The following is a 72,089-nucleotide window of genomic DNA, read 5'->3' as shown; positions in this document are numbered from 1 at the left end:
GTAAATAGAGCTTTCCATATGTAAATCCGCGTCGTTGTACACTGAACATCTACTAGAGTGAATAGATCGAAATGGTGAGAACTCGCAGCGGATTAGGAAATGCTAATGGAAACCAATATCCTAAACCACGAGTGATTCAACGTTCACCAAAGGTAGCAGCTGCACCCGAGCCAATCACGATGGCAGGAGTTGAAGAAATGATTCGGGTTATGATGATTGAACGAAGGGAGGAGATGAGACAAATGTTTCTCAATAGGGATGAACCTATTGTACCCATTATACAACCTGAATTGAACATTGAACAGTCAGATAAAGGAAACTATAGTCATACTATCAGTCAAGCTGAGCCACGAGTGGTTAGAAGAAACCAACCCAATGGAGGAAATGATGGAAGTGGATGTAAGTACAAGGATTTCAAGGCATCCAAATCACCTAGTCTTTCTGGAAGCCCAACACCGGTGGAAGTCATGAATTGGATCTCCGAGATGGAGATGGTGTTTGAAAGTTACGACTGCAACAACAAACAAAAGACTGCTCTCGCAGTTACACTATTGAAGATTGGGGTATTAAACTGGTGGAAGCTACTAGTTGATACCATGCCCAAGGGAGAAGCTAGCAAAATGTCTTGAGAAGACTTTTTGGTGCAACTGAAAATGCAATACTGCTCTGAGCAGGATCTTCTGGAGATCAACAATGAGTTCCAGAATCTGAAGAAGGGAAGGATGAGCGTCAGCGAGTATGTTGCAAGTTTTATGAGGAAAATAAAGCTTATTTCTTATTTAGTTCCAACCGAACTCTCCAAGGTCAACAAGTTTGCTAACGAATTGCCAGTAGACTTTGGTCCAATGGTCAAACAAGCAACCACCTTGAAAGACGCCATTTGGGCATTAAGAACGTTGAGACACAGTTAAGGGAGAAAGGTTTGGGGAGAGCTGAGGTAGGAGAAAAGAGGAAGTTTGATGCGTCTTTAAGGCCCAACAAGAAGAGCAGATTTTGAAAAACTAGTTCCAAGAAGTTTGGAGGAGGAGGAGGTGAAGCAAAATGGTGTGATAAGTGCAAAAAGAAGCACTCTGAGAAATGTGGCGAGGAGTTGACATGTTTCAAGTGCGTAAAAACTGGTCATTATTCCAATAAGTGTACATCCAACAAAAGGGTATGTTACGGATGTGGAGACAATGGGCATATGTTAAAAGATTGCCCGAAGAAAAATGAAGCAGCAAGACCAAATGTGTCGCCAAAACCAAAGGCAAGAGCATTCCAGATGATCCTGAATGAAGCAGGTGACAATGCAAGGGATAAGGAGTAAGGATATATATATATATATATATATATATATATATATATATATATATATATATATAAAGTAGCCATATAGATAGTATCATGTGGTGTAACCTAATATAAGAGGCATAGTATAGGATGAACTTGAATATCTATGTAATCATTTCAAGAAGTAATATAAGACTTAAGTTATGTTATCTGATGTGTTAAATGAATATGTGAAATTATTGTATGGTAACTTGGAGAACTGCGAGACAATACTTGGGACGAGTATGAGTAGGTGTGAAAGGTAGTAGAGGCTTATATTACCGGAAGCACAGGACTCGCATTTGGATCAGGGAAAGTCACAAGGTTACCAAGGCGCTAGTAATTGATTCTGTTTTATTCATGTCTATCCTTACCATCCTTTCGGTAATGACTAAGAAGATGATTTTTATTCTAATCCTAGTGGTCATATCAAATCAAATCCGACTAAGATAAGTATGTTACGTGGTTCAGAGAACCAAGTTCGATGTAGCATCCGACTTAAACCAAAAAATTGAAGTATCGTGGTCGTCGTTAAGTAAGAAGCTTATAGCTAGAAGTGTTACATGATAGAATGTGATTATATCACATTAGAACATGAAGGAATGTATATTCCATTCAGGAATTTGACTCTAAAAGACCTGAGTCTAAGCATTGCATCATACGATGAGAGGTCATTAGAACATGACTCATAGGTCTGTTACGATAATCGAAGTAAAGAACTTATCTTAAGTTAAGTATGTTTGAGAAGGAGCAGGAGTCACCAATAAAGATCAGGTTTGTAACTTGAAGGTTACGATTGAAAGTCCAACATAGTATGAAGAGTGGGTGCAAGATTGAGCACTGTTAGCAGTCAAGAAGTCCAAGAGTTAGATACTCAATTGAAAGGGCATAAGAGTTACGGTTATTACCTAGGATGAAAAGATAACGTATGGAGTCATTATACAAGCCCTGTTTTGTTGATGATTTTGGGACGTAATCATCATAAGGAGGAGATAATTGTAACGCCTGCATATTCAGGCTAGTCAATTTATAGATAATAAGCGTTAAAAATGACTTTTTCATAGAAGATTGTTTAGCATAAATAATCTTAACCAAAGTTATAGTATAATTCACAAGGATTCCGTACATATAAAGAAAGCTGAAATCCGACTTAAAACGAAGAAGTTATGACTCGACGAAGTTTTGCGAGAAAACCGGCATGGCGCCGTGTATCGTAAAAAGTGAATTTTTGATAAAATACTTTTAATCCTTAGAGATCTAAACGAAAGTCATAGTATACGTTAAAAACGAGAGCGTGCATATAGAGAACGTCCAAATCTGACTTCGTTTGAAGAAGTTATGATTTTTCTAAGATTTAGCGTAGCAGTGCACAACCCGGAAATCGAATTTTAGATCGATCGATTATTAGCCGACACGACATAACCAAGAATTGAATATCTCGTTAATAAGAGCTCAACGATATAAAGACAGCCGAAAACGGACGTCGGATGACAAAGTTATGAATTTTTAACGGACTTTAACTGTCTAAGTCAGTTAAAATATAACTTTAAAAATAAAGTCAAAATTTGTCGATGGAGTCTAAAAGAATGTTGTAGATCACATCGCTACCTACGCATGGATATAAATAATGTCAAAAACAGAGCTCGTATGCCAAAGTTTGGGACTTTAGAAGATAATTAATTTTTGGATTAACCAACGATTGACACATGGCAATAGGGGTGAGTATGGTGCGGTTTGGTGCGGTTTTTGGAGCAAACCGAACCGCAAACCGGTAAGTGCGGTTTCTATATACATAAAACCGATAGGTGCGGTTTTTATTTCGGTTCGGTTTTACGGTTTTTCATGCGGTTTCGGTTTCTATCGGTGCGGTTCAGTTTTTAACCGAAATAAAATGGTGGTGGGGTTTTTTCATTTCCAAAACCCATTTTCTAGTTGACTTTCATTTTTTTTTAGAATTTTATAGACTTTCTTTTATTTTCATATTTTTGTTACAACCACGTTTTGAAAATCAGGGCCTTTTACAAAAAAAAAAAAAAAAAAAAAAAAGTGATAAAACTGTTTTGTTTTACGCATTAAACCATTTTTTTTTCTTCTAATAATCAAATTAACTTACTAAGTGTAGAGCACAAAAAGGATTATTCCCGACTAAATTAGTTTGCCCAACTCCATTCCTTCATAAAAGAAAAGAAATTAATTGTAAGATTTTGCAAAAAGAAGCCCACATATTTCATTACCGATGTATTTGCCTTTGTTATATAGCCTTTCACCTTTCTTTGTTTTTCCCATATGGCGATGTAGGAGTTGAAACTTGAGTTTCGTTGATACTTAGCAGTTAACATCACAGTAGTACCACACATGAAACTTTGTTCCTGTTTTTCTATTTTGTTACGTCTATCTTCTTTAAATTATTACATAAACATATATTTAAAATATAAGAAATTATTATATATTGTGGTGCGGTTTCGATTATTTGGTGCGGTTACACAGTATAAAACCCCACCGCACCGCAAAATTGCGGTTTTTTGAAAATTTAAAACCGCACCATCGGTTTTGCCTTCGGTTTCGGTTTTTCGGTTTTTCGGTTTTTTTGCGGTTTTTCGGTTTGCGGTTCGGTTTTTGCTCACCCCTACATGGAAAGATCTGGGCCACACCTTCCTCCCTACGGCTTCGCACGAGATGGTGACACCTGGCATGAGTACACCCAACATAACATGCAATACGCCCAACGTACGCGCACTCCATCAGCCTATAAATAGAGCTCGTTTTCACTCATTTTTCTCACACCTTTCTCAACCAATCTCTCTCAAACACCCCCAAACCCTCTAAGCCTTTCTCTAGCACCTCCTAGATGTTAGTAGCGATTCCCAGAGCGCCGTAAAGCCCCGAGAAGAAGAACTTTCGGCTCAGAAGTTATGTCGGCGCAGAGCCCGGTTCCTCGCTAGACTCCCTTGTAAGTGAGTTATGCTTACCCTACTTGAAGTATAACTTATGTGTAACTTCATTATCGTTATTATGAACCTATAAACAAGATTTATCAGTGATTCCAATTCGTTATACTTATTGATCTACTTACGGGGATGATGTCTAGGCTATGATTTAGTGAGCTGTTTAAAGTGGAATTTCCAAACAGTATACTTCGTATACCAAACGGACCCTACCTCCGATACGATCCTACCTGGTTGTTCCTTACTTGATAGATCATGAAGTAAACTTTGAGTTAATGATGAATCTAGACTAATAATTAGTCGCAATAACTATTAGACTAAAATTTAGTGATAATAATACAAGGTTTCGTCAACGGAAAATATAATTGTTAGAAGCGAAGCGCTGCCCGAATTTCTAGTCATCACTTTAACAAGTGAGTGTATAGTTACTTTCATCTTACTCATAGATATGAAGTATTTAATATTAATACATGTTATATGTGCTTATTATCTGTGTTCCTGATATCTATGCTAGATGAACGATTTATACATGTTTTACATGATTTAAACTTGATGCGACCTGGATCTGAACCACCTCTGAGCCTCTTCTCTTCTCTTGATGGCAGCTAGGGCGAATAGATCTGCGAGATCACAACAGACAAGCTCGTTAGAGCCGCCCCAGGGACTATGCCCCGAGAGCGGACTCCGACGGTCAAGTTAGATCATCTGGTAGATCTGAGATGACTCTCTTTAGCTAGAGAGAACCATCTTGGTGCTGGTGGTGTATGGCGGCTGAGGGTGGCGGCTGAGCCACCTGGCCGGAGTCTAGGGTGGCGGCTGAGCCAAAGGGAAGGAACCCCCTCCATGGAGGAGGTACTGTTCATTATATAGGGGACAATTAGGTCAAGGGGAATTAGGTCAGGCCTTGGGCCAGCCCAATTCAGGCCCAGCTAGCAAGGAGTTGGGCGAGGCCGTCTGGAGGCGCCGGGCGGGGTTGGCGAGCGCCCACCAGGCGAGGCTGGGCAAGGCCGCCCGGAGGCGCCGGGCGGGGCCGGCGAGCGCGCACTAGGCAAGGCTGGCGGGCGCGCACCAGGGAAGGCTGGTAAGGGAGTCCCCAACAAGGCTGGCAAGGGAGAGCCAGGCCAGGGAGCGTCAGGCCGGGCCGGCGGGGGAGTCCCCAGCAAGGCTAGCAAGGGAGTCCCCAGCGGGGCTGGCGGGAGCACATCCGGCAGTGCTGGCACGCTAGAGTGGTCTAGGTCATGCTAATAGACCATACATCATCAAGTCCCCCCAGTCCGATGTTATTGGTATGCGGCCAATGACATTGGACTGGACTCAGTCATATAAACCATGTGTCATCAGGCTGGCAAAGGAGCACCAAGTCGGGCCAGCAGGATAGTCCCCTGCGGGGTTGGCGAGGGAGCGCCAGACCAGGCCAGCAGGAGAGTCCCCAGCAAGGCTGGCAAGGGAGAGCCAGGCCAGGGAGCGCCAGGCCGGGCCGGCAGGGGAGTCCCCAGCAAGGCTAGCAAGGGAGCGCAAAGCCGGGCCAGCAGGATAGTCCCCAGCAGGGCTGGCGAGGGAGCGTCAGACCGGGCCAGCAGGAGAGTCCCCAGCAAGGCTGGCAAAAGGAGCGTCAGGCGAGGTTGGCGTGCCAGAACTATCTAGGCCATGCTAATGGACCCTGTATCATCAAGTCCCCCCAGTCTGATGTTATTGGTACGCGGCCAATGACATCAGACTGGACTTAGTCATATAAATTGTGCGTCGTCAAGTCCCCCTAGTCTGATGCGATTGGGTTGCTGACAATCGGATCGGACTAGATAAAGCACCAATGCATCAAAGAGTAAAAGAATTACCGAACCTCACTCACGGGAGCCATGGTGTTGCGTGATGAGCCAAACATTGCTTATGTAGCTTGAGTTGACTTAATACTCCTCCATTGATAGGAGTGCGAGGTTGCTAAAGAGTATTGCACTATACTGATGTCGCGGCATTTCTATCATCTTGGGGGGATCACGCAGCGAGACTATTGTCGAGAGCCAAGTAGCAGGGGTGCTGAGGGATACAAGGTGAGGCTATAGGTTTGGGTTGCACAGTGAGACTGTTGCCGAGAGCCAGGCAGCAGAGATGCTGATGGGTACGTGGCGAGGCTATAGGTTTGGGATTGCGCAACAAGTTCGTTTCCGAGGGCCAGGGAACAGATGTGTTGAGAGGTAGTAGGTGGTAGGGCCGCTGTCGGGATAACCTTCTTGCTGGAGAGTAACCTCACTATAGCAGGATGCAATGTGGAGAATGCTTCACTGATAGTCCGAGCACAAGAGAACCATGATAATTGCAAGAGAAGAAACATCGAGGGCATGGTGTTAGGCGCAGAATAAGCTTGTGATGCGCGACTTATGGTGCGCGGCGATGCGCGACTTAGAAGAATAGCTTGGGCTTATCAGTTAGCGATCATGGAGATGTCACGCTGGAGAGCGTCGCGTGCAATAGATCGGGCTTAGCTACCAACAATCGTAGATACATCACGTGGGAGAGCATCGCGTGGAATCATATAGGCAAAGGTTGCGAGCCTTGTTGGTGGAGCATGTCGTTGATGGGGTCGAGCTGAGAAGCCAGACGACTCAAGGCGAGGGTATTGAACCTCGTATGCGGAGCTTGCCGCTGTAATGGAGTCGGGCTGAGAAGCCAGACAACTCAAGGAGAGGGTATTGAACCTCGTATGCGGAGCTTGCCGCTGTAATGGAGTCGGGCTGAGAAGCCAGACGACTCAAGGCGAGGGTATTGAACCTCGCATGCGGAGCTTGCCGCTGTAATGGAGTCGGGCTAAGAAGCTAGGCGACTCGAGGCGAGGGTACTGAACCTCGCATGATTGGGCGTAGCACCCCACGATCTATGCGTCTAGCTCATGTGATCAGTCTGGGTTAAAGTGGAATGGTACCTGATGCTTTGCTGCATCGCCAGTCGTACTAATAATTGATGCCTCAGTGTCTTGGCTGTTTGCGGAGAGCTATGTGGCGGTGCTACTTAGAGTTGGATAATGTAGCTGTTGTCAACTGATGCATGGCGAAACTGCCATCGAGAGCTGGTCAACAGGACTGCTGAGAACTGAGCATCGAGCTGCCAACGATAGATGAGTAGCACGACCACTGAGATTTGGGCAAAGAGACTCTTGAAGGTCGAACTACGAGGCTACTCTTTCAATCTGGAATACCAATGTCACCTCGGGGATGCACCATCATGCATAGCGTCAGTTTTACATGTACTTTAACTCTTCCCCTTGGGAATAAAGATCACTTCTACATAGTGTCGTAGCAACCCTACTCTCCCCCCCCCCCCCTTTTTTTTTGTTAGAGGGGAGGCGAGAAAAGGGAGAGAGGGACCCATAGCTGCTGGAAACTGGGCGACACAGCTGCTGAAAAAGCTAGGCAACACAAGTGCTAACAAAAACTAGGTAGCGTGACTGTCGAGAGCTAGGCAGCGCGATTGCGGGATGTCGGCCAACACGACTGATGAGAGCTGAGTAGCGAGACTGCATGGAGCTGGCAACGCGGCTTCTGATAGCCGGGAAACGCAGTTGCTGAGGGTTATTTCGAAATGCTTTACTAATAGTAGTAGTGACAATGTACTACTTACTCTTTCCCCTCCGTTTTTTAGGGGAAATGTCGTGAGCGGCCGAGTCGCAACGCATTCTATAGAACCAGGCTTGCTCTGCGCGACTATTACATTGCTGATTGTCGTCTTGCAAGAGCGACTCATTTAATTGTTGAGATAGTCCAAATGATCCAACATGGGAGAAGCCCAAAATAAAATAAAATGGCAGCAACCCATTTGAATGAGCCCAAATGCCGAATCGTTAGCCCAAATCCTATCTCTTTTTTTTCTTTTGAAGTGGCGACTGGATTGGACCGCGACGTGTCTTCTGAATTTGGATTTTACTAGGCAAAAATCTCAGCATTCGATCATTGAGCGTTTAATTATTGTCTTGTAAAATTAGCTCAAGGCAAAGGTATAACCCATTTTATAAAAGTGGTCCATAAAAACTTAAGGGGGCCCAAAATTATAAATGAGTCTCGGTAAATAAGCCCAATAATCTTGTAAGAGCCCATCTAGGATTCTTAGCCCAAGTCCTTTTCCTGAAAACGGATTGGTACCCTCGGTACCACTTATAAGGCCAACCTTTATTTTCTCTATCAGCTTTGAATCAAGAGGAATTTTCCAGCTGGTTCTTTGTATCCGGTTTCCAAGGAGATGCCAAAAGAAAAAAGGGGCAACGACGACTGCTAATCTTATCGGAGATGAGTTTTTTTTTTGTGTGTGTCGGGGCTCGTCACCCGAGAAAGAAATCAGAGCGTTAGTGCGGCGGCGCAACCTTCTTAGATCGCAGTTGCTCCGGTTGGCGACGAATCGAGAAACAGGGGTCGGCACATGGCGCTACTTATCGGGGCTGTGGAGTAGAATCAAGACGCTAATTCGTCAATTCCGGAGGGTTGTTGGGTCGCCATTGAAAGCAATTGGTGATTACAGGTGGCGCTGACTATGACCGACAACGTTAGGTCTTGAAGATGACGCCGGATGCTGGTCGGTGGTGATGACGATCAAAGGAAAGACATCGGCAAGGGATGGTCCAACGGGGATGGCGGCGATCGGCAGGAGGTGTCGTCTTGGGTTCGTTTCGTCTAAACTGGAGGTGACAGCTGATGGCGACCTAAGACGTAGGGGTTGGAGATCGTCCGGTGGTCCCGACGTGGATTGGGTCGTCAGCGACTTCTCTGGCGACTTGGAGTTGTTTTGTTGGGTCAATTGGTGTTGAGGGTGGTCAAGTTTCAGGTCTAATGGTGACAATGGGTGGCTTGGAGATTGGCTGGAGGTCTGGGTCCCTAGTCCGATGGTGTGCAGCTCCGTCATACGGAGATTGGTGCTTGACGTCGATGCTGCTGTTTGCCGGAGGTTACGAGTGGTAGAGGAGCTGGATGGAGATGGCAATTTAAAGGATTCCGTAGCTGGCTGATCTCGAGAGACCACTTATGGGAAGGGAGATGGCTTGGTGGCTGGAGAAACCGGAGAAGGTGGTCATCGGACCACCGCGTTTTCTGGTTGATGGATTAGATGAGTGAGACGGGTGGCGCCCACCTGGGGTATTTTGTATGTTTTCTGTTGACTTTGAATAGTCTTTTGTATTTGTGGGGCCCTCTATGTAATTGACAGCAAAGATAGCCATCGGTGGTATAGCTAGCTACCACCTCCTTCCCTCTCTCTCTCTTTTTTTTTCTTTTTTGTTGGTCATGAAGGGACAAAGAATAATAAAGCTGTGATTTGTTGGACCACATACAACACTTTGTCCAATGTGTAGACACAGTTACCCCCTTTTTTTTCTTTGAAAATTATTTACTGTAATGGTAACTAGTGCATGGGTAATTTTTATTAGTGTTTTGGAATGCACGCGACTTAAGTAAACTTACACACATAAAATCATTTCTAAAATGAGTTTTTAGTAATATGTGTACTGAAAGATGGTAAAATTTGTAAAAACTTCATTTCTTCTCAACTTTTTTAGTAAGCCATCAAAAAGGATGAGAAAACTGATTTGCGATAAAAATGGGATTTCTGAAAAATTTGAGAAGGTAAAAATTCTTAAAAATTTATTTCTTTCCTCAAGTTTCTAAATAACTTGAGTAAACTTGTCTACAGAGAATCATTAATTATATGGGATCTTCTAAAGATATATGAACTCAACTTTGGGTAAAAACCCATAAAAAGCTTTTTTCTCCATCCTTTTTTTTTTGAAGGTTCTGAGATGTGTACAAGTCAACACAACTAGGTGTACAAACAATTATTGCAGAGATGGGATTACACACAAAAAATCGTAGCTAAAACGATTTTTGGTAATATGTGAACTGAAAATGAAATAAAAACTCTTAAAAACTTCTTTTCTCCCCACTTGCTGAACAAATCCCATATTAAAAAAACGGATCTTATATGATATTGTTCATAAATCTTCCTTTTCTTTTCAGCTTGCTCAACAAGCTATCAAGGTATAAGCAAGAAACAGATCCGAAATTTTTTTTTTGTTTTCCTTTCTTAAACTTTTTAAAGGAAACACCAAGAGTATAAACAAAAGTGGGATAAGAACTTGATTTTTTTTAAATGTACAAACATCTCAGCTGTGCTTACAAACAGTTGATGCAAGTGGTAAAGTTGTTCATAGAAAATCTTAAGTAAAAACGATTTTCTGATAATATATGGGTTGAAAATGATATAAAAACTCATAAAAAATTCTCTTCTTTTCATCCTACTCAACAAACCCCCAGCATATGAACTAAAAACGAATCTAAGAAGATTTCACAAACTTGGGGGATGTTGAGTGAAGAAAATCGTATAGATCCATACATCTGAACTAAAAACGAAAATGGATCAACAGATCTGAAAGATTGTGAAGCAAGTTTGGACATATCTTGGAAAAAACGAAGAAGATCTGAGCAGATGATGGGGTAAAACTCATAGAGAACTTCTTTTCTTCTCAACTTACTGAAGAAAAAAAAAGGATGGGGCCAAATGATGCGAGATGAAAGATGGGTAGATGAATGATGAGAGATGAAAGATGATATAAATGATGAGAGGTGAAAGATGATGAGAAGCTTTGACTTTAACGATGATGTCATCTCGTAGAGTATATATGACATCCACATATTATTCTAGACAGTCTAGTGGAACGCTAGCAGGCTCGCAACCTGTAGGTGTTGTGAACGATGTGTTCACGATATGTACTCTAAAAATCCTGGCAGTTGCGCCTAATGGATAATATTGGCATCTGTGCCTAACAGATAACATTGGCAGCTGTGTCTAACAGATAACATTAGCAGTTGTGCCTAATGGATAACATCGGCAACTATGGATTTAGTGCCAGTTAGATAAACCATGGTCGCGATGGACTTTGTGCCTATTCCTTAGGAAAAATCCTTAGGAATAAATATTGAATAATAAATGGTTCTTAGGGTAGATCATTAAGAATAAAGAAGATAATGGGGATGGGTAGTCGGGCTAATTGTTTGACATGAAGTATGTGAAAAAACAAATTAACTATATTATTGTGGGTTGAAAACCCTATGTACTCACCAGGTTTCCCAACCTGACCCACTCAGTTAATTGTATCACAGGTGGCTACATGAAAAGATACATTATGCTGAGAGATTCAAGGAGTATCAGGCCACTAGTTTAATTACTATAAGGCTTGTAATATTTCGTTATGCTTATGTTTCTGTAATTGACGATGGCATCCCAATGTTTTAATATAAATAAAATACATTTCTTTGGAAATAATTTGATAATACCGTTATCATGTTTTACGGGAACAAATTCCGCAATACTACTTTTCAAAAGGATACTCTGATTTTTAAATAAGCGTAAACAAATCAGTCTTTTCTGGCCGTGAAAATGGGATGTCACAACATCGATTTGTGCATATGTTGTCATAGATGAAAGGCCCTTGGTGGTCGGAGATGAACAAGGTAGTTGGATAACGTCTGAGACAAAACAGATCTAGAGAAATCGGATGCTGAACTGGAGGAACTGAAAGCAGATCTATAAGAACTGGAAGCAGATCTAGAGGTAGGTGGTGGATCCTCGTCGACGAAAATCGACCATCGGTGTTAGAGCACCAACGAAAAGAGTGAAAAACATGTTTTCTGGTGTTTTGGTGAGGTCGGAGGTCGGGGGTCGGAGACGAACATAGAGGGTTTGAGGCTAAATAGGATGCCCTAATCCTTGGGAGATGATGCTTAAATATGGGATATACCCTAAAATTATGGGCTTGGGCCGAAAAAATTGCCAAGTCGTGGCCCTTCTCTTGCCACGTCGTGGAGCTCATCAGGAGGACATGTTCATTTAAACCATGCAATGTCGTGAGCATCCACGCACCACATCGTGGCAAAGAGTTTTTCCCAAAAACTTCATCTTTGATCCCGTTAAGTCTTTCACTAAACCATTCTAAGAAATGGGTGTTACAAAATTCGTTCGTTTATCCGTTCGTGTTCGCTCATTTATTCGGCTAACTTAAATGAACTACCATGAACGAACCCAATTCATTTTTGTTCGGTTAATTTACAGTCCTATCTTGCGCTATAAAAAGAAAATTGTCTTTGAAAGGCTAACAACAAAATTAAGGGGTGGTTGGGATTAGGGATGAGCATATGGACCGGGGAACCGGTCGGAACCGGTCCCGGAACCGGTCGGGCCGGGACCGATACTATAATTTCGTCAATTTTTGGAACCGGGACCCGGTAAGAACCGGTCGTTGGAACCGGCCCAAAACCGGGAACCGGACCGGATAACTCACTCAAATTTTGAAAGTTGCATAACTCACTCAATTTAACTTTTTTTGACCTGAATCTTTTTCCTACATGTATATTATGATTTGTAGTTAAGTTTAGACTATAAAAACGCTTGATTGGTTAAAAATTGAATGAGTTACAAGCCCAGCAAGGAAGGGTGTCAAATCAGATTTGTTTTTATGTTTCAGCAATTAAATGTAATCTGACTTTGTTGTTCAAATGTGCATAACTCACTCAATTTAATTTGTTTTGACCTGAATCTTTTTCCTACATGTAGATTAGGATTTGTAGTTAAGTTTAGACTATAAAAACGCTTGATTTGGTTAAAAATTAAATGAGTTACAAGCCCCGCAAGGAAGGGTGTCAAATCAGAATTTTTTTTTTATGTTTCAGCAATTAAATGTAATCTGACTTTGTTGTTCAAATGTGCATAACTCACTCAATTTAACTTGTTTTGACCTGAATATTTTTCCTACATGTAGATTAGGATTTGTAGTTAAGTTTAGACTATAAAAACTCTGGATTTTGTTAACAATTGAATGAGTTACAAGCCCCGCAAGGAAGAGTGTCAAATGAGAACTTTTTTATGTTACAGCAATTAAACGTAATCTGACTTTGTTGTTCAAATGTGCATAACTCACTCAATTTAAGTTTTTTTACCTGAATCTTTTTCCTACACGTAGTTTAGGTTTTGTAGTTAAGTTTAGACTGTAAAAACGTTTGATTTGGTTAAAAATTGAATGAGTTACAAGCCCCGCAAGGAAGCGTGTCAAATCAGACCGGTTCCAAAATCGAAAACCCGGCAAAAACCGGACCCGGAACTGGAACCGGTTGAACCGTCGGGCCGGTTCGGTTCTTGATTTTGGCCGAAGCCGGTTCCCGGGTCAGGTCCGGGTCGGGCCGGTTCCGGCCGGTTCGATCCGTTTGCTCATGCCTAGTTGGGATTGATTTTTGAACTTCAAATGTATATTTGGTTAAAAGTGTTTATTGACGTATGATAGTGGTAAAAAGTGTTCTTAAAAAAGTTTTTGGATTAACTTTTATGGTGGCAAAATTCAATAAGTTAATAAGTTAAAAAGTATTTAACTTGTAATCTTTTTAAAATCTCCTTTATAAGCTATTGTAGGTAAAAAGCCAAAAGTAGTTTTGAATGCTTTTGGAAATCTCATTTTTGAAGTGTATTGAAAAACTATTTTAAAAAATGCTTTTAAAGTTGGCAAACACTTTTTTTACTTATTGGCTTTTCAAAAAAGCCAATAAGTCTTTGAAATGTAATCATAAACACCCTCTTACTTCATATACATAATTACAAATTTCTTATAGGAAAAGGGTGGGGTAGGGCCTCCGATTCTTAAATTGGTGATCGATCTTAATTCTTCTTGATCGCTTCTTCTTTCCATAACGAGAAAAAAGGTAGGAGATGAGATCAGTATGAGATTTTGGCTAGATGTTTGGTATGGAGAGGTGATTTTTAAGTATCGTTTCTCTTGGATATTTGAGTTGGCTTTAGACCTGAATTGCATGGTGATGATTATTAGGTGCAACATAGTTGGTAGATAGTTTGGCTTAGAGACATAAAAGGAGGGGTGGAGGAAGAGCAATGGAGGAAAGTTTGAGATTTAATGGCATCGGTTCATTTGTAACTATTAAATCAATCAGAATGTATCTTGATTTTAGTCGGTTACCAAGTGGGGTTGTGAGTACTTGATGGAATAAGTTTTCTCCCTTGAAGGTTAATGTTTTTGCTTAGAGAATGAAGCTAAACTGGATCCCCAAACGGGCTAATCTTGATCATCATGGAATTGATATGGACTCGAATCTATGTCTGTGTTATCATGGAGCTCTTGAGGATGTTGACCATCTGTTTTTTACAAGTTCTCTATTGAGTCAATTATGGTCTAGAGTGACAAGGTGGTTAGCTGAGAATATACATTCATTTGCTAGTATGATTGATATTTTACTTGTATTGATTCTAATGGGGTTGCATCTTTCAATCGAGTTAAGGTGGATATCATGTGTTTAACTTTAATATGAGTGTTGTGGACTTATCGAAATGTGCTTCTGTGGAGAAAACCCTTACAAAAGGGACCAACTTTTTGATTATGTTGCGTCTTTTTCTTATAATTGGTTTTGTTTTAGAAATTGTAAGGCAAGTAGAGATTGAAATAGGTGGATGCAAAATCCCGTCATTATGTAACTTTTTTTTTCGTTTTGCTAGCTCCTACCTATCTTTTAATTAAATTTCAGTCATTAAAAAAACAAATAATAATCGATAAAAACTATAGAGGACCGATAAACTTATCATTTGTCGTTATTATATCCCAAATTTCTTTTATTTTTTGTTATGTAAATGTTCCTTTGAAATCCAATTCTTTGAAATAATATTTTCTTGTTACACAAAGAAATAATAATTTATAAATTCATGTCGCATGTTGAATTCTTTTGATTCAATTTTTTACTAAAAAGATTATATGAAGTGAACGCTAACCGTTTAATCATGTAAGAATTTGAAAAACGCTTCATTAACTTAATGAATTACTTTGGTTAAAATGTCAAACAATAATATAATGAAAAACAAGGAAGTAGAAGCCGGCATATATATTCCTGCCACTCTTTGTATAGATCACTATGTTGTTAATTTCCATCGCCATCTTTGGTTTCCTTGTTTAAATTTGCATCGAATAGAATAATACAAGTCATATTCCCGTTTTTATTCTGTACCATTTGTTTTAGTTGATGAATTTCGTCCATATTTGGATTCTTATGGTTGAAAAAGTCCTATTTGGGAGCTTGAAAGAGTTTACTATGCACTGTTATCTGACCAAACTTCAAGATTGCTACATGAAAAGGATCCTTAGAAAGAGAACAAAGGCAGAAAACAATTTAGACTCGACACAATACCTGTTTATATTGACAAATAATTAATGTTTGATAACGATCATTTAATACAATGGGAATATATGACTATTTGACCATAAAAGTTGAAGTGAGACTTCTCACCTCTAAGAACAATGAACTATGAAAGGATGTTATAGCAAATCTGGAGGTGGGTGAGGGTGAGTTAATATAGTCAAATATTTGGATTAACCACCTTTTGATTCGAGTTTCTGGCAAGAACAAAAGAGTAGACTTTCATTCTTTGAAATCCAAAAGTTTGACCTTTAACCTTCTTACTTAAAACTTATATAATCTTGATGTTTACTCATTTCTTTCAATTCCCATCAAACCCTTTGGTTTCAATAATCTGAAAGCATTTGCTTTCAATATCTATCTCCAAATCATGATATATTTCTGTTTCTAAACTTGTCTTCTCATCTTTTTCGTGAAAAACAGACGGATTAAGTCATTGACATTCATTTGAGTGTGGTCTTCAATGCCTGATCAAGACGACAAAGATCCGAACATGGAAACCAAAAGTTTGACTTCTTCCGAGAGTCAAAGAGAGAATGTACTTTACATTCACAAGATCGGTGTTCCTCCAAAACAAAATGTCTTGAAGGAATTCAAATCCACACTGAAAGAAACGTTCTTTTCAGATGATCCTCTGCGACCCTTCAAGCATCAAACAAAATCCAAAAAGTTTGTACTTGGTCTGCAAGCTTTGTTCCCAATTCTTGATTGGGGAAGAAGTTATAATATCAAGAAGTTTAGAGGCGATCTTATCTCTGGACTCACTATCGCCAGTCTTTGCATTCCCCAGGTATCATTATTGTATACAATAATTGTATTGATTATAGTTTGACGTTACCTATACAATAATATAGTTTGTATATTATTGTATAGATTATGGGGTAAAGTTCTACATAGAAATAAATATTAACAACAGTCATAGAACCACTTGAAAATAACTATAATTGAGTATATATGTTCATAAATCATAACTAAACATACATACATATGTTCATAGATGAACATGTATGTTCACTTATGAACATTAGTTATTTTTATATGGTTCTATGGTTTTCTATATATTTGGTAATTATACAAACAGTTTATATGAGCCTCATTATGTATACAATACAATAATAGAGTCGGTATATTATCGTATAGATTCTAATTATACCCAGTGTCTTCATATGTATCTCGTTATCCATGCAAATAATATAAAAGACTAATAATTAGGTATATATCATATGTTCAAGATTCATCGAGAAACACAAAATAGTTATATATCTAACCATTTTCTTGTGTACAAATCCATTACAGGATATCGGGTATTCAAAGCTTGCAAATTTAAGTCCACAATATGGATTGTGTAAGCATTTTCTCATACAACGATTAGTGACGGATTATTCCGTCGCTAATAGTTGTTTTTCCTATTTTCTAGATTAATTAATCTTTATATCTGACATATTTTGACTTTTGCATGTGTAGACTCAAGCTTCGTTCCACCATTAATCTATGCATTTATGGGAAGCTCACGAGATATAGCGATAGGACCTGTAGCTGTGGTGTCACTATTAATGGGAACTCTTCTTCGACAAGAATTTGACCCTGAAAATCAACCAAATGAATATCTTCGGCTTGTATTTACAGCTACTTTTTTTGCTGGGATTACTCAAGCTACTCTTGGAGTTCTTAGGTAATTTAATAACTATAAAAAGTCTTTAATTATTTTATTTGATCTTTTTCCTTTTTTTAATTAACAACGAATTTATGGTTATGATGATGATCAGACTAGGGTTTCTGATAGATTTTCTATCGCATGCTGCTGTTGTTGGTTTCATGGGTGGAGCTGCTATCACGATTGCACTTCAACAACTCAAGGGCTTTCTTGGAATTCCTAGTGAACATTTCACCAAAGAAACTGATATTATTTCAGTAATGAAATCGGTTTTTGGATCCATTCATCATTCCGTGAGTTTTTTTTCTTAATTATATATCATGAAACTAATTATATTAAGTTATTAACAATTATTGCTCGTATATATTGTGTAGTGGAACTGGCAGACGATAGTGATTGCATCAAGTTTCTTAGCTTTTCTACTCCTTACCAAGTACATTGTAAGACATTAAAGTTTATTAGAATTATAAATTATAAAATAGATAATAAAATGAAGAAAGATCAGTATCCTAATTTTTTTGTAATTTACTAAACAGGGAAAGAAGAACAAGAAACTCTTTTGGGTGCCCGCGATTGCACCTTTGATCTCGGTTATTTTATCGACTTTTTTCGTGTACATCACCCATGCAAACAAGGAAGGTGTCGCAATAGTAAGAACTTGATTTTGACTTTCTCAATGTCAAATTGCTTGATTTCAACTCAAAAACTGAATTAGGCCATTGACAAAAAATAAGTTTGCTGATTGTAATTTACCATTTGATTAAGAACATAAAAATAGCTTATAAATAACTTACAAGGAGTGTTTGGGATTACTTTTAAGGTTAAAAATCATTTTTGTAAAATGACTTTTTGATTAGTAACTTTTTCCAAAAGAAAATTTTTAAAATATGTATTTGCTTTTAAGGTAAAAAACAATTTTTCAATTAAAAAGTCACAAAAGTTACAAAAAGACAGAATTTATGACTTTTGAAAACTCAACTTTTTCTACTATACAAAAAGTTATTTTAAAAAATCTTTTTCATTAGTCAAACATATTTTTCACGTTTTTTTACTTTTTAGAAAAGTTAAAAGTGAAAAGTTATTTTAAAAGCAATTTCAAACACCCCATAAGCTAGCTTTTTGATAAAATAGCTTATAATTACTTAAAAATTAGCTTTTTAGCTAAAAATTAATTTTGGGGCTTTTTAGCTAAAAACCAATTTTTAGGATGTGTCAAACAAAACTTTAATATGTTTTGCTTTTTAGGACGATAATTATTTATACTATAAAAGGAACAAAAATATTTGTATATAAAGAAAGAGTTGTTGTTGAAAGTGTAAAAAGTAGATATAAATAAATAATAATAAATTTGAAAAATACAAGTTTGACTCAAAAAGTCAAATTAACCGAATTTGTTTTGGCAGGTGGGACATATTGATAAACGAATCAACCCGCCGTCGCTTGACAAAATCTATTTCTCCGGCGAAAATCTACTCAAAGGGTTTAAAATCGGCATTGTCGCCGGAATGATAGCGTTAACGGTGAACTCCTACCCCAAATTTTTTTGAAGAATCATATCGTGTTTGATTGATTTATCGAAGATTGTTGTTTATGTTTGATAAAATTACAGGAAGCAGTTGCAATCGGAAGAACATTTGCTTCAATGAAAGATTACCAAGTAGATGGGAACAAAGAAATGGTAGCACTCGGAACTATGAACATCATCGGCTCAATGACGTCATGCTACGTCGCAACCGGTTCGTTTTCCCGATCAGCTGTAAATTACATGGCCGGATGTCAAACGGCGGTTTCCAACATTGTGATGTCGATTGTGGTTCTCCTCACTGTGAAATTCCTAACCCCTCTTTTCGAGTATACACCAAATGCGATTCTATCTTCGATTATTATTTCTGCTGTCATTGGGCTAATCGATTACGATGCTGCGATTTTGATTTGGAAAATCGATAAACTTGATTTCGTCGCGTGTATGGGAGCGTTTCTTGGCGTCGTTTTCAAATCTGTCGAGATTGGGCTTTTGATTGCTGTATAAATCAAATCATCATCATCGTTGAAATTTAAACTCTTCTTGAGTTTTATCATCCCGACATTGATAATTCTCGTTTTGTTGAATTATCAGGTCATAATATCTTTCGCTAAGATTCTTCTTCAAGTTACACGCCCACGAACTGCAATCCTTGGAAAGATTCCGATGACGAGCGTTTACAGGAACATCGGACAATATCCGGAGGCGATTAAAGTTCCCGGTGTTCTGATAGTAAGGGTTGATTCTGCGATTTACTTCTCCAACTCCAACTACACGAAAGAAAGGTAATGCATTTTCGCAAAGTTCTACTAATTTGATGAATTTTGAAACATTAGGGCTATAAATCGAGTACTTTATTGCAGGGTATTGAGATGGCTAACTGAGGAAGAAGATAATCTAAAAGCAAATTACGAACCAAGGATTCAATTTCTCATAGTTGAAATGTCACGTAAGAAGCTTGATTACCTGTATTTAGGTTTACGTTTTGCTCTATTCGATTCATCTTCTTCATATCTCCTTCGCCTAATTTCAGCTGTTACCGATATCGACACCAGTGGAATCCATGCCTTTGAAGAACTACACAGGAGTTTGCAAAAGAGAGATGTTCAGGTAACTAAATTCTTATCCGATTAAATAATGTTTAAAAACATAAAAGAAAAAATAAATTAAAACAAATTTGAAAAGATTTAAGAATTATGTTATTTCATTAATTTCTATATTAAATAAAAAAAAATACATAGTTTACTAAATCAAACGGTTGTTTGTTTTATAAAGGATAAAATATTTGTGGTCTTCCGACCACGTCGTCTACAGAACAAGATATGAGCTAAATGTTTGTGGTGTGTATAAAAAAAACTGTTTGTTTTTTAAAATTTACAGACTACATAATAAAACTGAAATTTAAAAAACTAATTTTTTTTTAACTTAAAATAGTTTTTTCATAATTCTAATTTTATAACACTGAAAATACAACAGCTTGTTCTTGCAAACCCTGGTCAACTTGTGCTAGACAAGCTATACGCTGCGGGTTTCCCTGAGCTGATAGGCGAAAACAAGATTTTTCTCACTGTTGCAGACGCTGTTCACACATGCGCACCAAAGATTGCTCACGACGTGTAAGCTTATTAGCAAAATATGAACACTAACGAAGAAGTATAAAAATGTATACAACTTAAAAGGTCACAAATTCAAATTGTTCTAGATGAATAAAGGTATCACAAGTGCATATTTGAGGGATCATTGGGATGTATGCATTTGGAGTGGAAAGTATTGATATTAAAAAGAAAATGGGGTATAAAAGTACCTATATAGACGAAGAGTCTATTTATATTAACTAATTTTAGTTCATGGTCCCTTAGTTCATTTGCTTTGTTGAATTCATAGATGTAATGATTTTTGTTTGAGTGCAAAGGAAAGAGTACAATAATATATTGTAATGTATGTATGATTTTGAATTATAAGTTTCTACGAGTTTTCAATAAGAGAATATTAGTAATTTTCTTACCGAAATTTTAGTAGATCGAAACTTCTTTGGCTAATTTAAGCAAGATGGATAAAAACTTGAATGTTTGTCTATTACACACTTGTTTGATGAACCTTTCACATACATATATACTCTCCAATCTCGATCCATGTAATTGTGAGTTTTTTTTTTTTCATTATTTTTTCTTGTCTCAAATAAACATGTATGATTGAAACTAAAAAAAATTGGTGAGGTTTAGGTTGTGAAAATACTAGTACATGGTTAATATAAAATATCTTATTTGATTAAAAATGTTGAATTTTATCTGGCTCAAAACATTAAGATAATGTTTGGCATGTAGTAATTAAAGAGGTAATGAAATATAATGTGGTAATATATGAGGAGTACGGAAAGTCACACGAGTACCTTATGACGATCTAATGGTAGCTTGAGTAGTTGTAAGTTCATTACTATTGTTAATAGAGAAAAATATAGCTTGAGTAAGTCCATTACAGTTGTTATTAGATAAAATGGTAGTTTAAATAGTTGTATTCGATCATTGTATTTGTATTTCCTTATTGTGATCATTTTGATAATTACTTGTACTGGATTGTTAATACAAATGTACACCAGTACGATTTATAAATTAAAAAGTAAACCTTTTGGCTATACCTTGTGTTACAAAGTTGGATGTTACATAAATCAATCAAAAATAGAATGATTCTTGGTGGCATTAAATATTGTTATTATTTTGAAGATACTAAAGAAAATTTGTTGAATGATATAATTTGTTACAAATAATATATATTTTTTGTTATGGGATTTTCTAATACGTGCCTTTAAGGACACATATAAGAAGCATTAATGTCATTGGAAAAAAAAAATACAAAAAAAGCAACAAACTCAATTTGATGCTTATTATCGTTTTTCCCTCTTCGTTTACTTTGAAAACTCAGTTTAAACAACAGAGATTCTACTCCTGTTTTATTCGTTCCAACGTGGATAACTATGTGTATACATACAAATGGTGATCTTAAAAGTATATACCATTTAAGCATACATATACATACAGGTGCTTATTTGTATTTGCGATTTGATAAAACAAGATCAAGGTGAAAAATGTGTTTAGACATTCTCAAGCATATACTGCTACGAAAAGAGAAGGCAAAAATGAAGAAACGAATGAAAGAGAAGGTGAAATATGAGAAAGAAAAAGGAAAGAAAAGAGAAGAACTACACAGAAAGAAGAAGAAGCAAATGAAATCAGAGATCAAACAGAAGCAAAACAAAGCAAAAGCAGAAAAGAAGAAACAAAAGAAGAACAAAAACAAATGCTTCAACTTATGAATTCTTCATCCATTTATTTGTATAAATAATAAGAGTAGACAATTAACAATACATGTATGTGATAGTATTATACAAATTATGCAGAAAAATAAACCTCATACAATTCAAACTATTTTTAATTACCCTATTACCTTATCAATACATGCATTATATACACCGTTCCAAAGGCTTTTCAGTTCGCCGGAAAAGTCAAACCTCCGGTCAACGAGTAGAATATTCCGATGAGTTTGCCTACATTTCCTACTCGATTACTCGCCGGAGTTCTTCAATTAACTTACTTTTAGTCGCCGGATCCACCTTCATTTTAACAAAAACAACACATCAAAACTCAATCATCATTTCCAAATTTCAAGTCTTCAAGTCTTAAAAAATTGTAAGAAAACAACAATTTACTTACCTCTTTCAAAAGTTTAGCAATTCCTAGTGGCAAAGCTTCAAGATCCAACTGTAAACTACTAATTTTCAACAACTGATTCGAGACCTTTTCTCTTCTTAACTCGGCTAATTTCTCATCATAATTCTCGGGATTATCTTTCCATGTGAAAAAAACATCATCATCACCCCAAAACTCATCCGATCGCGTCTCCAAAAACCACTTCTTAATCATCTCATGACCAGATTTATACGAAAGCGTGTCTCCGGCCGCCTCCCTCGCGGTGGTGATCAGAGCAGCCTCCGCGAGCCGCCGCCGGAGTCTTTTATAGAAGAAAAACCTCGAAACATTCCAATCAACAACATTCTTCACAACACCTTTCGCAGCCATACGAAACGAAGTATCATGAAGCTCCGCGAATTTTGTCGCGATTTGCGTGTAAATCGGCAAAAGCTGTTTTTCACGCGCTTTTATCTGCTCAACAATCGAATTATCATATTTCGATTCTTGTAACTTTAATTTAAGCTCTCGGATCCGCGGGTCGACCCGGCCCATACATTCCAACAACTCACGGTTTCTAAATTTGATTTCAATCATACCTTCGGGTTCTAGAACATTCCCTTTTGCGGTTGTTTCCGCATACATTTCTATATAATCGGAATTGATCCGACTGTCAACAACCACCCAAGCACCACCACGAAGCTCACCGGTTTTCGGTATGTAAACAAAAACCGGTTGTTTATAAGTTCTTAAATTCTCAACAATCGTGGACCCCGCTTGCAAAATTCCTTCAAAAAGATCCCGTTGACCCGCGGAAAATCCCCGCCAATTCGCCATGATAAAAAGCGGAAGCTCTTCGCGGTTAAAATCCATCAAAGCTTGCGCGGTTTTACTCGCAGAATCCGGGAACCACACCTGCCCGGCTTGCGGAACTACCCGTTCATGCGAATCGAGCTGCCCGGGATCCGCGGGTATAATTTGCATAACCGTCTGTGTCTCAACCGCCACAATCCCGACCGGGATCCCACCGAGTTTCGCCCGCCCGGTTACAACCGTCCGGGCCCACCCTTCCAAAGTCTCCACGAAACTATTTTTGTCAAAAATACCCCCGGCCCAGTTCCCGTTAGCATCCACCGTCCCGCAAATAGCTGCCCGAGGGTCGCACGAGTTTTCGGGCAGATACTCCACGGGCCGTTCGGGCGGGTCGGTCGGGGCTAAAACGGGAAGCGGGCCCCCGACGTAAGCGGGAACAAAGCTTAACCAATTTAAGATTGCTGACACTCCTTTTAAATCGTCTGAAACAGTTAAGTGAACAACTCCATTTGTTGCCATGATTTTTGGACCTCCTAATTGCATTTGTGAGCTGTAAACTTCACGCCCCAAAAGTTTGTTTAAAGCAGAAAATCCCGTTAAAATAATTGGTTGATCCAGGCGTTGTATGCACCGCATCCCGAGGCGGGCCAAATACGCCCCAATACCCACAGTTCGACCCGTTACATATGTTAACGTGAAAGTTTCCTTATATGCCCTTGAATACGCGCCCGCAATCGCTCCACTTCCACTCAAATTCTCTACCCCTAATCCGTCTTCTTTTCCCACAATTGTATCGATCACCCATCGAGTTTCACCATTGGTGAGATTAACTTCATGAGCAATTACAGATGATTTGATACGGGTGTAATCTTCAGGTGTTAGGTAAAGATATTGGAACCCTGAATCAGGGTTTGACTCGTCTGACCAACCGATTTTGAAACAAGATCTGACCTCTTCAGCTGCCCCGATGCGGGCCCCGGAGTTGGCTGCTAGATAGATGAGGGGTAGTTTTTTGGCACACGCGAGATCAGTTACAGCTTCGAAAAACGCGTCCTCTATAGGCCCAAAAGATCCGTTTTTGAATGTGACATCATTTGCAACTACCAAAATTGCCCTTCCTTTAGGGAACTCGGGTGTACAAAGCTCCATGATCCATGCCACCATGCCTACATTGTTTTGGCCCGGTTCACGTTCTATGGAAACAAGAGGTGTGCCCCAGGAGCCTTTCGGGTCAGAAAACGCGAGCTCTGTCACATTTACGAGTTTGCCCTTGGGCATGGTGTCAGTAGAAAGTCTCAAGGACCAAATTTCCTCAAGTGCTGCTTCAAATGCCTGCAAATGAAAAGATTTACATCTCTTAAAACCTAAGTGCTTTGTTACTTTCAATTTAATGGAAGACTAGGGTGAATTTAAATCAGGGGTGTAATAATGGAAAGGGTAAAAATGGTAATTTTTTACCAGTGCAAAGTCGTAGCAGTATGTAGTGTTGCTTTTCCTGGCTAAAAGACGTTTCTGATCGAGTAATTTCAAAGGCTGAAAAGGTGTGTTGAGAGGGACACCATGTAAAGGGCCAGATGTAGAGGTTGCATGATACACCACCTTGTGTTTATCATCCTCAAGTTCCCGATAAACCTAAATAAAAGTATTGAATTTGTAAAAACAGTTTTTGACTATTTTGAAATGTCTAAAATACCCTTTAAAGACTTACATGTACAATACACGTATGACCAGTCACATTCGTGACCACAACCCTCCATGCACCATTAGCTTGACCAGAAGAGGCCATGCAAAGTTTGACCTCCCATTCAAAAACACCTAATCGATGCATCTTTACACCTACCAGTGTGTGTATTTCACGTGCTAATTTCACCAAAAGTGACTCAACTGCCCCTTCTTCTGTCCCGGGGTCCACATCTACTCTCCTGCTGTAAGGGACAAGATCGTCTATTTGTTGTTCTTTTAGTATATAGAGATACATGTGAGCATGGTCAGATTTGACTGTAGCATTATGAACATGAAGTTCCAACTCTTCCATGGCTGTGACTAAAGATCTCAAGATGCTTCTTGAAGTGTAAGACAAAGTCCACTGAGATTGTGGGCCCGCAATGTCAGAACCTTGGTATCCTGAAAACCATTCCTTTGTTGGTTGTCTTACAAGTGTCCTAAGAAACATTCTTTGAATTGGAAGTGGTTTTGCTTCAACTGTATACATGTGCCATTGTCGATCACGCGATGGTGTGTACTTTATCTTCTCATACCCCTTAAGTTTGTCCTGAACAAAAAAAAATAATTCATTTGACATGGGCAAAATGGTAAATTGTTACTAAAAATGAAAGGTGTTATGAATACAAAGTTACAAACCAGTTCAAGATAAATCGATAAAGGAGGCTCCAAGTGTCGCAATAATGGCTCTTCAATATAATAAAGATTCTCTTCTGACCAATGAAAAGAGTGTCTCATTGGGCCTCTTCCTTCATCTCTTTGTATAATACAACTGATAACTCCATACCCTGCATTTTTTAGACTCGAGCTAACTTCTTTATCTTTGAGAATTTTTGCTAACTTGTTGACTCGCTCTTGAGCCTGATCCTCATCACCACTGCAATTTTTTCATTCAAGGGTATTTTAGTCATTTCATAACCAAATATTTAACTGAAATATGTCGTGTAGTACCTGTCTTGAAGTGAACTCATCTGGTTGCTAATTCCAGCCAATGCAATGTGCATCATGTTCCCATGGTTATTAGGATCAGATAAACCGTTTTGACATGTTCCTTGAGATTTATTTGTTGTTTCTTTAAGAGCTGCTTTTATCACATCGGGTAAAACAAGAAGAGATTTGATGATAACCATAGCTCCCCATTTCTTCTCCACCAAGGGCTTTTCGGTCATTTCATAGTCAGAACTATTGATCTCCTCGATATGCCCTTCCATGAATTGCCACGAAGCAATAAGACCGGATTTGTGCCACTGCATTCTAACACTCCCCTTGGCGAGATACGGCTAAAGACAGACAAAATATCGAAAATTACAGATTTGCCCCTTGTCCATGAGATTCATTTGAAGGGTAATGTAGACATTTTTACAAAGGGTATTACCTGATATAATCTTCGAACATAGGTCTCAACAACGCGTCTTTGAAGGGTGTGATCACTATGGTCAAAAAGACCAACAAGGGCATCTTCAACTGCAAGTGGAGCACTCACAATATCCTCCATTCTTTCATTTATGGCACTTTTCCTCTTAGGGGTATCCATATTTTCACCTTCTTCTGTAAACATCTCTAATTCAGAAAGACTTCTAGCAATGCTTGAACGAAGTTCACTTAATTTAGTCTGTTCCAAAAGTTGGCTTGCCTTCAATGCTAACTGAAATATGATGAGATCAAGAACCACAAATTAGTTCAGAGTTTCAAGAAATGTTTATGAGTGTACGTTAAATGACGAATTTGACCTCGGAATAATTTGTGTGGTTGAGTGTAGAAAACCGTATCAGTTTATCCCTATATGCAGCTGGATTAGGGTACACTAAATTCTCCATTAGTCTTAGTATCAGCTTGTTTTTACTCTTAACACCCTGTATGGAAATAAATTAATGGTTATATAAATTAAAAATTACAAAACTTTATTAGAAAAAACATCAAATACCTGATGGGAAAGCACAATGTCAACAACCCTCAAACGATCTTTCTTGTATTGAAGTCGAAGGCGTTCGATGACATCAGCCTGAAAAGTAAAGTTTTTTTTTTTTAATATCTATATGAAACAATGTAGAAAGTATAAAAATAAAAAATAAAAATAAAAACTCACTTGAATGTTGTCATTGAATAACTCTTCAACTAATAAATACTCTTCAAAAAGAGCATGAACAATCCCACGTGCATGACTCTCTCTTCCACCTTCATATGACTTCACAAGACTCATTAATGGCTCAATCAGCCTTTCTTGACCTCCTTTTTCCTTCTCTGAGCAAGATCCAAGGTGAGTCTGAAAAAAAAAATAACAAAATTTATCATATAACTAAATTAAAATCTTTAAATATGAAAAATATACAACTATTAATCATAAACTAACCTCTAGAATGCCACGTAAAACTTTAGCAGGAAAATCGATAGTTTGTTGTGTGGAAATTCCTTCATACTCCTTCAACTTTGATTCCAACTGAATGTGTTTAAACATATTTATACAATTAGAAATAATCATCTGAAGTTAAAATTTTGAAAGAAAATTATCATTTACCTTGTTTTTAAGATCTTTATGAAGTCGATTTGCTAAAACTGCAAAACATTCTTGCCATTGAAGGAAAGGAAGCTCGGGACTATCTAAACAATGGAGCAGATTTTTCATAACCTAAAATCAAAGAATAAACTTGTTAACAAAATAAGTGAAATAACAAAAAATTAAAGAAAAGTAAAACAAAATAAATCTTGAAATTACTTCATCAATGTTGTGATCATATCCTGCAAGAATCATTCTAGCAGCACTTAAAGTAGCTGCACACTTTTGATGAACTTTATCTGAAATTGCAGTTGGAGGTCCAAGAACAGGAAAGCTTCCATGAAAAGGCTCTGCTTTTCTTACAGCTGATGGATCATCAAGATCAAGATTTGCTATAAGTTCACCAGCCTACAAAATCAAGAAAAAAAATTATTTTTTTTTACTCAAGATTTGTTCATAACATTTAATATTTTCATTTGTGTGAGTCCCACTAACCTGCATGGCTTGACCTTCAGACATCTTGAATTGAATAACACCAGAAGCTGGAGAGAGAAGTGGCATACACATCTTCATAACTTCCACCTCAGCATATGGTGAGTCAGCATCCACGTGGCTTCCATCTGAGACTAAGTATCTTAAAAGCTTGCATGGTGTTTCCGCCATTAGTTTGGAAGGATCATGATCATTCTAGAAACAATTAATATAAATTTTAGCAAAAAAATTTATTAAATAATAAAAGTTTAGAAAAAAAAAAAGTAGTTAGCACCTGAAGCAAACAAGTTCTTCCATCTATCAAAAGACGAGTTCCTGCTGCTTCTTCTTCTGCATATATGATATGACTATTTCCATCCAACTACAACATTCAATCATAAATTATGAGAAATGTACTTTATTTATTGGAAATGACGAGAGTACCCTTATAATAATACCTGCATTAATAAACCACCATCACGTAGAGTATGTATCTCTGCTTCAATCTCAGATTGATTCATTCTTAATCTATAACCACCTGGTCCTCTTTTTACCATATCAATCTAAATAAAAATAAAAATAAAAGCATGAATGATAATCATAATAATAATATTAATAATAAAAAAGATCAAACAAATCAAGAAAACAATACGTGTTTATGCTGTTACTTTACTTACAGTGTATCTACTACCCTCAATATTCAAAGAAACTTGGGAGTTGACCAATGATATATGCTGCAATCAAATAAACAAACTCACATTATGGATTGATTCAAAACATTCTAACAAAATATCTTTCACAATTCTAAAATTCTAAAATTCACATGTGCATTGTAATTTGTACCTTTGGAGGGATTTGCCCCTTTTCAAGATAACCAACATAGTCAGACACCATGGCTGCACTTCTAGCAGCAGCTTTCTGAGGTCAACAAAAGTCAATTGTAAAGTCAAAGGTAAAGTCAAGGATGAGAAAATTTAAAGAAAAGGGTAATAAGAATATAAGGTTACTCACATAAAGAGCTCCTCCAACTACTGAAAGATACCAAGGAGGTCTTTCTGCTCTAACTCTCATGGCAATTCGGCTATCTAACCAACCTGTATGTATTTTGTTTTCTCTATAATCTGGAGCCTACAATATAAAAAATTATATATGTAATTGAATTAAAGTGATTGATTATATTAAATGGATTCGAAAAAGATTGGATCTTGAAATCACAAAAATGCTTACATGTAATAGATCGATTGTATAATCAACATTAGTTCGGATTTCACCACGAATTTGAATTTCTTTTAACCCAAGAACCATATTTGCAATAGCCAATGTTCTAGACTCTCCAAATGCAAAAACATGACCTAAGACACATACAAAAAGTAAAAAAGATTAAACATTTATAAATAATAATAAAAAAAGATTCAGTTTATAATGATTTTCTTCTTACCAAATTGAGAATCTGAGAATTCATGAATGCCACCTCCAGATTTGACAGAAAAGTATGCCCAAACATTTGGCTTACTTTTAAAACTTAGCTCCTAAAAGTTATAATTCAAATCAATAAGGTAAGATTGTTTATATATGTGTTGGAAAAAGATTTTTTTTTCTTTTTTTTTTTTTTTTCGCAAACCTGAACTTTCCCACTAGTGGGCTTGAATCCATCATCTGGATCTTCACTTGTTACACGAACAGCAACACAATGACCCTTTGGTTTAGTTGACTCTGCTTTGTCAAAGTCAAAGGGAGTTGCATGAACATATGTTTTCCTCCATGCATCATACCCTCCACTATTATCCTTCCCATAAAATCGCCTTATTTCTATAACAAAACAAAACAAAAACACATCAACATAAAATCATTTCAAAAGAAATTTTCAAAGTTTGATATAAATATAATATAATATAATACCTGGAATTTGCCAAAGAGGAATTCCCATTCCAACTGCAACTTGTGCTGCAGGTAGATTAATTTCTGCTATCCACTCAGTAACAGGATGCTCAACCTAAACAAATGTAGAAATTCCCCAAAAGGGTATGTGTATATCATTAAATCTTTGATTTAAACATAAATTCAGTAGTTAAAAGTTAAAATTTTTCACCTGTAAACGTGGATTGAGCTCCAAAAAGTAATAGTCTCCAGTTTCCATACTATACAAATACTCTACAGTTGCAGCTCCAACATAATTCACTGATTTAGCTAATCTTCTTGCAGCTTGCTCCAGCTTCTTTATTGTCTCATTTGGAGCTATAGTTATTGGTCCCTCTTCAATAATCTTTATAAGAAAATATAAAAAGTTAAATGGAAAAGATATATATTAAAAACAATATGAGTTTCATTATCAATTTATCATATAATACCTTTTGATGTCGCCTTTGAACACTGCAATCACGACTATGTAAAGCTGCTACATTTCCATGTTGATCACAAAGTAGTTGAACTTCCAGATGTCGACTCTATTTTTTTTTTTAAAATATTATTAGGGTAGATTTAGAGTTAAAAAAATTACATAAAGATAGTAAATTAAAACATTTTTTCTGACCTGAGAAGCAACTTTCATTATAAATATAGGAGAACCAGGGACTTCACCCTGAACTTGTTTGAAAAGTGCCTTCACTTCTTCATCATTATGCACCTAAAGAGTTGAAGTCAAAAACTAATCCGTTGACTTTTAAAAAGTCAAAAGTGGGAGTGATTTAAAAAAAAATGTAAAATTACACACCTTTCTTATGCCTTTACCACCTCCACCCCATGATGCCTTGATCATTGCAGGATATCCAACAACTTGGCAACTAGCAATTGCTTCTTCTGTTGTATATACACAAGCTTTTCTATATACATCATCTGGAATTGTCACTAAACAGCTATCACCAGGAATTTTCACCTAAAAGATTTCATTTTTAATAAATAAGAGGCATAAAGATTATTGTAAAGGGAAAAAAAGACTACAACAATAGCCAAATCCCAAAAGAAAACATTAGCCCACAATGAAGAAATAAATAGAGGTGTGTAACTAAAGAAAAAGAAACAGATACAAACAATAAAGGTGACAATAAATAGTAGCAAGGGTAAGTAGGTAAATATTGTACTATACAGACTCACAAACAAGCAGATACTAGCAATAAAGCTGACAATAAAGAGTAGCAAGGGTAGGTAGGTAAATATTGTACTATACTGAAAAGTGAAAACACAAACAGTGAAAGCAGATACTGACAATAAAGCTGACAATACAGAGTAGCAAGGGTAGGTAGGTACATATTGTACTATACTGAAAAGTGAAAGCACAAACAGTGAAAGCAGATACTGGCAATAAAGCAGAAAGCAGATACTGGCAATACAAGCTTACATGAGAACCACTCCAAGGAAGTGTAGGCACATCAGCCGCTTGTGCAATTAAAGAAGAACCGATTTTATCACCTAAAGCCGCCATTGATGAAGCAGGTGGGCCCAGAAATATGATTCCCTTTGCCTCTAAAGCATCCGGAAGTTCAGGGATTTCAGATGCATGGCCCCACCCAGGCCAAACAGCATCAACATGTGTTATTTCAGCTGTCTGAAAATCATCAAAACATCAATTCACCATTTTAAATTGTTACTGATATTCATCATCAAATATTATATAAAAAGACTAAATACCTCTACAATGAGTTGCACATTGGCATAATTATTGTTATTTGTTCCACCAGGGACTTCAACAAATTGATCTGCAATTCTAATGTGTTCTGCATTTATTCTCATGTCTTCTGGTGTAGCCATGGCGACTAATAGAATTGCTTTTTCTGAACCAAATGTTTCATAACTCCATGTTCTTACACTTCTTATGAACTTCACAGCTGCCATTCCATTGTTTGCAATTAAAATACTGTGAATTGGGTTCTTTCCATTAAGTGCATTGCAGAATTCATCAATGGCAGATCTTGTTGCAGGTGATCTTAGTGAAATCGCCAAGTTTTTGTAGCCATTTCCGTTATTGAAACTTCCGTTTACTGTTAATCTTTGAGCTTCTGACATGTTGCCACCTCAGCATACACACTGGAAATTAGAGAAATTAACTTTAGAACAAGATTAGTTTGACTTTTCAGGTCAAACGAAACAACCCCTTTTCAAGGTTAATACAGTAGTTGACTTGACAGTGACTATCAAGACTCGTGAAAATTTTCAATTTTGGAGCGAAAATTCATAACCCTGTGAAAGTATGTATGAAGTATAAGAAAATGGATGTTAATTTTAATTTGGAAATTACTAATTTTGATGTGGGATTATTTTCAGGAAAGAACATAGGAAGCTCCGATCATTGATCCAATCTAGAAGTGTGATCCACAGGATCAGAAAGTCAAAGTGAAAATATTAATTATCAATTTTGTGTGTAAACCCTAGTCCAAGTTGAATTTTCTATGATAATACGTAAGTTGAATAAATAGAGTCGAATCAAATCCAGTTGATCAGTGCAAAAGCACATTAAAAATTTGTAACCCAGCTGAATTCATCAAAGATCCTCCAAGAAATTAAATTCCCAGATACAAAAACATTAATTCAGGTTAATTAAGCAGCATACGAAAGCGAAATCACATAGATGAAGGTTTAAGAGGATGAAATGGCATACACCCAGTAAAAAAAATCAAACCTTACACACTGTTTTCTCAAACGAGTTCTCAACTACTTATAATCAACAAAATTCGGAAACCCCATTTCAAAAATCAGAATAATTCGAACACAAAAACCCAAATTCCAAAATTTTGGCAGCATTTCGAGTGGAAGAGTAGAACGACTAACCGTAAAGAAGTGCAAGAACAGTCCAGTCCTTTTATGCAATAAGACACATAAAGATTTTGCCTTTTAAGCTGCTTTAAACAGCTGAAAGAATTGACAAGAAGAAGAGATCAAAACAGATAGTGCAGAGTTTGGAATGGCGGAAATCTGGGAGAGATGTGAGTAGTTGTAGGGGAATGCAGAATGGGGGTTGGAATTAAGTGTGGTTTGGTTGGGGGTTTGGTTTGTTTGGTTGGTTTTTGGTGAGGCGCCTTAAAGAAACATAAATGGGGCATCGGCAAAGGGGTCCAACACCGCGAGGTGATGCATGGCACGTGCCATCAACCCCCTCCCATCGACATCTTCGGAAACGTATATGTTTTTTATTTGAAAACTTGTGATTGAAACTTGAAAGATGATTGTACTTTTGAATATATTATTTACTTATTTGATTTATTGGTCAATTTGAAGATGAGCATATAAAAATGATTTTTCATGTGGTATGCATTTTGAACTTTCCCGAAGAAGGATAATGATTTAATTAAGGTCTAATAAAAAACTATGTTGAAGTGTTGGGTGTCATTAGACAATATGTTTTTTTTAAGTCTTTATTTTTCTTAATACTTAACTTTTAATTATTTAATAAATGTTTATCAAATTCGATGTATGCTGCTCTAATTTGTCATTTCAAGAATCGCATTCTTGAGCATCTACAAGTTTGTGTAATGCATGTAAACTGTAAAGTATCTACAAGTTGATAAAATATAGTGATAAATGATTTTTTTATTTAGTAAATTCAAAAAAATACCACTCATATATCTTCCATTATGTGACTATTCGTGAACTTAGTTGCTAAAGAAGGCTAACTTAACAATTACAAAGCAACGTTCACAATGGACTTTGATATTCTACTAGGATGAGATAGAAAGACATAATCATACATTCATAGATGTATAGACGTATAGTGATTGTTTCAAATAGATGAGCGTGTGCAATACATGAACATGTATAAACCATAACTATTATATGAATATATGAATAAATATGGTGCAATCGTTTGATATGGGCATGATAATAATTGGTTAATTAAATTAATTATTATCTAAATTAAATCTATATAATTCAGGAAACTTAATCATTATCTTTAAAATCAATTATTTTATGTCATCATCCTTATTAATCTCTACACCATTACGAATCAACTAACCATATCTTTATTCACCACTAACCCATCGTCATCATCACCATACACGACACCACAAATAGGTAGTTGTTCATCGTCTTATTTACTCCAAACCTATATCACAATCGTTGCCTCCTCCTAGTTGTCGGAGCACTCATCGAAAGAAATCACGACAACACATACATAGCCCGTGGAGATTGACTCTGTTTTTTCATTCTAGCTTGGAAGTTGGACCTACAGCTCAATTCTTAGTGTTGAGTATAAACTAGAATGACACTTTTTCCTAATTGAGTTTTTTGCATATTCTTTCAGAATGCATATTCTTTTAAAATTCATATCAATAATATCTTATTTGTTAATCAGAAATTAATTGGAATTAATTTTAGGATTAATTGGACTAATTAAAGGTACAAGGACTAAAGTTGTAATTGTTCAAAAGTTGAACAAGAGAATGATTCAAGATCCTTCCTAGGGTGGCCGAATTTTGGCTTGCCATTAGGGTTTCTAGAATGTTCCATGTGGATAATTAGGAAGCTAGATAAATACCAGATTTGAAATAATATTATTTTATTTCAAATTAGGGTTTCTAGGGTTTTCCTATCGGATATAAATAGGACCCTCTGGGTGCCTCATTTTCATCCAACCTCTCACACACAATAAGAGCCAAAATTTTGCTCCCTCTCCTCTCTCCTCAAGTATTCTAATTATTATGGTTTGGGTACAAACCATTAGTGGCACTAAGCTTTTTGTGCTTACTTTCCAAGGCTTTTGAAGAAGGATTTTATTTGGTTATTTGCTATAATAATCAGAAGGTATGTAAACCCTAAACCTATATGAATTTCGATTATTATAGAGTGCCTTTACGGTTTTTGATGTTCATAGTTTATTGCTATCAATTAGAGAAAACATAGATCATTTATAAGTTGCATGTTCACTTAAGAGTTAAGTTTTTCGCTTCACATGTTTTGTTATAACCTATAAAACCTATCACTTATGACTCTACTTTGTTAAAATGGAAACATATATAATTGACATAAGCTAATGCAATTGATAGATTGGAAGGAAAGATGGCTTGAGAAAACATAAAGCTCTATTGAATGAGGATAATATATATGTAATTTTGGAATATGTCAATTTGTATAAGCCAAAACTCTACTGTGATGGTTTTTATTTTATATTGTTCATTTAGTGTTCTTAAGAGTTATATAATAATGTCCTGTACATTTATGTATATTATAAATTATGAATATTGTTTATGACATATAACAAAAATATTGTAAAGAGAATACTATGAAGAGTATTTTTTTTTCTTTTTTGTAATTGTGTACTTCTATAATTAATCAATTACTCTATTAGATATAAGTAAATTATCACATACTTTTGAAATGCATAAAAGATTTGGATGACCCAGCAAACATGTGGTACATGCACTAAATGTTAATTATTCAATAATTGAACAATGGGAACATTCAAGAAGTCCTATATGGTGGACGATTTTGATTGGGTTCCAAAATCCTTTCAGAAGCTATCCAAGTAACAGATAAGGAAGCGATTTGAATTCGGATTAAATCCTAATATTTAATTGATTCAAATCAAGGTTATCTTGTCACCTCCTTAACTATATAAAGGGACCTAGGGGAGTTGGAATTTTCATCCAACCTTAAGCTCCTGGAAGGCTAAAGAATTCGACCCCCCCCCCCTCTCTCTAACCTCTTTCCTTAGTTTTTAGGATTCTTGGCTTTTGAGTGTGAAACATTAGAGGTACTCTACTTTGGGTACTAGTCTTCCAATAATCAACAAGAGATCAAGGAATCAAGCATTAAGAAAGACAAATCGATTTTATCTAAGGTATGTATTCGAATCCCTTTCCTATAGCTTGATATGTCAGTTTTAAAAGTACGTTGATATAAGAGTAAAACTTAGAATCCTAGGGTGCATGTACACTTAGGATAATTATTGCCTGCTTTTGTTTCCATATCTAGTGTATAGTTGCATAGAAAATCCAACAGTGGTATCAGAGCCTTAGTTGTTGTTTGGTTCGCAGAATGTTTCTGAAGGAATTAGAATTGGAATTGCAAAATGAATCTATCGGGAATTTGAATCCAATTCCATGTCCTATTTGGTTGATAGAAAATGGAATTAGGATTAATTCCATATTCTGTCTGGTTTACATGAAATGGAATTTGACTCCATGTAAAATGACAGAATTACCCTTTTTGTCTGTTTTACTTTATTTTACTTTATTTTCTAACTTATATGTAAATATATATTGTAACATCCGGATACCCAGGTATCTTATTTTAAGTATTTTGTTGGATTTTAGAAAGGGACTCGGCGAGTAGGCGCTCAGACTCGCCGAGTGGAATCGCGCTTCTGCCAGCCTGGATTTAATGAAGGGACTCGGCGAGTCCGCGCTGTTAAATGAAGCCCTAATTTTCGGGGGTTGTGCCCTATTTAAAGGCCCTTATGGTCGTCATTTGAGGCCACCTTGTTCCAGAGAAACCCTAGAGAGAGTGAGGAAGGCTTGAGTGCAAGAAAGGGCTTATAATCTTCATTTTGGGGTGATTTTTGCTAGAGAGAGAAGAGAGGATCCATCTAGAACGTGAAGGGAGCTTGGATTGGAGCTAATCATCTTGAGAAATTGTCTCTGGAGGTATAATCCCTTCTATTTCGTATTGATATGATGGATTTCATGATTTTAGGGTTTTTACCTCCCTTTTTTATAAGATCTAGTGAGTATGAGGTCCCCTTTGTGTTGATGATATCAGATCTGGACCTTGAGAGGTCCATAGAGTCACTACCTTCTAGCTTTTTGCAAGCAAATAAGCAATTGGAGACTAGGTTGCCATTTCTAGTGATATTTCTCCATTTGAGGCTTGATATGGGTTGCATGCACGTAAAGGTTGCACCTTTACGTGACTTTTGAATGTTAGAAGGATGGATCTACTGTTTGGTGAAGCAGATCTGACCTCAAGAGATCTTTTGAGAGTTTTCATGAGAGGAACTCGCCGAGTCCATAAGGGACTCGACGAGTCGAGTCGGGTTGCCCCGTGACTCGCGATCTGTAACGACCCGGGGAGTATAGGGTTGACTCAGTGAGTCAAGTGAGGACCAGGGACGAGGAGGACAGGCATGTACTCGCCGAGTCACTCTAGTGCACTCGGCGAGTCTGGTTAGTGTTGACTGTTGACTTTTAGGGATTAGTCAGTGTTTGGACTTATGAGCCATTAGAGGGGCAGAATGGTCTTTTACCCTTCTTAAAGAACTTATAGAGAGGAGTTGGCCTAGCCTTTAGAAGTTGTATTAATTAGAGAATTTATTTATGTGATTAGGTGAAGGCTAGTGCAGTATTTCAGAGTTCGAGGTTTACCGAGTTACTCAAGGTGAGTCTTCTCACTATACTTTACCTAGGGTGGTAATTAGAGTTATGTGACAGAGTATTTTGTATGCTTTTGCATGATGTGATTTCTATGTGATTTATGTTATGTATGTTACAAAGTTTACAGAGTTAGGACCGAAAGGTCCACAGAGTTAGGGCCAGACGGCCCACAGAGTTATGGGACTGGAGGGTCCCACTGAGACACATTGACCAGAGGGTCAAACAGAGTTATAGCCTCGAGTGGCTAATATGTGTTGTGTGTGGTAGTTTGGGGAACTCACTAAGCATTTATGCTTACAGTGTTTTGTGTTATGTGTTTCAGGTACCAGTAAGGATCGCGGGAAGGCGCCGGCATGATCAGTACACACTATTGGAGTTTTATGCATTATGATCTTGGGATGTGTTTCTATGGATTTGATATGTGATACATTGGGATTCGAGAATATTTATGAATGAAATTATATTTTAAAAAGTGAAAATTTGTTTTGAAATTTACGGTGTTACAAGTTGGTATCAAAGCCTTGGTTTGAGGGATTCGGGTGCATCTTCGGATGAATCTGAACTCAAACTGAGAAATTGAGAAAGTTTTCATAAAATAAACAAATTTTCTAAAAGAGTAAAAAAGATTTTGAAAAGAGCAGAGCAGAGCAGTGTGTACGATCAGCTAGCGCCTGAACGGTGATTTCCCAAAATACCCTTACATTATGTGTTATAAGATATGTTATGATATGATATGCATGCTAGAGTAGGCTAGGTATTACTATTAGGACTAGAGTGGCCTGACCTGTGATGCCTTAGCCTAGGAGTTACTGCTACTATGAGATGCTTCGAGAGTAAGTAGGTAGCAGCGAGGAACTTATGAGTGGTTTACTAGAGAGTAGCCTGAGTTTAGTGAGATATGGAGTACTGGTGACCTGGGATCCAAGGAGGAGGACTTAGGGTGAATATTGATGCGGTGAGGACGGTAGTATAGGGCCCGTACTACTGAAGACACCGGAGTAGTGCGCACTCTAAGTAAGAATCCTTTGGGTACTAAGAGAGCAAGTAGGGTCGAGTATCGAGTGCGAATATACTCGAGCGAGTCTCTGATTCCTTTTGTGTTGTATTTCAGAGACATCATGGTTGGGACGCGTCATCACCCAGGGGGCAGTGGTACCAGTGGTACCAGTGATGAGGAGATCCGTAGGCTGATTCACGAGGAGGTGGCCGCGGCCATCCGAGCTGAGATACCAGAGATGTTCGGGTCTATCAAGACCACGTTGATCGAGACTTTTGATGAACGGTACGCTGCTCTCACTGAGGCTGATGTTGCTGCGGCCACCGCAGTCGTCGCTGCTGCCAGGCTGCAGGGGGGTGACTCGTTGTTGTACCGAGAGTTCAGCAACACGAAGCCACCAGAGTTTGATGGGACGCAGGATCCGATTGCTACGATGAGATGGGTTTCTGATATTGAGGGATGCTTTTATACGTGTTCTTGTCCGGAACATCTGAGAGTTCGGTTCGTGCTGAACCAGCTTCGCTTGGGAGCGAAGGACTGGTGGAAGTTTGTGACAGCGCACTACACACCTGCAGAGTCTGCCACAGTGACCTGGGAGAGGTTCGCCGCTATGTTTCGTGATGAGTACGTTCCCCCGGTGGAGAGGGAACGTTTGGCCCAGGAGTTTCTGACCCTCAAGCAGGGTACTGAGTCTGTTACTGTGATCACCAGGATGTTCCATGAGAGGGCGATGTTTTGCCCTGAGCACGTGTCTACCGAGCAGGCACGTATGAGTCGGTATCTGAGTATTCTGAGGAGGGACATACGAGAGTTCATGGCGAACTCGTCATACCGGACATTGCTAAGCTTCAGGAAAATGCCCGGAAGAGGGAGATAGAGCTAGAGACTCAGGCTAGAGAGGAGGCAGAGTCTCAGGGGAGAGATCGGCGACCGGCACAGTCCCAGCCGGCAGCCAAGCGGGCCAAGCCCGCCGATTCGAGATCAGGGAACCAGAAGGGCCGCACTTGTGGCAAGTGCGGCAAGGGTCACGAGGGAGTTTGTAGAGCAGGGTCTTGCTACAAGTGTGGCAAGGAGGGGCACATGGCCAAGGATTGCCCCAAGGGGTTTGCAGTTTGTTTTCACTGCAACCAGACCGGACACCGGAAGGCAGAGTGTCCGCAGTTGCGAGGGTCAGCTCAGGGAGCTTCTCAGGGATCTGTCCCTGCTGCCGTGCGAGCTACGGAGAGTCGGCCAGTGAAGGCCGAGGCGCCAAAGGCTCGCGGGAGAGCCTTCTAGTTGACAGCGGAGGAGGTCCGTGCAGCGCCCGATGTCGTGGCTGGTATGTATTCTTTCATCTGCTTATTTTGGATTGTGGTGTTATGCTTATATTGTGTTATGCGTAGGTACATTTCTTGTGTGTTCTGTACCTGCTTTGGTGTTATTTGACTTGGGTGTGAGTCGGTCTTTTGTGTCGTTAGCCTTTAGTCAGCACATCAGTACTCGTCGAGACGCGTTGAGTCGACCTTTGCGAGTTTCCATAGCTGACGAGAGAGCAGTGTATGCCACTGATGTGATTCGAGGATGTGTACTCGAGATCTTCGGCGTTGAGTTTCCGATTGATTTGGTCCCGATTGCTATGGGAGATGTATGTGTCATCGTGGGCATGGACTGGTTGAGCAGATTTGGAGCGGTTATCGACTGCGAGCGACAGCTGGTGACCATACGAGACCCTAGTGGGGGAGTTCTTACAGTTTATGGCGAGGGTACCCGTTCTGGGTCGACATTTTGTTCAGCCGCAAGAGCGAGGCAGAGTCTACAGCAGGGCTGTAGTGGGTTTGTGGCTTATGTAGTGGATACGAGAGTAGGTGCAGAGGGACCGAGGTCGGTCGATGAGGTCCCGATAGTGCGTGAGTTCCCGGATGTTTTCCCCGAGGAGTTGTCGGGTGTGCCTCCTGAGAGGCAGGTGGAGTTCCGTATCGATTTGGTTCTGGGGGCAGCGCCTATCACCAAGGCGCCCTATCGCCTTGCACCTCCAGAGATGCAAGAGTTATCCTCGCAGCTTCAGGAGCTGCTGGGAAAGGGGTTTATACGGCTGAGTAGCTCGCCGTGGGGAGCGCCGATCCTTTTTGTCAAGAGAAAGGATGGTTCGCACCGGATGTGCATTGACTACCGGGAGTTGAACAAGTTAACGGTCAAGAACCGTTACCCATTGCCGAGGATCGATGATCTGTTCGATCAGTTGCAGGGAGCGTCTTGGTTCTCCAAGATTGATCTGAGGTCTGGATATCATCAGATGAGAGTGCGAGATGAGGATATCCAGAAGACGGCGTTCAAGACTCGTTATGGGCATTACGAGTTCGTGGTGATGCCCTTCGGGCTCACCAATGCACCAGCAGCATTCATGGATCTCATGAACAGGGTGTGTAGACCGATGTTGGATCGATCGGTGATCGTGTTCATCGATGACATATTGGTGTATTCGAGATCCAGAGAACAGCATGAGGAGCATTTGAGGGAGATCCTCAGAGTTCTGAGATCGGAGAGGCTTTACACCAAATTCTCCAAGTGTGATTTCTGGTTGCGAGAGGTCCAGTTCCTGGGACATCTCGTTAATCAGAATGGGATATTGGTCGATCCGGCCAAGATTGAGGCGGTAATGAGCTGGGAGGTGCCGAGGACCCCCACCGAGATCAGGAGTTTTCTGGGGTTGGCCGGCTATTATAGGAGATTTATTAAAGATTTCTCCAAGATCGTCGTGCCTCTCAACAGGTTGACCCGGAAGGACGTTACTTTTTCGTGGGGTCCTGAGCAGCAGGCCTCGTTTGAGACTCTTCGCCAGAGGTTGTGCGAAGCCCCGGTGTTATCCCTTCCAGAGGGAATGGAGGATTTTGTGGTGTATTGTGACGCATCGATATCAAGGTTGGGTGCAGTGCTTATGCAGAGGGGGCATGTGATAGCATACGCATCGAGGCAGCTGAAGCCTCATGAGACGAGGTATCTTACTCATGACCTGGAGTTGGGGGCTGTGGTGTTCGCTCTCAAGATCTGGCGTCACTATCTGTATGGGGTTCGGTGTACCATATACACGGACCACAAGAGCTTGAAGTATTTGATGGATCAGCCCAACCTGAATATGCGCCAGAGGAGATGGTTGGACATGGTAAAGGATTACGATTGTGAGATCTTGTACCACCCGGGCAAAGCTAACGTTGTAGCTGATGCCCTGAGCCGTAGGGCGGAGAGTGCCCCGATACGAGATGTTTGCTTGAGATTGACAGTGATGACTCCGGTGCTGGACACCATTCGGGAGTCCCAGGCAGAGGCCGTGAGACCGGAGAACCGCAAGAGGGAGCGGGTGATTGGGCAGGCACCTGAGTTCGCTACCGATAGCCGTGGGCTTATGACCTTTTAGGATCGGGTTTGGGTGCCGTATACGGGCGGGACGCGCATCACTTTGATGGAGGAGGCGCATAGATCGAGCTTCTCGATCCATCCCGGGGCCACTAAGATGTATTTGGACCTGAAGAAAGATTATTGGTGGCCCTGTATGAAGAGGGATGTCGCGTGGTTTGTGGAGAGGTGCTTGACCTGTCGCAAGGTTAAGGCCGAGCACCAGCGTCCGCATGGCAAGTTGCAGCCGCTTGATATTCCCCAGTGGAAGTGGGAACATATTTCCATGGATTTCATCACCAAATTTCCGAGGACCGCGAGGGGTGTCGATATAATTTGGGTGATCGTCGATCGGCTGACGAAGAGCGTGCATTTTCTTGCCATCAGTGAGAGCTCTTCTGCTGAGAGGTTGGCAGAGTCGTATGTGCGGGAGGCGGTATCGCGTCATGGAGCACCGATCTCAATTGTGTCAGATCGAGATGTACGTTTCACTTCCAGGTTCTGGAAGAAGTTCCACGAGGAGTTGGGTACGAGATTGCATTTCAGTACCGCCTACCACCCCCAGACGGACGGACAGAGTGAGCGGACGATTCAAACGCTCGAGGACATGCTCTGAGCATGTGTGTTAGACTTCGGAGGAAGTTGGGACATGTATTTGCCGTTGGCTGAGTTTTCCTACAACAACAGCCACCATTCGAGTATTGGTATGCCTCCCTTCGAGTTGTTGTATGGGAGGAGGTGTCGGACTCCCATTTGCTGGGGAGAGGTAGGGCAGCGTGTGATGGGTAGCACTGAGATAGTGCTTCGGACGACAGAGCAGATACAACAGGTTAGACAGAGGTTACTGACGGCCCAGAGTCGTCGGAAGAGTTACGCGGATAGGCGACGATCCGATCTTGAGTTCCAGGTGGGAGACTTCGTACTCCTGAAGGTATCTCCTTCGAAAGGAGTGATCCGATTCCGGAAGAGGGGCAAGTTGGGGCCCCGGTACATCGGTCCGTTCAGGGTGACCGCGAGGGTGGGCAGGGTAGCATATCGGTTGGAGCTACCTGCGGAGTTGATCCAGATTCATGATACCTTCCACGTGTCTCAGTTGAGGAAGTGTATAGCCGATGAGTCGGCAGTAGTGCCACTGGAGGATATTCAGGTGGATGCGAGCCTGAATTATGGGGAGAGGCCAATCGCGATTCGGGATCGGAAGATCAAGGTTCTGAGGAACAAGGAGGTGTCACTGGTGCAGGTCCAGTGGCAACATCAGAAGGGGTCCGAGCTGACCTGGGAGCTGGAGTCGGAGATGCGGGAGCAGCATCCAGAGTTGTTTGCCGAGCAGGACTTCGAGGGCGAAGACTGATTCTAGTGGGGGATAATTGTAACATCCGGATACCCAGGTATCTTATTTTAAGTATTTTGTTGAATTTTAGAAAGGGACTCGGCGAGTAGGCGCTCAGACTCGCCAAGTGGAATCGCGCTTCTGCCAGCCTGGATTTAATGAAGGGACTCGGCGAGTCCATGCGTGGACTCGGCGAGTCCGCGCTGTTAAATGAAGCCCTAATTTTCGGGGGTTGTGCCCTATTTAAAGGCCCTTATGGTCGTCATTTGAGGCCACCTTGTTCCAGAGAAACCCTAGAGAGAGTGAGAAAGGCTTGAGTGCAAGAAAGGGCTTATAATCTTCATTTTGGGGTGATTTTTGCTAGAGAAAGAAGAGAGGATCCATCTAGAACGTGAAGGGAGCTTGGATTGGAGCTAATCATCTTGAGAAATTGTCTCTGGAGGTATAATCCCTTCTATTTCGTATTGATATGATAGATTTCATGATTTTAGGGTTTTTACCTCCCTTTTTTATAAGATCTAGTGAGTATGAGGTCCCCTTTGTGTTGATGATATCAGATCTGGACCTTGAGAGGTCCATAGAGTCACTACCTTCTAGCTTTTTGCAAGCAAATAAGCAATTGGAGACTAGGTTGCCATTTCTAGTGATATTTCTCCATTTGAGGCTTGATATGGGTTGCATGCACGTAAAGGTTGCACCTTTACGTGACTTTTGAATGTTAGAAGGATGGATCTACTGTTTGGTGAAGCAGATCTGACCTCAAGAGATCTTTTGAGAGTTTTCATGGGAGGAACTCGCCGAGTCCATAACGTAAAAAGGTAAAATCTCAGCAGTGGCGACGGTAACGGTGGTGGTGGTAGTGGTAGTGGTGGCGGTAGTGGTAGTGGTGGTGGCAGTGGTGGTAGTGGTGTTGGGTAATGGTAGTCGCGGTGGTGGTGGCGACGACGGTGATGGTGGTAGCGGTAGTGTTGGTAGCGGTGGAGGTGGTGGCGACGATGGTAGTGGTGGTGGCTGATGGTAGTGGTGGTGGTGGAGACGGTGGCGACGGGGGAGGTAGTGGTGGTGGTAGCGGTAGTGGTAGTGTTGATGGGTGTTAGTAGTGGTGGTGGCGACGGTGGTAGTGGTGACGGTGGTAGTGGTGACGGTGGTAGTGGTAGTGGCGATGGTGACGGTGGTTGCGGGTGATGGTGGTGGTGGTGATGGTGGAGGCAATGGTGGTGGTGGTGGTGATGATGGCAGTGGTGGCTATGGTTACGAGTGAGGGTAATAGTGGTGGTGGTGGTGACGATGGAGGTAGTGGGTTGGTGGATGGTGGCGGCAATGGTGGTGGTGGCGGCAATGGTGGTGGTGGTGGTAGTGGCGGTTGGCGGTGGATAGGAGTAATGGTGGGTGTTGGTTTTCTGATAAGTAAGTAAATGGTGCAGTTTTGTAATATGTCACTTTCCTTTATGAGAATGAATGTTTTGTTGAATCTATATGCCCAAGAATTATTATGGAGTGATATTGTTAATAATATATGATCCTATTGGATCACACCTTTATCAAGTTTGCACATTTTGTATATTTATTATTAATATGATTATTAATAAATAATATGCATTCTTGTATTTTAATTAGGGAATAGTTATTGTTTTGTGAAAATAATAATTATAAGAGAGTATAACTAGTTATTATTTCATATGGTATAAAATATAAATTAATAAGTCATGCACAACATTTTGGAGTAGTTGACTTCTTTTGTTTTTTTACCTAAAGACAAAGTTTATATTTTATAAACTTTGAGTTTATAAAATTTGAAGAATTCTTCTTCTCTTGAAAGGAATGGCCGAAATTTTATTATAATCATGGAGGTTGCTTCAATGCTTTTGTGTCCATGCTTTTGAGTGCCTTGTCCCCTTCACCTTTATGCTTTATAATACTTTAGAGTATTATATAGGTTTGACCTTACTTTGCATGGGACTATCTAAGAGATGCATCATGCTTGCATTTTTGGCTAGTGAAACACTGTCTTCTTCCTCTTATTCTTCACCAAAACCGTAAGTGTCTAAGACACTTCCCATCTTGCTTTTCTTTTGAAGTTCTTGCAAAGAGTTGGTGCTTTTGAGTATTCCCCTTTAGTGCTTATATGAGTTAAGCACTTAAAGGCTTAAGAAACTCAAAATACAAGAAGGAACTAGCATTACAAGTGCCTTACATTAATCTTGATGGTGGATACTTAAAGAAGATCATATTCTTTGATCTTTCCATCTTCCTCAACACCCCAAAACCAAGTGGGTTCAAAGGCTTCAAAGGTTGTCATTCTAAAAACTCTTTGGTGGATACTTGGAAAGATGACCAAGTCACCCTTCGCTGGTACTTGTGAAAGGGGTGAGGGTTTATTGGATCTCATACATACCGATGTATGTGGGCCCTTTACATCCACCACAAGGGATGTGAACCACATCTATGTGACTTTCACCGATGATTATAGCATATATGGGTATATCTACTTAATCAAGCACAAGTCAGAAACCTTGAAAAAGTTCAAAGAGTTTAAGCAAGAAGTGGAGAATCAGCTGGGCAGGAAAATTAAGATGCTCCGATCCGATCGAGGAAGTGAGTACCTTAGTATTGAATTCCACGACTACCTCAAGGAATGCGGAATTGTTTCGCAATTGACACCACCTAGGACACCGCAGTTGAATGGTGTGGCTGAGAGGCGCAATCGAACCTTGCTGGACATGGTTCGTTCCATGATGAGTCGAGCTTCGTTACCTATCTCATTTTGGGGGTATGCCTTAGAGACTGCTGCCCATATCCTTAATCTAGTCCCAACTAAGAAGGTTGCCAAAACACCTTACGAGATGTGGACAGGGAAAGCTCCCTCGTTGGCACATATCAAGGTTTGGGGTTGCGAGGCTTTCATAAGACAAGAGACTCACGACAAGCTTGAGCCTCGTAGTGAGCGGTGTATTTTCATCGGCTATCTACAGAAGTCCTTTGGATATCTCTTCTATAGACCGAGTGACAATGTTGTCTTCGTTATGAGGAGAGGGGTTTTCCGAGAGCGAGAACTCATATGCCAAGAGGATAGTGGGAGGCAAATTAATCTTGAAGAGCTTAAAGAATCAAACGATGAAGGAACCTCTAACACTGGCGCTCAACCCGATGAAGAAACTCCTATTGAACCGATTGACGAGTCCCTACCTCTTAGACGTTCCAGTAGAGTTAGTGTTCCACCCGTATTATATGGTTTCCATATAATTGCTGAGGGTGATACGTTTATTAGTGATAGTACACTAATAAATTTGGATGAACCTAACAACTACAAGGAAGCCATGGCAGGCCAGGAGTCTGCGAAATGGAAAGAGGCTATGGACAGCGATATTCAGTCCATGTATGACAATCAAGTTTGGAACTTGGTTCACAATGTGCCAAGTCGTAAGACGGTCGGGTGCAAATGGATCTTCAAGAAGAAGATCAACATGGATGGAAAAGTACACACATATAAGGTGCGATTGGTTGCGAAGGGCTTTACTTAAACTCCCAGAGTTGAATATGATGAGACCTTCTCACCAGTTGCGAAGATTAAATCTATAAGGGTTATGCTAGCCATAGCTGCATTTCATGATTATGAAATATGGCAAATGGATGTCAAAACCGCTTTCCTTAATGAGAAGTTGGTTGAAGATGTTTACATGAGTCAGCCAGAGGGTTTTGTCAATGCAGAGCCCCCTAATAGAGTGTGTAAGCTTGAGAAATCCATTTATGGATTGAAACAAGCGTCTCGCAAATGGAATCTTTGTTTCGATGAGAAAGTCAAAGAGTTTGGATTTTCGAGAAGCGAGGATGAGTCTTGTGTATATGTCAAAACCAGTGGGAGTATAGTTAGCTTTTTTTATATGTGGACGACATACTGCTCATAGGAAACGACGTCCCAACCTTACAGGAGGTTAAGTCCTGGCTTGGGAAGTGCTTCGCTATGAAGGACCTCAGAGAAGCTGCTTATATTCTAGGGATAAGGATTTTGATAAATATGAGTAAGAGACTAATAGGACTTAGTCAAAGTACTTACTTGGATAAAGTGTTGAAACACTTCAGCATGGAAAATTCCAAGAAACGGGAGTTACCAATCCAGAGCAATACCAAGTTAAGTAAGACTCAAAGCCCGAGTACCGATGCCGAGATAGCAAAGATGAGCATAGTACCTTATGCTTCCACAGTTGGCTCAATCATGTATGTTATGACATGTAATCGCCCTGATGTGGCCTTCGCTTTGAGCATAGTCAGCAGATATCAAGGGAACCTTGGTAGAGCACATTGGACCCCAGTGAATAGTTTTAAGTACCTGCGGAGGACTAAGGAATGGTTTCTTATCCTCAGTGGGAGTGATGACTTGAGAGTGCGAGGGTATAGTGACGCTAGTTTTCAAATTGACCGGGATAATTTCCGCTCGCATTCGGGCTGGGTCTTTTCCCCTAAATGGAGGAGCAGTGACTTGGAAAAGTTACAAGCAGGAGACCGTAGCTGATTCAACGTGCGAATCAGAGTACATAGCAGCGAGCGAAGCGTCGAAGGAGGCGATATGGCTAAAGAACTTCATCGGAGACCTTGGAGTTGTACCTTCCATAAAGAAGCCTATGGAGATTTTCTACGATAACGAATGTGCGGTTGCCTTAACCAAGGAACCAAGGGATCATGGAAGATCCAGGCATATCGACAGAAAGTATCATTTCATTAGACATCGGGTAGAAGAGGGACTCCTCGTAGTAAAGAGGGTATCGTCAGAGGAGAACCCAACAGATCCCCTTACGAAGGGACTGAGTAGGTTTAAGCACTTTCAGCACGCTAGGAGCATTAGGCTGAAGGACGATATTAGTTTTAGTGATTAGATAGCTTTAGAAACTTGTAATAAATAAATTGTAATTAACATTTGATGATTAAATAAAGGTGTTTTATTTATAAGTAAAGTTACTGTCTTGTGTTAATTATTTACTATTGTTTCACTTTGCATGTTTTGACTTCCTAAATAATAAAATTATTTAAACTATCCATAGTCGATCATACGTTGGAAGTAGGTATGAAAGAAGACTGTCATGAATTGGCTTGTAGATTGTCTAAGCGTTTATACATAGCAAAAGTTTGTTGCAACGTAAATGAGTGCTTATGAAATATGATTGGAGTATTGGATTAAACCCCCACTCACGTGAATCACTTCATGGAATTTAATCACGAGTGATTGTGAGATGATAATATCATATAGTCTTTAAACCTAGATATATGAGTTGTTGTTTGCGAGTCGGTTGTGCATTGATAATGCGTAAACGCATCAGTAATTTGATGTTATAAAACGCATTATTGTGTACGATTTGATTAGTAAATAGTACAAGCATATAAGTCGAAGTTTATCTGTTCCTTTTATCCTACGAGGCTAAAAGTGATATCTTGGGCCCCTTGATGATTTGGTTTTGACTTATGTGTCAGGCCCGGCCAGGACTGAATTGATGTGTTCAATTAAGTTCTATGTCAGACAAATCAGAGATCGAGAAACAAACTGTTGGACAATAAGTATGACTATGTTCCATGTAATTGTCCACACGATATCTTGAGAACGGAGGACTATACGATCCCTTGTCTAAAGGACGTGTTAGAGTTCGACAACGACTTTTGAGAGCTACGATTGCTAATCGGATTTTGAAGTCGTTCTTGCATTTATAGTTATTAGGTGTCTAAGCCATAACTATATTTAGTATGTACTTGACCCGGTTGTAGCATGGTCCTTTTGGGTTGCCTTCACCAGAACAAATTGACTGGATGAATAATGGAGGAAGAGGTTATTATGGTTTATTAATATATTATATGAATAATATATTAAAGAAGAAATCATATTTGTTTAATTAATATTGGTCAAGAATTAATTTAGAATTAATTTTGTGGTCAAAAGATATTAATTAAACTTGGGGGACTAATATTGTAATTATAAGATAGTTGCAATATGGGATGTGGATCCCTTAGAAAAGGATGGACAATTTTATATGGGAGCCCATATATAAATCATCCAAGTTAGGGATTCTAGAAGGATCAGTGGGTTGCTTAGAGCCTAAGCAACCGGATTAAGTCTTTGACTGAAACCCTAACTCTGCAGCTATATAATGAACCCTTGGGCACTAGAATTCGGCTACCACTTGAACCCTAGAGATCATAGAGCCGATTTTGAGCCTTTCCCCTCTCTCTCCAAGATCATCCAATTGCTTTGGTGTTTGTGATTCATTAGAGGCATCGCATTTGAGGTGCTATGTTCTCAAAAGCTCAAGATCATCAAGCTTCAATTGAAAGGTAACATTCTTATTCTTATTTATGTTGATTTCGATTTTTGTTATATGCTAGATTAGGGTTTACAAGTCTTGGACAATTGTTGCATGTACAAATAGAAAAACTAGATCCAAGCTTTAGGGTTTGCATGTGCACCATAGGATTGATGTTTTGCCCATAACCCAACATGAAAACCCTAATTTTTAGGGTTTGCACCCTATTTAAAGGACCTTAAGTCCCCGCACCAGCCTCCCTAATCACTTTACAGTCCAGAGAAACCCTAACGAGCTAACCTTCCATTTTGAGAGTGTATAAGGCTAAAGAGTGTGTGCTTGGTTCATTTCTTGAAGAAGCTTGAAGTTGTGAGTGCATAACTGAAGGAAGGGGATGTAGATCCGGCTTTTGCATTGTTGTAGCAACCATCTTGAGGTATAAAGCTGCTACTTTGACCTTTCATTGCTTAGATCTTCTCTCATGAAAGAAAATGGTCCTTTTTGGTACATCTTGGAGTCATTCTCGGATTTGGGCTTGTCATGAGGACATGGCTTTGGATCTAAACCCCTTTAGGCCTCCTTAGGCCTAAAGACTCAAGCTTTGTCAAGCTTTGGCCAACTTCAATGCCCTAAACCTCTTATTTAACTTAGTATTGGTGTTTTGATCCCTTTTATGCCTTGCATGCACATAAATTTAGCAACTTTACGTGGTATCTTAGTCTTAAGAGGCTAGATCTGTAGTTTGGGACCTTGGAGTCGACTGGAAAGGGCTGAACACATTAACACAGGAAAACTCGACGAGTTGCTTAGCCAACTCGATGAGTTGGATAAGGGTTTTCCTGCTTTCTGGATTCTGAGTGAACTCGGCGAGTTGGTGAGATAACTCCATGAGTTGATTAAGGCTTTCCCGATCTTCTAGACACTACATGGATTCGACGAGTTGTTTGGCAACTCAGCGAGTTGCCTCGAGTTTTCACGGTTTCTGAGTTCTGAAGGAACTCGACGAGTCAGTAAGCTGCACTCGACGAGTTGGGTCAACATGGACTGTTGACCTTGACCGTTGACTTTGACTTTGACCATGGTTGACCAAGTTTGACTTCTAGGGGTATTTTGGTAATTTGGGATTCTAATGAAATCAGTCATATGGGGATTACAGGCAGTTGAGTTTGGAGCTAAGAGTTGGGGTTTGATCTTCTTGATTCAACACCACTTGTGAGGTGAGTTTTCCTCACTATACTAACAGGGTCGAAGACACCAATGCCGACCCTTTTTGGATTGTTATCCTGGTCATCACATGATGATATGCTTAGTGATCTGTTAGATCTGTATCCTGGTATATAGGATGATGTTATGTTTAGTGACTTGTTGGGTCGGTATCCTGGTATATAGGATGATGTTATGATTAGTGATCTGTTAGATCGGTCTGACTGTTTGTACATGCTAGCATTTGTTATCTACGTGTTGATTGTATGCTTGGGGGTGGGTTGAGGCGGTCCTGCTTTGTGCTGTAGGCCAACATACCCAGGGCGGCTCGGATAGACTGAAGGCCCAATGGGGCGTACCAGTTAGGCCGAAGGCCCAGAGAACGGTCCAGACAGGCTGAAGGCCCGGTATGGCGGACCAGACATGCTGAAGGTTCTGAGAGTGGGCCAGACAGACTGAAGGCCCGGTGAGGGCGGTCCAGTCACACTGAAGACTCTATATGCATGTTGTTTGTTATGATATTGTTATGGTTTGTATGGCGTTGCTATTTTGGGGAAACTCACTAAGCTTCAGGCTTACAATTTTGGATTTTGTTTCAGGTACTTCGGATGATCGCGAGAAGGCGAAGACTTGATCGTGCACCTCCTCACATTTTATGATTTTGATTTCTGGGATACTCTTATATGAAACTATTTTGAAAACATTTTGTAATAAATAATGGTTTTTTGGATGCTTGAAAAAGTTTTAAATTTTCATGAATTTTATGGATGTTACACAATACACAGAGAAATTAAATATTCTCCTATTTTTTGTTCCTAGATATCCTCCTACCCAATAAAATGGTGACACATGTCATCATTTAAATGGGTATGAGGATTGGTAGGAACAAAAGATATGAAGATATTTAATTTCTCCGAATATTAATATAAAACTATTTAATATTTTTAATAAAATAATTTAATAGATCATTGTCATTGAAGTATTTAAGCAACACTCCATCTATTTGACTCGTTACCTATAAAATATTTTCAGGAGCCATCTATTTTTGTATAAATGGTATATATCTTAAAAGTTGACAAGATAATGTTTTAATATGTGTATAAGAACATAGGCTTAGGTTATTCTATTTAAAGTAATTATTGTGTTATTGTATGCATAAATGTGGGCCAATCTATTTTACTTATTTTAAGAAAGTGATTAATACATATTATTGAATTAAATATAATTGAAAAATATCATCTAATTTACTTACAAGGGTATTTTAGTCAATTAATATACATTTAATAAAGGAAAATTGCATATTTTAAGGGATCATAGATTCTATTAATTTTAAAAACCCGATTTTACGAATTATAATTCTTTTAATTCGGAGATTCTGACAGAATATGTTTATGAGTATATTCAAAAATAAAAATATTCTTGAACTATAAATATAAAAATATTCTTGAACCTATTTCTTCATCATGACTTTAAAAACTTCTTGTAGAACAACAAATTCTTGAGCAATCAATTGAAGAATAAAAACGAAAAATACATTATTTCTTATAAAATATAGGTAACAATTGTTAAGAATTACATTTATTGTTAAAGAATAAAACTAAAAAAACTTTCAAAACGGGAAAGAAAACATCAAAATCTAACAACGACACTAATACATTCTAAAAGAATAATGTTGCTTAGAATCACTTTCAATTTTGTGGTCCGTTCTTCAAGCATCAACTTCTGTGAAAACAAAACCAAATTGTAGTTTAGATTCCAATAATGCATTAGCAAATGAAAAATAAAAAACTAAATTTCTTTGGAAAAATATGTGGACTTGTGAATTGCACCAAAACCAATAACCAACAATTGTAGAACATGCATAAATCAGTGAGAAAATATCCATACTCCATTCCAACAGAATTAGAATTCATGATTCCATTCTAACAAAATTGGAATTCGTGATTCCATTCCAAAAGAATTGGAATGACACCAATATCATCCATTGAATCATCTACGAAAACAAATTGATTTTTATCATATAAGAAGAAGTAAATTTGATATGAAAATAGTGACAAACTACCTTGACTTTGTACTTTACAGATTTCTTACCCATCACCGTTAACAGCCTTCAAACTCCCAAAAAACATCACCCTTCTCCCTCCTTTATCCCACCTTCATCACCAACGAATCTACCTTAAACAGCCACCTGTGAGAACCCAAATCACAGCAGCCAATCGAAACCACCCTTATTCCTCCCCTTGTCTCGTGAAAACTGCCACCACCGAACCACTCAGTACCAACTTATACCACTTTCCAGCCACCGCCATCACCAAACACCCAACCTTATAAGTCCATTAACCTCCGCCAAACCACCAACATTCATCAATTCTTCCAATAAAAAAATAGAAGAGTGTGGTGCTATTCAAATCAGAAATAGAGGAGGAAAAGGGAGACAATTATGTCCAATCAATCAGCAAGATTAAGGAGCTGTTAATTTCATCGATCGATTGGAGAAGAGAGAAGGGAGCTGCAATCATTTGGCTTCTGTCGACCGGAGGGAGGAGACGCGAAGAAGAGGAGGTGCGATTTTGGGAGGTGTCGATCGGATTTGAGAAGTGAAGAAGGAAAAAACGATAATGGCTTCAATTTAGGGTTTTAAATCTTGATGTTGATTGAATGTTATAAATATATTTGTGCTTCTTGCGATTTACTAGGAATACAGCTAATATCCAATTATATATCTATTTTACCATAATTAACTAATAATAAGATTACTATAATACCCTTATATTATTTATTAAATGATTTGATTTATCTAAAATCTGATTGGTGTATACAATAACACAATAATTACTTTAAATACCTGAACTTAGCTCTAAGAATATATATGATAAATATTTATCAAATATAATTGAGGAAAAAGAAAATTCAATTATCGTTTCAACAGTCGTGCCCAATAAAAAAAATCCAAAAAAGACTTCAAGCCAGATTAAAAATTTTACATATAGTATATAGAGGGCCCTAGAAGAGGAAGTAGGAAAACATAAAAGTTAGGTGCCATATGTGGCCGACGCACCATATGGATGGCACTTTTCTTTACCACGAATTGGATGACCAAACCCCTACTACCCCCAACCTACCACTCTTACTACGACGAGTCGACGATATCCTCATCAATAAGTCAAATACTTGTTTTTAAACATGAGTACAAGGGTATATTTGTCTTCTAGTAAATTATAGTTTTTGTCCCTCTAGCATATATATATTTATAATTTATGTAGGCTTGATCATAATACAATTTGACATCGTTGATTCTTATGATAGGCATTTTTTTTTTTAGTTTTAGTCCCTATCACAGTTACAATCTATACTATTATGTTAACCACGTATAAAATGACTAAAATACACTATGATTTTTTCTTTTTTCTTTTTTCTGTTTTGTTTTTAGAATTAATATTGTTATTAAATTAATTAATGAGACCCACCATATACAACCACCACCGCCACCATATCCGGTGAAATCATAATCCAAACCTAAAATATCAAAACAAGTGCAATACCTCATAGAGTGGGGAAATCCGTTGAATGATAGTGGTGAGGCAAATTCATTAAAGACACCATATTTGGAATTACATTTTTGGTCCATGTTTTTCAATTTGTAAGAAGAAAAATAAACAAAAGACACTTTTAGTCGATATAATTTTAATTTTTCTGAAATTAATGAAGCTTTTTAGTTTGATTTAATTACATTTTTGGTGTCTTGATACTTTTAATTTTCTAAAATTTCAGTTTTGGTCATGTGTCATCTATACTTTTGGTCCCTATAGTTTGCAATGTTCTATACTTTAGGTTCATATTTTGATACTTTTATAAGAAGGCTAAATTAAAGCTTCCGTCCCTATGATTTCTATAATTATGTATTATTTTATTTATTTGAATAAATATGTCATCTCTCTTAAATACATAAATACCAAGTTTTTATATTATTTTATTCAATTAAAAATACATGATTAATAAACATGTTGCAACTCACACCATCACCACTAGTCAAAAGTTAAAACTTAACTTTATGTAGAAAAGTTTAAAATATACTATATATTTAAAGGGAAATAAAAATTTAAGAAAACAATCAAATCATGCCGTTGATGTAAATATAGGATATACTTCACTAGAAATATCGGGATGCAGCATATAAATTTCACTAGAAATATCAGGATGGAGCATTGAGGTTTTTCAGTTTACTCTTTGTTTTTGTATGTAAAGTTACTACATAAGTTTATAAATAAAAGAGAAATTAAATATCTTCCTACCTTTTATTCCTACATATCATCCTACCCAATTAAATGGTGACATGTATAACATTTAATGCTCATTTAATGAAATTTAAATATATTTTAGGATGCTAATATGACACATGTCATTATTTAAATGGGTAGGAGGATTTGTAGGAACAAAAGGTAGGAGAATATTTAATTTCTCTAAATAAAATGATGAACTAACTAATAAAAATATCTTGCCCAAAGGCACTGCGACACGTTTTGAAGTGACTTTGACCTTTAAAATGAATAACAAAGCTCGAATGAGTGTAATATACCTTAAACCTAAGGGAATCGAGTGCCACAAAATGGTCCCTAAGTAATAAATTCGAATGGTCGAGCATGCTTTTTCATAAATTTGAATATAACAGGTATACCTAATTTATTGCTAGGGAGGCATTAATAAACGAATGAATGAAAGATAATTGTTCAATTGTTAGGAACGACAACCAATAAAAAAATAAAAGTGCGCATATAAAAATCCAATGCCGATTTTTGATGGCGGTAAGGTCGATAGGTGTACTCACAACGTAGTGAGTTCGTGGCCACGGTGGCAAGCCACCATGGGTGTGCATACAATTTCGGTGCATCATCATGGATGTGGTCACCACCACATCTGACATCGCCCAATGATATTTCTTCTTCTTTCTTTATTTTTTTTCTCTCTTTCTTCACAGTGACGAGTAGACCAACATCACATATGGTGGCTATAGAAAATTACTTATTTTTAACATAAATGTGACAGATTAATGGATTATGTATATGCTAATAGATATAACCTTATTTACACATTTATTTTAGTCCATTATCTTCATGCTGTTAGGCTTAAATGTTATATTTAAAGATAAATGATATTTAATATGTTTTGAATTGAATAAATACATGAAAATTCATAGCTGATGAGCGAAAGGAAAGGTTTGGGACAAGAATGGAGTTGGTATGAATAAAGATCAAAATTTGCCAAAAATCAAGAAAACACAACGTGACACAGGCATGTCCGTGTCGTGACTAAGGTGAGAAGTTTGAGACAAACGCAAAAAACCACAAACCGGGACGCGACATTTATACCTTCGCGACGCGACATTGGTGTATTTTAAACTCCTATATATAAATATCCTCTTCCATTCCAAAAGGGTGCAAGCTTGGGAAACAAGTTGTATTACGAAAATAAGAGATCAGAAGAGAATTTGAAGCTGAAGAACATGATTGGAGTATCGTTTTGAAGATCAAAGCGTTGAATCATCGACTAATCATTTGGTTTGCTTTAGTGTCATGTTTAACAATACTTTTATGATTATTTTATGTTTTCTAGTCATGATTATGAGGTAATACCCTTTGCTTCTACTTAGATGTAGATGAATCCCTAATAACATGGTTTGATTTGTCAGTTTGGATTTATAAAGTGTATTATTTATTGTGTTTGTTTGTTTGTAATTCCTAATGTATTAAAATTTTGATTTTTTGATACCTAAAACTGAATTGCATACAGTGTAAAGGATCAATCTGATTATATTAACTTATATCTTAATTAATTTATGACAATAAACTGTTAGGACTAGTGTTAGACCAAATCCTAGAGCTAGGTAATATAATCATGAACTTTATTGTGTAAGAGAGCATTATATGACCATTCTATGCTTAGACTGATTTTCATGACCATTGAGATTAATCAATAGATCAAATGTGTAACATCCTGATGTTGAGGTAATTCCAAATTTTAACCATAAGTATGAAGTTTATTGCATTTTAGCCCTTGTGTATGAGAAATGTTGCAAAATGGCCCATAGTGGCATTTTTGTGGGAGACATGTACATTGGGCGTACACATCGTACGCTGGGAGTATATACCGTACACTGGGTCTACTTGGCAGGATCCCAAACCCTAACTTTTAGGGTTTGGACCTTATTTAAACATCTTTATTGCCTCCAAGTCTCTTCTCTCATCAGTCTCCATCACTTTACTCGACCTTAGCAAACCCTAGTCCCTTGTTTGAGCATTCTTGACCTTCGGTGTGCATTTTGGTGACCTTGAAGGAGAAGAAAGGAAGTAGAATCACTTTGGAAGCTTGGAGAAGCTTTGGATCTGGAATCCTCATCTATCTAGCAACCTCCAAGAGGTGATTGGTAGGGTCGGTGTTGGAGTTGTACTCGGTGTTGTGTACTGTTCTGCTACTCGTCGGACTGAGAGGTGAGTTTTCCTCACTGTACTCATGGGCCAAAGGAACCAATGGCGGGCCATTAGATTATGTATATTGGTTATATGATATTGTTATGTTAGTATATGACTAATTAGTAGATCTGTATGATTATCTATATTTGATGGATCTGTGTTTATGTTTATCTGTTACATATGTCGACATATTGTGGTTGGGTTGAGGCAGTCCTGCTTTTTGCTGAAGGCCAAGACACTCGGGGCGGTCCGGATAGGCTGTAGGCCCTACAAGGCGGTCCAGTTAGGCTGAAGGCCCGTAGAGTGGTCCAGATAAGTTGTAGGCCCTGCGAGGCGGTCCAGTCAGGTTGAAGGCTCATATTTGCATGCTTTTGTTTGTTATGTTGGGTGATGATACTTTGGGGGAACTTACTAAGCTTTGGCTTATAGTTTCAGTTTATTGTTTCAGGTACTTCAGAGGATCGTGGGAAAGCGAAGGCCTGATCGTGCATATCTTCCTATTTTCATGATATTGAATTTCGGGACACTCTGATATGATTTTACTTTTGAAACAATGGTTTTTCTTATAAACAATTATGGATAATGGTTGTTTTTGAAAATTTTAAATTTCTATGATTTTTGGGATGTTATAAAATGTTTCATAATTCGAACATTTAATTGACTATTTAGTTAGCTAATTACATGATCATTGTGTTAGTTGTTTTCTAATTAATAATATTAGTTAATTGGATCCATATAGATTATCATTATAGAATCAATAATTATTAATTAACGATGTTAAATCCATTGCACTTCTAATAAATCATCCAGAAAACATGGGGATTCAGAATCTAAGGAGGAGTACTTATAAAATTATTATTTCAATCAAGTTCTCTGCTTTCTTTTACTTTTTAAATCACATTTGATTTAGTTTAAACAACCCCACACCTCAATTTACTTTTCTGTTTCTCGTTTAATTAATTGTTTTATTTTTCTAAATCAAATCATACATGTTCCCCTTATGTTTGATACCTGGTCTTGCCATAACTATACTGCTACACGATTAGGTACACTGCCTAATGTGTGTTACAGTTAAGTTGAGATAAAACCAGTTTTATAAATTTAAAACTTTGATAAATATTTAGTATATAAAACCACACATCACTAATCGCTTACAAAATTTGACAATATCCTCATCGAATGAACGATGCAATTTAATATCATTTCATATCAATCGTTAATTTATTCCTAGAAGAATAATATTTGTTTGGAATTAAAAAGTTTGTTGTTTACTTGTCATGAAGTTTGAATAAACAATTTTTTTAAATGCTAGCAATATGTTAGCGGCAGACTTTTAAAAAGGTAATCGAAATGCCCACTTTTGTCACTAATTTAGGCATAAATTCAGAAAAAATCATCAAATATTGTGATGTGTTAGTTTTAAGGATTTTGAATAACAATAGACTTTGATATTTCAAGGATCGTGATTGTATCACTTTTCAAAATTTGTAATTCTTCCCTACTGCCTGGGGTACACGAATTCAAAAATGGGATAATCCAAGAACTGCAATCCTGATTACATGCCTAATCGGAATTATAAAAGCATAATACCTTGTTGTGATTTGTGTTTTTCAGAGACAAATTTATGCAGAGCAACGATGCAATCTTTTATGGTCTATATTTATCAATCTTAGTATGCACCCCACACCTCCAATCACGAAAAGTAAATTGAAATGAACATTTCTCCATAGAATAATAATTATACTAAAGTATATTGATACCATTAAAATCACCAACATTCATCCTCTATTTTAGTGTAATCCTCAATTAACTAAAAGGTAAACACAAAACTAAACTCATGCATAAATGAAAATGTCTTGAAGATTGATTTTTTATATTAGTATAATACACATATAAGAATTGGACCCTTCAACTCATTTGAGTAATTAAAGATATTATACAAATAAGTTATACAAAGTGCATAAAAGATTAACCTTAGCTTTCCGAAGCGGAAACACTTCACACTCATATAGGTAGTTCTTCTAAATCAGACACCTATAATGCACTTTTTTTAGAACTACTAAGAACTTAATTCAACCTACCTTAACTCTACAAGTTTAAGCACATACCTTAGGATGTTGTAAAACAAATTTGCTCTAGTATCTATAAGCAAGATTTCCACATTGAATTCAACTTCCAAAATTGTATTAAAAGGGAATTATGTATCTCAACCATATATATATATTAAGTGGGCCTTAAACCCATATATATCACAGACTTTGCTACCAAGTCTCTAGTTAACCCATTTGTAAAGTGATCAATTAACTACTGTTGAGATCGAACACATTCAACATAAATGATTCCATGAGTTATAAGCTTATGTATCATAATGTTCCTAACACCTAAATGCCATGAATTTCCACTATACACTTGACTATAGGCCTTTGTCAAGGTGGCAACAATGTCACAGTGTATAGAAATGGGTGATATATGTTTTGGCCACAAAGGCATTTCATAGATTACGTAACGCTCGTATCAGGTATCGATTTCTTTTCATAATTTTAGGGTTTTAGACTGGGACTCGACGAGTTGGGGAGCTTTTGAGATCCCCAAATTCATGGCCATTTTAAAAATTTTATTTATGCTTATTTTAAAATCAGAGTATCTTTTTTTTAAAGAACAATGTTGCCGAATTTTGTTCCCAGAAAACAAGATAAAGGTTTTATCAAAGCATTTCCGAAGAAATGTATTTCTTTATATTAAAATATTGGGATGTCATCGTCAATACAGAAACATAAGCATAAACAGACCTTACATTCTTTTACACTAGTGATTTACATCTCCTTTAATCTCACAGTGTAATGTAGCTTCGTATCGACACCTTTGATACAAATAAACTGAGTGGGTCAGGTTGGGAAACCTGGTGAGTACATAGAGTTTTCAACCCACAAGAATAAAGTTATTATGTTTAATCATCAAACAATAAACCCAATTACCCATCCTCATTATCTTCTTTATTCTTAAGTATCTTCCCTAAGAATCATCTATTCCTCATTATTTATTCCTAAGGATTGTCATAAGGAATAGGCACGAAGTCCATCGTTGCCAGGGTTTATATAACAGACACTAAGTCCATAGTTGCCAGGGTTCATCTAACAGGCGCTAAGTCCATAGCTGTCAGGGTTTATCTCATTTATTGACAGTATTATTTTAGGGAGTCCACCCGCAATACATGTCAATGGGTTTTTAGAGTACGCCGGGTGAACACATCGTTCACAACACCTACAGGTTGCAAGCCTGCTAGTGTTCTACTGGATTGTCTAGAATAGTCTATGGTTGTCATCTATACTCTGCTAGATGACGAGGCCATCGTTTGGGTCATCGCTTCTCACTATCTTTTACCACTCATATATCATCGCTCATCATTCATCTCATCTTTCATCGCTCATCATTCATCTCATCTTTAATCTAACCATCTTTTACCCATCATAATTATAGGTATAAAATACATATAAAATTTAAAACAATTAAAACATGTATATTTTTGTTCATCCAACATAGATATCAATAACACAAATAATATGCACACATAACACGTAATTTATATTAAATACTTCATATCTATGTGTAAGATGAAAGTAACTATGCACTCACTTGTTAAAGTGATGATTCCAAACTCGGACAACGCTTCGCTTCTTAACAATATAATTTCCTTCGACGGAACCTGGTATTATTACCACTAGACTTTAGTCTAATATTTACCGTGACTAATTATTAATCTTAGCATTATTATTATTATTATTATTATTATTATTATTATTATTATTATTATTATTATTATTATTATATAAGCATTTAAACAATATTTTCCAACCACTATGTACAGACAGAGGCCAGACATAAAACACCGGAGGGCAAGACCATTTTGACATATAACACTTCTGAAATCCAACAACCCTTTGCGACCCTTTAAACTAGATTCCCCGTACCGCGAGTAGTTAAAAAGATATTATAACGACATTTATATAAGTCATAATAATAGCCCAAATATTTATTATAAGTTCATAATAACAATACTAATTTTAAATATAAGCTATATTTAAAATAGGGTAACATAACTTACTTACAAGGGGTTTTTTGTTAGGAGTCGGGCTCTGCAGGGGCAGAACTTCGTCGTTGAATCTTTCTAAGAAAGATTCTTGCAGCGCTTCAGCGCTCACCTTACTATACTAAAACTACAGAAAGAGAAGTTGAATCACGAGAGACCGAAATGATCGGGGGATAAGAAGAGAAAGACTCTTGAATCAAGAGAATGATGCAAGAAATATGAGAGCCTAGAGTCTCTTATTTATAGTAATTGAATTTTCAAAAACCACCCTCTATATTTACTTAAATGACTAAACACCCCTTTATAATACTATTTAAAATAGATTTAATGAGATTTGTATTAGACTAATGTCGAAAGTACTCAACACTAGTCTTATAACAAGTGCATCGTCGATACCTTTCTAATGATATATACATATGTATATATATGTATACATATATATGATTTACACTTTATTTTAATACGTAAATGTGCTATTAAAAATTATAACTCGTTCATACGAACTTCGTTTTTGACGTTCTCTATATCCACGCGTAGCTATCGACGAGATCTATAACTTTCGTTTAGACTCCGCCGGTTAATTTTGAATTTGTATTTTTGTCCATATTTTTATAAAATTAAATGATTTTGCTAAAATCATAACTCCCTCGTACGGACTCCATTTTTGACATTCTTTTTCTCAAAATTCATATTTTAAGGAGTACTACGATTTTCTTTTTGGTCGCATTAGCTAAAAGTCAACCATTCTCTTCGTAGCTTTTTACGTCATACATTCGCTATGTGCGGCTGACTTTTATATCTTATAAAAATCATATTTAATTCATACGGAGTCGGGTTTTTACGAAATTTATATTTTTGGGATCGGGAAGACGTGTACTTTCTAAATATATAATAATATATATGTTTTGGCGCACTTATTTTTACGATTTACGGACGATTCGACTGATTTTTCCTATTTTATTATATTATAATAATCATGAAATATATAATTTTCACATAATTGTTTTCTATTAAATCAAATAGGTTACAATTGTTGAACACAACTATTACTTTGATTAAGATTATTTATCCTAGATAGAAAAATCATTTTTAACGTTTATTATTGACTAGCCCGAATCTGCGGGTGTTACAGAGCTCCAACTCGTCGAGTAGAGATCATTGCGGGACGCGGGATTTAGGACCTACTCGACGAGTTGGAAGGCCCAACTCGACTAGTAGGCACTGTAAAGGAAAAACCCTAATTTTAGGGTTTGCACACTATATAATCTCCATTTTCTCTCATATTGTGAGCTAGAGTGACTTTTGGAGCTTAAGAAGAAGAAGATAGTGAGAAGAAGGAGAAGATCCAACAAACAAAGCCCTCACTCTTGAGCTTGACCATCTTGTGGACTATTGTATGTCTTCAAGATTCGATTTTTATCTTAGAATATGGCTAGACCTTGAGTTTACTCTTCATTTGCTGTCTTTCTTGTTAATTGCATACATGGGGTTCATAAAGTTTGCAACTTTATGAATCTCCTTTAATCTCACAGTGTAATGTAGCTTCGTATTGACACCTTTGATACAAATAAACTGAGTGGGTCAGGTTGGGAAACCTGGTGAGTACATAGAGTTTTCAACCCACAAGAATAAAGTTATTATGTTTAATCATCAAACAATAAACCCAATTACCCATCCCCATTATCTTCTTTATTCTTAAGTATCTTCCCTAAGAATCATCTATTCCTCATTATTTATTCCTAAGGATTGTCATAAGGAATAGGCACGAAGTCCATCGTTGCCAGGGTTTATATAACAGACACTAAGTCCATAGTTGCCAGGGTTCATCTAACAGGCGCTAAGTCCATAGCTGTCAGGGTTTATCTCATTTATTGACAGTATTATTTTAGGGAGTCCACCCGCAATACATGTCAATGGGTTTTTAGAGTACGCCGGGTGAACACATCGTTCACAACACCTACAGGTTGCAAGCCTGCTAGTGTTCTACTGGATTGTCTAGAATAGTCTGTGGTTGTCATCTATACTCTGCTAGATGACGAGGCCATCGTTTGGGTCATCGCTTCTCACTATCTTTTACCACTCATATATCATCGTTCATCATTCATCTCATCTTTCATCGCTCATCATTCATCTCATCTTTAATCTAACCATCTTTTACCCATCATAATTATAGGTATAAAATACATATAAAATTTAAAACAATTAAAACATGTATATTTTTGTTCATCCAACATAGATATCAATAACACAAATAATATGCACACATAACACGTAATTTATATTAAATACTTCATATCTATGTGTAAGATGAAAGTAACTATGCACTCACTTGTTAAAGTGATGATTCCAAACTCGGACAGCGCTTCGCTTCTTAACAATATAATTTCCTTCGACGAAACCTGGTATTATTACCACTAGATTTTAGTCTAATATTTACCGTGACTAATTATTAATCTTAGCATTATTATTATTATTATTATTATTATTATTATTATATAAGCATTTAAACAATATTTTCCAACCACTATGTACAGACAGAGGCCAGACATAAAACACCGGAGGGCAAGATCCCTAGAGTCTTGAACCATATGGCTAAACTTTTAAGCTTTCCAACCTTTGTTAAGGGCTTTAGAGCATTGAGAGTGGTTCCAGAGGATAAAGTTGGAAACTTTATCCTTCTAGACACCTTAAGACATTAGATCTAAGCCCTAGAGTCCCTGTAATCGACGTATCATCCGAATGTGCAAACAAGGGGAAAACTCGACGAGTTGCTCAGGCAACTCGACAAGTTGGATCGGGTTTTCCCGTCTACTGGATATTGAGTGAACTCAACGAGTTGATGAGACAACTCGACGAGTTGGATAGGGTTTGTCCCGGTTTTCTAGACTCTGAAGGAACTCGACGAGTTGCTAGATGCACTCGACGAGTTGGGGTCAACATGGACTGTTGACCATGACTGTTGACTTGGACTTTGACCATGGTTGCCCAATTTTGACCTTGAGGGTATTTATGGTATTTCGGGATTTTGACAAGTTAACCACATGATGGTTATAGGCAGTTGAGTTGGAGCTGCGCGTTGGGATATCTGATCCTATCTTATCAGTTCAACATTCTTGAGAGGTGAGTCTCCTCACCATACCAATGGTTCGAAGGCCCATTTTATGATATGTGGTACACTAGTTGAAGTAGTGTTATGTGGCATGTTAGTTGGTTATGTGCTACGAGGTATGTTAGTTGTATATGTGGTATGCCTGTATGGAAGACCATGGGAGAGCCCATGGCACTTGGATGTAAGACCATGTGGAGAGCCCATGACTTTCCTATTAAAGACCATGGGAGAGCCCATGACACTTGGATGTAAGACCATGTGGAGAGCCCATGACTTTCCTATTAAAGACCATGGGAGAGCCCATGACACTTAGGTGTAAGACCATATGGGGAGCCCATGGCATCCTGGAGTAAGACCCTGGGGGAGGGGGGGAGCCCACGACATCCCTATATGTTGTATGCATGGCTTATGTGATATATGTAGCTTTTTTAGCTAATATGGATTATGTGATTATGTGGATTGTGTGAGGTATGCTCTGGGGAACTCACTAAGCATTAGCTAACAGTTTGTTGATTTGTTTCAGGTACTTCTGAGCCTAAGGGCAAGGGCAAGGCTTGATGGCGCGACATGCACTCTCCGACATTTGATTTGATGGGACACTCTGATGTTTTGAATAAATGTTAATGTTATGAAATTTGAAAACAATGGTCAATGTTACTTCATATTTTATGGGAATGTTTGGTTAATTAAAAATGAAAAGTTTATTTGAAAATTTGGGTACAGATTAAATTCCTTAACCATATTGCTTCCTTACCGGTAGCTGGAAGGGCTACAAATTTCGATTTCATAATTGAATTGGTGATGAATGTTTGCTTCTTAGATGCCCAAGAAATCGAACCTCCTCCAAGAAGAAAAACCCAACAACTAGTAGAAGAGTGATCATTAATGTTTGTAATCAAACTAGCATCTAAATACCCTTCTATGACAGAAAGAAACGCTACATAAGTTAAACCATAATCCATGGTTTTCTTAATACAATTAAACACCCGCCTTACTGCTTGTCAGTGATTAGTACTAGGATTGCTAATAAACATACTTAGATTTCCTACAACAAATGAAGCATCATGCCTTGTTTTGGTTATTGAATACATTAAACAACCCATGACCTTAGAATACTGAAATTATGAAACTACTTCGCAAGTATTAGTGTAACATCTTGTTTTTTGGGGCTAGAAGTTTTGGGATTTTTGGTAAAAGTAAAAAAGTTTATTTAATCTAAGATAAAATAAACTTAAATGAAATAAATAAATAAATGAAAGTAAATGGTTTTGATTAATAACCATTATAAACCTTATTGCTAATCCATAAGTAAATTTTGATAGAGTTTGGGTGTCAAATGCAAACTTTTAAAGGTTAGGGGCTAAAAGTGACAAGTTGGGGAAACTTGTGTTTGACCCTAGAGTTCGTCCAAATAATCATATTGGATCAATTTTGTACAAGTTAAGATAATTAAGGACCACTTGTGGGCTAATATGAGCATTAGGTGAGCATATGGACCAGTTCTGAAAAGATTTTTGAATGAGGGACCAAATTTGTCAACCTGGCCAAACTTGGGGGACGCGCCACCCTCTAGATTTACGTACCGTGCTTCTTGTGCTGAATAGATTATAAGCTGCATTTTTTAAGCTTTCCTCATTCTTTAACCCTTTCTCCTCCATTCTATTTCTAACGATTTTTCCCCCATTAAACTTGATTTTTCCTAAAAAAATCCTTTGGTGTTTGAAGCTTGAATTCCTTGGGTGAAACCTTGCTTAATCCTCAGCATTTTTCTTGAAAGGTAGAATTCTTCCTCTTTTTTCCCTATATTTGATAGGGTTTGTGTGTTTGTACAAATCCAAATTTCATACTTCATTTATGATGTTCTTATGAGATTATTGTTGTTGTTTTTTTTCCTTAATCCATCTCCAAGATCCAACCAACAAATGGTTGTAAGATTTGTGAGATTGGAGATGTTTTGATGAGCTTCATTGACCATCAATAGTGAAATATGAATTCATGCTTAAATTGGGTTGTTAATATGAAATTGTTGATGTGTTTTAACTCCTTGATCTATCTATAAACTCCAACTAACAAATATTTAGGATATTTGTGAATTTGGATGTGATTTGGTGGGTTTCCAAAAACCCAAATCTTCAAATCCGAATTTGAAGCTTCACACAATGATATGAGCATAAGCTTATGGTTAGATAGTACATTTCCTTTCGATCAATGATCCATTTGTCATCCATTTGGCTTGTGGTGAGATTCCATGATGTTTGAATCATGTTTTAGTTCAAATGGTAATAATTTGGGTATTTTCATTATAGGGTTCATTGATTCAAATTATTGATTCCAAGCAATGATATGAGCTTGTATTTGTGATTAGATTGCTTATGTTCTTCCAAATCTATGAACCGATTGTCGGATGCGAGTGCAAAAGTTGGTTGTTTGTCATGAGTTCTTCACATCGGATGATTTTTGTGAGTTGGACTTTGAGATTGACATGAGTTGGGATAGTTACATGCATTACATTATCCATTTTAGATTGTTTCTTCCTGAATATATATATATATATATATATATATATATATATATATATATGGAAATGTGTCAAGTTTTGTACACTTATTTGTTTATCAGACTATCGTTTCTGAGTGTTTTATAAGTCATATGAGTAATATTTGGTTCTATAAAATCGTGTTTGGATTTTGGTTATTGAGAAGCTTTTACTTGAGGTATATTCACCTCATATTGCTTATTCACTTGTGAAGTTTTATAGGATTTGTCATAAATAACAATGTACTTTGACTGATATGCTATTTTACCCCAAGTTGACTTTTGATGTTGATTTTGTTTCTTTGAGATGGTACGGGTTTGTACATTGGTGTATGAACCACAATGTTCATTCATACACCATCCATAATGTCTAACCCTGAGATTGTACTCATTAGGATCCCCTTAGCCTAACCCACTTGTTGATAAATTGTTGTTGGTTAGTAGATATTGTAAGAAGCTTAGGAGATTCATAAGCTCTGGATATTGTAATGTCCTAATTTTTCAAGGCAAAATTTTCATTTTTATTTATACGAATATAAGTCTTACACACGTTATATTACATATTTAATTATAAAAGAGAGTCTTAACGGAAGTCTTAAATTATTATTTATTGCCTTTGATGCAAGTACAGTCATGCAGGAGCCTTTTATCGATCCGAAGAACAACCTAAAAAGCAATTATTCAACAATAGTAAGTCGAACCTTAGTGAATTCTCTCAAAATACCACATACCACAACATATATACAATGCATACACGTATTGGCCTTCAACTTATAGTTGGTCCGCATCTTGGCCTTCAACATATAGCTGGTCTACCCTATATAGCCTTCAACATATGGCTAACACTCTTTCCATTGGCCTTTAACATAAAGCTAGTCCGCCCGTGTGTAGTGGCCTTCAGCACAAGGCTGGCCCGCCCTCAACTCCATATATACATATCAACATATAGCAACAGTCCACATAACAGACAACCATCTATACTAGTCTAATTGCCTAAGTGCATACTACAGGGTAACTATATCCTAACATACAAAGGATACATAATGGAGTATACAATATAGTGAGAAGAACTCACTTTGATAGTTTCTCAGATGGTTAACAACTATCCAGGTAATCCAGTTGGTGAGTATGCGTCTAACAAGTATTAATCTATAATACTAGAGTTTATTAGTCCCTAGGGCAAGTAGGCTAGACCCATCTGGAGAAAGGTGTGGAAGAATGAGTAGCAAAATCGAAGTATTTATAGGTTTTGAAGGGGGTGCATGCCGCGCGCATGGTCGGGTGCACGCTGTGCACCTAGTTGGTAGTGATGAAATGGCGAGCAACGGGTGGTGACACATGTCGAAATCCGGGTGGTGTGTCAGGTGCGCCACACAAACTATCGGGGCGCGCGTCTGCGCAATAATTTTTATTTTCTTAAAAATTTCATAACTTCTCCGTACGAGCTCCGTTTTTGACGCGTTTTATATCTACGCGTAGCTATCGACGAGTTCTACAACTTTCGTTTAGACTCCGTCATCTAATTCTGACTTTATTTTTAAAGTAATATTTTTACAAGCTTAGACTGTTAAAGTCCGTGTAAAAATCATAACTCTCTCATACAATATCCGTTCTCAACCGTCCTTATATCAGTGGACTCCTATTAAAAAGATCTTCAACTCTCGTTTAGGTTGTCTTTCCTACCAATCGACCAATCTCAAATTCGGTTTCTGTGTTGCACACTGCTATACTGAAACTGCTAAAAATCATAACTTCCTCAATTGAAGTCAAATTTGGACGTTCTCTATATGCACGCTCTCGGTTTGACGACTACTACGACTTTTGTTTAGATCATTAAGGCTAATAAGTAATATATCTTCAATTTGTATTTTACGACGTGCATAGTCGTGTTGGTTTAATCGCAAAACTTTGAAAAATCATTACTTCTTCATTCGAAGTTGGATTTATGTGTTATATATATATATATATATATATATATATATATATATATATATATATATATATATATATACCGTATTGATGTTTTCTACATGATGATGAGGATTATTTGGGCACTAAAGTAATGTATTTCTACTTTGTATTTCATAACAACTGCTTACTATTACAACCTACGGGAGTAGTAAAAATGCGGTGTTACAGATATCTAGAAGACCTTTGGTTTGTAATATCTTCTTAAACCTTTGTTTTGATATATGTTGTAGCACTATCGCATGATTTGTTGTATTAAACCACTAAATGTTTTGGAAATTTTTAATTGGGACCGTTATCCGTGTTTGAACTCTATAAAATATATGAATTAAACTTTGGCAATCTTTTTTCTGCAAACTAAACTCTAAAACTATTTTCAAAGATTTTATTAAAGACTAATTCAAATAGGCCCATGCGAGGGGTGTTACAATTAGACATAAGTTTCACACTTGGATCAAAAGGAGCACTCACACGTGAACAATCTAAACAATTAAACTTCTTAAGTACTTTCTTAATGTAATGAGACTGAGAAATTGAAATTCTTTGATGCTCAAGTTTGGTTTTTATTCCAAGAATCACTTCTGACTCCCACATATCCTTCATGGAGAAATCAGATGATAGAAATTTCTTGGTTATATCAACTTGTCTTTGGTTAGTTCCAAAGATCAACATATCATCCACATATAGGCATTTGATCACTCGTTTACTAGACCCATAAAATTTACCATATATATATAATTGTCTAATTGATTCAACTTGAAATCATGTGTCAAGACAACATCATAAAATTCTTGATGCTACTATTTAGGTGCTTGTTTGTAACGTCTCGATTTTTAGGCATATTTTCATTTGTATTTATTCAAAACATAAGTCTTACACACATTATATTACAAAACCATTGTAATGTGTTTAATTATAAAAGAGAGTTTTAGCAGAAGTCATAAAACATTATTAATGCTTTTGATGTAGTTACAGTCATGCATGAGCCTTTCCTCGATCCGAAGAACAACCTGAAAAGCAGTTATTCAAAAACTGTAAGCTGAGGCTTAGTGAGTTCCCCCAAGATACCATATACCACAATATATATACAATGCATACACATAATGGCCTTCAGCATAAAGCTGGCCCGCCCCCTTGGCCTTCAGCTTAAAGCTAGTTCGCCATTTGGCCTTCAGTGTAACGCTAGTCCGCCCGAGTATATTGGCCTTCAACACGAAGCTGGTCCGCACTCAACTCCCCCTCCCCCCCCCCGCACACACACACACACACACACACACACACATATATATATATATATATATATATATATATATATATATATATATATATATTAACTCTCATATAGCAGAAAAATAGTTCAACACGATAGACAACTAACTAAGCTAGTACAACGGTCTAATTGCAAACTACAGGGCAACTATCTCCACGTTGCCAGCTTCTAAAAGGGCACGTTGCGCCCCTGCGCGCGTACAAATTTTTGATTTTTCAAAAAAATAATATATTTCTCATATGAACTCCGTTTACGATGTTCTTTATATCTACGCGTAGCTATCGACGAGTACTACAACTTTCATTCAGACTCTGTCGACTAATTCTTAATTTATTTTTAATTTTATATTTTAAAATGTCTTAGACTGTTAAAACCCGTATAAAAATCATAACTCCTTCATACGTCATCCGCTCTTGACTGTATTTATATCGACATAATTGTATGTAAGAGATCTTCAACCCTTGTTTATATTTCTTTGGAAAACAATCAACCGATTTCTATTTCAGTTTATGTGTCGCACACTACCGCGCTGAAACTTCTAAAAATCATAAATTCCTCATAAGAAGTCAGATTTAGACATTCTGTATATGCATACTTTCACTTTTACGACTACTACGAATTTCTTTTAGATTACTTAGGCTAAAAAGCAATCTATCTCCGATTCGTATTTTATGACGCATTTTGTTGTATATGACTGAACGCAAAACTTCGAAGAATCATAACTTCTTCATACGAAGTTAGATTCAAGCGTTCTATATATCTACGAAAATCGTATTGGCGTCTTCTACATGTTTATGATGATTATTTTTGCTCACAAGTAATATATTTCTACTTCGTATTTCATAATAATTGCTTAATATTACAATCTACGGAAGTAGTAAAAATGGGGTGTTACGTTGTTTCAGCCTATACAATGATTTAGCCAACCTGCAGACTTTATGCTCATGTCCATGCATAACAACACCCTCATGTTGTTTCATATATATATATATATATATATATATATATATATATATATATATATATATATATATATATATATATATATATATATATATTCTTCTAAATCGCCATTCATGAATGTTGTTTTAACATCCATTTGGTGAATGACTAGAATGTGCATCGCAACTAACGAAATCAACAACTTAATAGTAGAGATACGAGCTACATGTGCATAATTATCCAAGTACTAAATACCAAATTTTTGTGTAATGTCACACCCTCGAACCGGACGGCGGAATCGTCCGAGGGCTCGTGTGACTATCAATTGTATATCATCACAATGAATATAAATGAAACGTAACAAACACCATCATCATACATTCAAAATTACAACCATCATTTCTTTCATCGAGTAGTGGGTTATAAGTTACATGCCAACACATAATGTATATAATAGCAAAACGAGTACAAAAAGTTGTCAAATTCTTGTAGTCCACCTGTTTAACGGTTTCCTGAGAATACAAGTTAATTTGAAAAGGTCAACATATATATAATGTTGGTGAGTTCATAAGCATGTTTAAGTAAACAGTTTTGTATAGTTTTGTAACACCAGAAAATCCGATATTTTCTAAAAAAAATGAGTTGTGAAGATTGTGTTCGATCCTGTATTAATGCATATGTGTTAAGGTATAAAAACTACATTCCCGAAAATTCTATATTTTCTGATTTAAGTAGAAGATATTGATTTGTTAATTGTTTTTGTGACAACCCGGAAACTTCAATTCGGTACACTTAGTCAATTTAATCAATATTCAACTTGTTTTGTTGATTTCTGATGCTATTTAAGGGTTCATTTAAGTGTTTTAAGCTTGTATATAACCAAGGTTGAGTTTAGGAATGAGTCAGAGTGTTGAATAGTGAGAAAATCGGGCCATACACACCTCTTGGAGGAGTGTACGGCCGTACACATGGGTGTGCGGCCGCACACCCACTCCCTTGGCAGCACACACTCTTTTGGGCAGCACCCTTACCCCTATATAAAGGGTAGCCCCCTCCCTTTCATTCCTTTAGCACCTTGGCAGCACACAACATCATTTCCTCTCAAGTTTCTCCAACTTTGAACCTTCCAAAGCTTCAAGAACGTGAGTACTTCATTCCCTATCTTGCAATCCATGAAAGACCACTCTACCCAAGCTCTAAGTGTGCAAAAACGACATGTTCTTCGTGTTTGGAAGTGAGTGCGGCCGCACACCCTCTTAGGGTGGCCGCACACCTTTAAAACACCCTCCAAAGTGAGAGTTTAGCTTCCATAATCGATGTAGACATGCTCCTAGCCTTGTTGCACCTTGGAATGGACGATTTGGGCATCATTTTGAGGGGTGTACGACCGCACACACCTGT

At 37.8% G+C, this 72,089-nt stretch overlaps 2 protein-coding genes across 6 annotated transcripts; one reads left to right on the top strand and one right to left on the bottom strand.

Moving 5' to 3' along the window:
- Nucleotides 1-15,547: 15,547 nt before the first annotated feature.
- Nucleotides 15,548-20,632, top strand: SULTR1;3 (sulfate transporter 1;3). Of its 5 annotated transcripts, none has more exons than XM_079071011.1 (12): nucleotides 15,548-15,605; nucleotides 15,893-16,259; nucleotides 16,766-16,814; nucleotides 16,934-17,141; nucleotides 17,236-17,416; nucleotides 17,498-17,563; nucleotides 17,660-17,773; nucleotides 18,527-18,643; nucleotides 18,733-19,146; nucleotides 19,240-19,430; nucleotides 19,509-19,755; nucleotides 20,122-20,632. In XM_079071011.1, exons 2-12 carry the CDS (start codon nucleotides 15,933-15,935, stop codon nucleotides 20,263-20,265), a joined length of 2,058 nt encoding a protein of 685 aa, XP_078927137.1. In that variant the 5' UTR covers nucleotides 15,548-15,605; nucleotides 15,893-15,932; the 3' UTR covers nucleotides 20,266-20,632. The 5 variants fall into 5 exon arrangements, with proteins under 5 accessions (XP_078927137.1, XP_078927136.1, XP_078927138.1 ...); XM_079071010.1 differs by having other exon boundaries at nucleotides 15,550-15,615; XM_079071012.1 differs by lacking the exon at nucleotides 15,548-15,605 and adding an exon at nucleotides 15,621-15,711.
- A 1,308-nt stretch (nucleotides 20,633-21,940) lies between these two features.
- LOC145135626 (acetyl-CoA carboxylase 1-like) lies at nucleotides 21,941-32,824 on the bottom strand. Its single transcript, XM_079069878.1, has 30 exons — nucleotides 32,590-32,824; nucleotides 31,453-31,848; nucleotides 31,163-31,369; nucleotides 30,539-30,700; nucleotides 30,359-30,451; nucleotides 30,177-30,272; nucleotides 29,918-30,091; nucleotides 29,728-29,821; nucleotides 29,450-29,637; nucleotides 29,267-29,357; nucleotides 29,056-29,180; nucleotides 28,840-28,956; nucleotides 28,672-28,746; nucleotides 28,506-28,562; nucleotides 28,287-28,391; nucleotides 28,124-28,210; nucleotides 27,853-28,044; nucleotides 27,577-27,765; nucleotides 27,379-27,489; nucleotides 27,214-27,300; nucleotides 26,950-27,126; nucleotides 26,788-26,865; nucleotides 26,594-26,716; nucleotides 26,239-26,508; nucleotides 25,815-26,143; nucleotides 25,503-25,740; nucleotides 24,850-25,413; nucleotides 24,600-24,773; nucleotides 22,353-24,473; nucleotides 21,941-22,252 (listed from the first exon to the last, which is right to left on the bottom strand). Exons 2-30 carry the CDS (start codon nucleotides 31,825-31,827, stop codon nucleotides 22,196-22,198), a joined length of 6,756 nt encoding a protein of 2,251 aa, XP_078926004.1. The 5' UTR covers nucleotides 31,828-31,848; nucleotides 32,590-32,824; the 3' UTR covers nucleotides 21,941-22,195.
- Between the last annotated feature and the right edge of the window lie 39,265 nt (nucleotides 32,825-72,089).

This window comes from Lactuca virosa, chromosome 9 (genome assembly GCF_052849685.1).
Source record: "Lactuca virosa cultivar CGN04683 chromosome 9, Lactuca_virosa_CGN04683_v6, whole genome shotgun sequence".
In the NCBI taxonomy this organism is placed as follows: domain Eukaryota; kingdom Viridiplantae; phylum Streptophyta; class Magnoliopsida; order Asterales; family Asteraceae; genus Lactuca; species Lactuca virosa.
Note: the sequence above shows the minus strand (reverse complement) of the source record. Positions and strands in the feature narration are given on the sequence as shown.

Excerpts from the sequence above, each read along its gene's own strand:
- LOC145135626 (XM_079069878.1), bottom strand. The coding sequence starts at position 31,827 with ATGTCAGAAGCTCAAAGATTAACAGTAAACGGAAGTTTCAATAACGGA. Across the intron at positions 30,092-30,176 it reads TTCAAAGGCGACATCAAAAG|ATTATTGAAGAGGGACCAAT; the intron begins GTATTATATGAT and ends TTTCTTATAAAG. Across the intron at positions 25,741-25,814 it reads ATGAGTTCACTTCAAGACAG|TGGTGATGAGGATCAGGCTC; the intron begins GTACTACACGAC and ends AAAAAATTGCAG.